General features: G+C 45.9%; 1 protein-coding gene across 1 annotated transcript; it reads right to left on the minus strand.

Annotated features, from left to right (window-relative positions):
* Positions 1-11,443: 11,443 nt before the first annotated feature.
* Positions 11,444-52,243, minus strand: Tgm3 (transglutaminase 3). The gene is made up of 16 exons (XM_042694629.1): positions 52,180-52,243; positions 50,459-50,497; positions 50,271-50,401; positions 41,358-41,490; positions 41,001-41,174; positions 40,403-40,645; positions 39,711-39,829; positions 37,673-37,801; positions 34,193-34,370; positions 33,965-34,100; positions 25,163-25,266; positions 22,846-23,091; positions 18,021-18,329; positions 15,303-15,460; positions 12,332-12,465; positions 11,444-11,595 (listed from the first exon to the last, which is right to left on the minus strand). The coding sequence occupies exons 1-16, from the start codon at positions 52,241-52,243 to the stop codon at positions 11,448-11,450; spliced, it is 2,445 nt and encodes an 814-aa protein (XP_042550563.1). The 3' UTR covers positions 11,444-11,447.
* Positions 52,244-71,494: the final 19,251 nt, after the last annotated feature.

The raw sequence follows: 71,494 nt of genomic DNA on the forward strand, positions 1-71,494 counted from the left end.
TGTGTGTGTGTGTGTGTGTGTGTGTATGTATGTGTGTGTGTCAGTTGTGGGGCTTGAACTCAGGGTCTGGATGCTGCCCTGAACTCTTTTATTTCTCAAGGTTAGCACTCTACCACTTTGAGCCACAGCTTCACTTCTGGTTTTCTGGTTGTTAGTGGGAAATAAGAATCTCATAGACTTTCCTGCCTGGGCTAGCTTTGAACAGTGATCCTCAGATCTCATCCTCCTGAGTAGTTAGGATTACAGGCGTGAGCCACCAATGCCTGGCAAGGCTTAATTCTTTCAATTTCTCTTTTCCATGATCCCTGGCTACTGACTGTTCTTCATGCTTGTTGCTTCATGGCCACAAAATGGCTTCTGTACTTCCAAAGAATCATGCTGTGACTTTCTTGCAGGGTATAGCTGCATAATTTCAGTTTATCCAAGAAGATATTCTGACCTGGGATTATCTATCACCTATGTGTATATGTACGTATGTATGTATGTATCTATCTATCTATAATTTACTTATGCTGATACTGGGGCTTGAACTCAGGGCCTCACACTCTCATTTGGCTGTTTTTCTCAAAATTGGTGTTCTGGCTTTTCTGCTGCTTAATTGGAGATGATAGTCTATCAGATTTGTCTGCCTGTCAAACTGTGATCCTCAGATCTCAGCCTCCTGAGTAGCTGGGATTACAGACATGAGTCACCAATGCCTGGCTTCTAACTTGGAATTTTAAATTAGGAGCTGATGGCAAGAAGCAGAGGAGACACTGGGGAGAGAAGCAAATAAACACAGTGACCCATAGACTCACGGAACTTGAACACTAGCAGGGAGCCAGACAGAAGCAAGTAAACAAACAAATCAAATACAGACAGGCTGCAGTAATTGTGTTTCAGCTGCTCTGTGGATCTCCAGAGACCTTCCCATATTTTCCTCCTGTTCTTGATCCAGCCAGAGTCATTTTCCATTGCTGAGAGACAAACCTGCCAGGCTCAGCAACTTCAGGTCTTAGTTGAAAACAATCGTAGAAAGAGCTGTTTATTTTATGTTATTTTTTGGCCAGAGGGGAGCATTGCCCCAGAACAAAGGCTGTCTTCCCTCCACTTTAGATCTCACGATCTGTCTGTATTTACTTTGCTTGCTTATCTGCTTTTGTTGTGTTCCTGCTCGTGTGCAAGCTGTGGAGGCCGTAGGTCAAGGAGTTCTCATGTATGAGCATAGCGCCTGACATGGTCACAGCTGTTCAGAACAGTTGTATTCCACTGAATAGATGAGTGGATGCAGAGATGGTTCTAGAAGCTTATTCTGCGATGGGACTGGCCCAGCACTCACCAGATGGCAGATAAGTGCCTTCCTTTCTCCAGACTCACTTGGCTTCTCTATTTTTATTCCTTGGAGATGAGTTGGCCCTTTGCTGAAGATGAGAGGACACCAGCAAGAGAAAACCATCACGGACCATTCCTTCTCTGAACAAGAGCTCAGCAGACAGGCCCCGCGGAGCACCAAGGGAAGCCATCATACATAATACATAGACTAGAAGCTACAGTTGTTTGTCCTATCTATGCATAGTGCCTACGTAGTCACTGGTACCCCTGGAAGGAATAGGGGAAACATTCATGACACTGGGGAATTAGCTAGCTGGCTGGGCTGTGTTGGGGCTTATTCCTGTCACTGCTTAGGACAAGGCACAGTGAGATGGCCTGCCTCTGCTCCCCAGTGGCTGGGCCCTCCAGGGAGGGTTGAGGACAACACCAGGTGTAGGGCTGCTGGTCCATAGGGCTCCATTACTTATTTGCTTGGTGGCCAGAGGCTGGACTGTTGACTGCCCCTCCCCCCCCCCCCCCCCCCCCCCCCGCCCCCACACAAAGCCCTAGGTAGCCTGGTCTTCCCCCCACATGACCACTAGAGGGAGCTAGGCGGGACCCATGTGATCTTCACAGCATCAGGTCCATTGTGTCTTACAAGCCAAAGCTATCTCAAAGTACCATGCAGATTCCCAGAGGACGGGAACTGGGCTCCACATCTGGGCTGAGTGGAGAACATATGGTATTAGAAATGTTCTTGTGACATATTTCCAAGACCCATCTCCTGCTCCACCTCACCAAAGTGGAATTAACCTCGGCCCAGCTGTCTCTCCACCTTAAGTGGGTGAGCTTCATCTACATAGCCTCCTTCCTCCTGGGCCTCCCACTGCCCTCTGCTGAACTTGAGGGCTTGACACAGAGGGTTGGTGGCTGATGGGAGCTTCAGTGAGCCTGGAGAAGAGGTAGATTGCTTCTTAGTGCCCAGGGCCCATCCAGGGGAGTGGAAGCAGCAGAGCTATTGAATTACTAACTGACAATGACAGAGGTGGGTAGTTGTCTTTTTCCTTCCTGTACATCCTGCAACCAGTCCTTTGACAAGCATGTCTCCTGGGCTCTGCCTTCCCTTCCCAGCCCATCCATTCCTGCTGCCTTGGTCCATGCCCCCCCCCCCCCCCCATACAAGGTGTCTGGATGGCTCCAGCATCCCCGTCCATGGACTCCTCAGAAGCTGGTCATGCCAGTGTTCAACAGCTTTCTGGGGGCTGGGAGCCAGTGGCTCATGTCAATAATCCTAGCTGGGGTGGGGGGCAGGGGGAGGATGGGAAGGGATGGGAAGGGGAAACAAAGGAGGAGGCTACAATGCTTGATAAGAAATGTACTCATTATCTTGCCCATGTAATTGTAACCCCTCTGTACAGTATTTTCACACACAAAAAAAAAGAATAAAACTAGTGGCACTGTTCAAAAAGAAAAAAAAAAATCCTAGCTACTCAGGATGTTGAGATTTGAGGATCACAATTCAGAGCCATCCTAAGCAGGAAAGTCCATGAAACTCTTATCTCCAATAACCAACAAAATGCTGGAAGTAGAGCTGTGGCTTAAAGGCTCAAGTGATTGAGGGCTAGTCTCAAGTGGAAAAGCTAAAGGACAGGACCTAAGCCCTGAGGTCAAGCCCCAGTACTGTCACTACCAACCCCCCCCCCCCCAAACACATACCTCCTCTGGGATTCTTACAGCATTCAGAGTGGAAGACAAAGTTTTCCTGTGGGGTACAAGACCCCACAGGAGCTATGTTTCCTCCTAGAGCCTTCCATTGCCCTCCTATTCCCTCCTCTACTTAAGGGTCATCATTACCTGTGTGATCATGTTTATGCCAGGCACATGCCATCCTGGACTTCCTCCCTCCTGCCACCACCATATTCTTGCAATGTTTTCCTTTAGATTTTCACCTAACTTTCCCCTAAACATCACCTGTGAGAGGGCCTGCCCTGCCCAGCCCTCCCCACCCCCACACCCGTGTTCTGGCTTTTCATTCATCACCAATGTTAATCATGACTTGGATTTGTAGTTGGTGTGTACATAATTACCCACTGTATCATCTCTACCCGGCCACCATCCCCTCAATTCCCATGACTACAAATTTTCAGGAAGCACAAATCAGTGCTGCTGAATCCTCACTGCTCACTGGAGGGGCTCATGGATCGTTTGTCGTTCAGTGAAATCTTGCTCATGGAATTTAATGGCCCAGTGACGCTTGGAAGTCACATCTTGAAGGGTAGAGTGCATTTGATTGCCAGTATCACACAGACACAGACAGACAGATGGACACAGATGGATACACACACACACACACACACACACACACACACACACACACACACACACACACATCTTTTTTTTTTTTTTTTTTTGAGTCCGGTCGTGGGGCCCTGGACTCTGGGCCTGGGCACTGTCCCTCAGCTCTTCAGCTCAAGACTAGCGCTCTACCACTTGAGCCACAGCGCCACTTCCGGCTTTTTTTCTTTTTTGCTTATGTGGTGCTGAGGAATCGAACTCAGGGCCTCATGCATGCAAGGCAAGCGCTCTACCACTGAGCCACCTTCCCAGCCCCATACACACACACACACACACACACACACACACACACACACACACACACACACACACACACACAAAATCTTAAATGCCTGTAAATTCTCCCATGAACCACTATGAGGCGCTCTACTGCTACCCCCAAGGACTCAGAGATACTGACCAGCAAAGGTACACTCCAAATCTGGAGGTGTGGCCTCAGGGAGAAAGAGGGAGGTCAAAGGAACGTTTTCTCTCTAAGCTCCCTTGGATGCTTATATATTTAAGGAATTTTTATGTTGTGAACATGACTGTATTAAAAAAAGTGTAATGTGTTTGTGCATACTTAAAGCTGTTATTTGAGAGAAAGATAATTTACTACAGAACGACTATAATGCCTGAGTATTCAGACTTGAACAAGAAGCAATAAAGTGAAACAGAAGCAATACTACTGTAAGTGATGAGTAATGCTTTATTTTGTTTCAGAGCAACTCCCCTTAATTACACTTAACTGAGGCATGCTGAAAGTGCTGGGTTATTCAGGGAACACCTGGAACAGAGGACGGTGTAAGGCTCACAGATCTCTGCATTAACACTCCATGTTCATTTCAGTTTTGCACAGCACAAGTTAGGACTTGTAGAGAGACCAACACATTAAACATCACACAATATCACTGAACTCATATTGCCAGAGCACGCACCTTGAATGTCCCCAGAGGTGCATGCACTAAAAGCTTAGTTCCCAGACCAGGGAACTGTTGGGAGGTGGTAGAAACTAGGACCTACTGGGAGATCTTTAGGTCAGGGCATGTGCCCTTGAAGGGAATGGGATCCCAGCTCCCGCCTCATTTTCTGTTTTACTTCTTGGGCACAAGATGAACGACTTGTTCCAGCAAGTGTTCCTGCCATGATGTGCTGCCTTGCCACAGGCCCAAGACAATGGGCCAGTTAATTGTGGAAGGAAATTGTCAAAAATTCTGTTCCCAAAAATCTTTCTTTTTCCTTTACAAAATGAATATCTCAGGCACTTCACTACAGCCACTGACAGCTGACTGACACATGTATGTTGTAATGCAATATTATGAAATCATCTTCATACACGTTCACTTGTGTTTTCACTCAGTATATTGGCAGCCATTGATGGATAAAAAAATGATTGCAATGAAATACTACAGGTGAGGAAGGAAGGAAAGAAAGAGAAAGGAAGGAAAGGGGGAATGGGATGAGAGAGTGATAGAGAAAGTGAAGTTGACTAGGAGACATTGTGTGTGGAGATATCATAATGACATTTCCTTTGTCCCAATACTAAATACTGTTTCAAGTACTTCCCTTACTTTTTTTTTGGTGCCAATCCTGAGGCTTGATTCAGGGCCTGAGTTCTGTCTGTGAGCTGCTTTTGCTCAAGGCTAGTACTCTACCACTTGAGCCACAGCTCTACTTCGAGTTTTTTTTTTTTTCTTTCAGTTTAGTGGAGATCTCAGCCTTTCCTGCTAGGGCTGGTTTTGAACTGCAATCCTCAGATCTCAACCTCCTGAGTAGCTAGGATTACAAGCATGAGCCACTGGAGTCTGGTTCCCTCACTTTTTTTTTTTTTTTTTGGTTGTGGGGCTTGAACTCAGAGTTTGGGTGTGTCCCTGAGCTGCTTTGCTCAAGGTTAGCACTCTACCACTTTGAGCCACCCCTCTACTTCTGATTTTCTGGTAGTTAATTGGAGATAAGAGTCTCACAGACTTTCCTGCCTGGGCTGGCTTTGAACCATGATTCTCAGATCTCAGTCTCCTGAGTAGCTAGGGTTTCAGGCATGAGCCACTAGCATCCAGTTCATTTTCTTTTTGGATATGTTGAATTTTCACCTTGCAACACTTTAGAATTCCTTTTAAATGTCTTTTCTTTCTTTCTTTCTTTCTTTCTTTCTTTCTTTCTTTCTTTCTTTCTTTCTTTCTTTCTTTCTTTCTTTCTTTCTTTCTTTCTTTCTTTCTTTCCTCTTTTTCTTTTCTTTCTTTCTCTCTTTTTTTGATCCTTGGGTTCTGCAGAAGTCTTTCATTTAGTTTCCAAACATTTGGGGACATTCATGACTCTTCAATGGTATTGTCTTCTATGTAATTTCATTGTGCTCAAAGAATATTGAGACTTTATTACCTAATGATCCTTTTGTCATTGAAAAATGTTCTTTTCCTCTGGCAATAATTTGTTTTTGTCTGCTATCCATTTTCTTTTGGTTGGTATTATATGATGTGTCATTTTTGATCCTTCTACATTGAACCCAGTTCAACTTTATACTTGAGCTGTGTCTCTTCTAGCAGGCTTTGCACAGAGGGGCGAGGTGGAGAGGATTGCCGGTAGCGCAGAAGTGAGCCTGTCCCTTCTCTGAATGGTGCTGTCCTTGGTGGCAGGGACTGGATTCCTCCTCTCTGCATGTTTGCTCACGGCACAGAGCCTGGCACCTGGGAGATGCTCAGGAAGAGCAGCACAGATAAATCGGAAGGACCTGAATATACTATGACCAGCTAAAAGTGCCTTGGGCACCAAGAACATGCATTATCCTGTTTTATTCCAAGAATCAAGGTTGGTAGTTTTAGAATGAATGTGATATCTCATCCATGTTTCTGTTCCTTTTATTTCCTCCTTATCATCACGGTATGACTACCATCTTTCCAAGATCTTTGTTTCTTCCCCAGTGATAGGGATTGAGCCCAAGGCTTGGTGCTCTATCCCTTGAGCCATGTGCCCAGTCCTGCTTTTAATTTGGTTTTCACATTAACTTTGCCCAAGCTAGCCTCAAACCTTGATCCTCCTGCCTCCACCTCCTAAATTCCTCAGATTATAGGCATGCATCACTATGGTTAGCCTTTAAAAAAATCAAGAAAGGAATTCTTTCCCAAAAGCCTATCATAAAATTCTTCTTAGCCCCTTTGTCCAGACTAGGTCACATGTCCACCTCCAAAGGGAGAAAGATTGTCATCTTGGCTTTAGACCAATCAGAATTCTTCCTCTGAGGCTAGCCACAATGGTATGGGCCCCAGATGAAATTGAGGCTCGATTAACAAGAAAGAAGGAAGAAAACTACAGGTAACCAGAAGTACCTGATACAATGGCATGGTGGGTTTGGGACTTGAAAGTAATCAAAAGGCTTCAACTCAAAATTTCTCTATACCAATGACTCAACCTCTGTGTGCCTTCCACCAAGGTAACACAGAGGTCAGCATCATTAATCTTCAATGCTTGTTGGGTGGATTAAGTGAGATAGTGGTAGAAAGCACTTGGCTCAGGGCTGGGGCATAGGAAACATTCCAAAGAGGCAGTGACTAGCTGGATGCGACATTGCGTGATCTCTTCAAGTGTCTTGCGAAGGAGGCCCTCTGTAAGATTGACAACAGAAACGAGAGATCCAAGGAGCTCCTATGAATCGCCTTGTCCCTCTCAAAGGAATCTTGACTGCCAGGTGGCACAGGTACGTACTGGTTTATACAACAGGCCTTCTGTGGACCTTCTGCCTGGCAACAGCATGGGCTCGGCCTTACAAGAGTTCACGCACCACTAGTGGCTGCCTTCAGGGCCCAGGGAGAGGGGCTGCTCTGAGCTGCCTTCAATCAACAACTTGCCACACAGGTACCAGCGGCTCACCTCTGTAATCCTAGCTACATAGGAAGCTGAGGTCTGAGGACTGCAGTTTGAAGCCAGTCTGGGCTGGAAAAGTCAGTGAGATTCTTATCTCCAATTAACCACTAGAAAATTGGAAGTGGCACTGTGGCTCAAAGTGGTAGAGCACTAGCCTTGAGCACAAAAAGCTTAGGGACAGCCCCCAGGCCCTGAGTTCAAGCCCCAGGACTGAACCCCACCCTCAAAAAAAAAAGAACCTGCCAAACTACTATGCATAATTCAGGGAACCGACCAGGGCACCTCCATGCCGCCCATCCTGCTTCAGTCTTGGGGTCAGGGTCATGATCTTCCAGGGCGTCTCCTATGCAGGACCAACCCAGGCTAATCTAGCCCTGGACTGACCTCTCTATGGAAATCTTCACACTATGGTACTGGGCTGGAATGGCTGCACCATGATTCCTCTCCCCAACCCTCCTTCTTTCTATCTTTCGTTTCACACGTCAGGCCCGCGTCATGGGTCTGAAGGTTCATCCTGTATATTTGCCTGCTTACCTTCTTCCTCCCACCCCTACGGGGCACCACTCCAATAAATCTCTTGAAGTTCTAACCCCATTTTGATGTTCCCAAAGATCTAACTGACACATTTGATTTTTCTATGCTGTCAATTCTTATTTTGGTTCTCCACCTGACTAGGATCCAGGTAAACAATGAATCTGACTTCAAAAGCTGAGCTCATCCTCGTGAGGATATTTAAGGTTAGGGAAAGCCAGGCCCCTGGCACACTGGGCCATCCTCAAGGCATCCTCAAGGTGAAGATTCAAAAGAAACTAAGGTTGGATTAAGGAAGGGAAGGAACTGCTCTGGGAAAAGGCCTTTTCCCGCTTTGGGTGCCTAGAAGACGTAGTTCCTCTCTGGTAGGTTCCCTTGGTTTATGAGTAGTTGGTAGAACTCACTTGGTAGAGTAACTTGGAAGGAATAACTAGCTGTGAGTAATTTTGTTTTACCCTTGTTCCTCTTGGCCCCAGGTAAAAATCCTCTAGATCCTCCAAGTTTCTTTGAGCTTGCTTGGCAGGTACACTTTACTACTTGAGCCAAGACTCCATCTTTTTTATTTTCTGTATTTCTTTGATAGGACTTATTTCATGCTTTATTTGAGTGGGTCTGATGCAGGCTTAGATTCTCCTATCCCTGCCTTCCAAGTAGCTGGGATTATAGGTGTGTGCTACCATACCTGGATACGCCAAATGTCCTTTATACCCTCATCCAGCATTGCCCTTATGTGGGTAGGCAAGGTCATGGAGGCTCCTGGTTCCCTTTTTTGCTATAGTGAGAGAAATGTTCAATATTAGCTGCATAAAAGACCATGTAGCTAATGGCCACAGTCTCCCGCAAAGCTAGCTGCGGCCACACCATGAAGTTCTGGCCAATGGAGATGGACAGAAGTGAAATGAATAATTTCAAATGCCAACTTTTACACTGTTTCCTGGATACAAAAAGAGATGTCTAACTGTTTCTGTTTTCATTCCTTCTTGTTGGGAGGTCTTGGGCATTATTCCTTAAGCTGGAATCACCATTTGAAGCTACTATGGTGCGGGGGGGGGGGGGGGGTAGGGGGGGGCGGGGGGAGAGGGGGATGCAGGGAGGGGGAACCAGCTGTAGAAGATGGCAGACAAAGAGAGCCTGGATCTCTGCATTGCCTCCCTGGACACTAACATGAGAGAGGAATAAAGGCCTGTCTTGTTTAGAACCCTGGTATTTTGCATCTACCTGCTCTGACAGCTGAGTCTGGACCCCAACCAATATGCAAACCCCCTGAATTCTGGGACTTGCCTCGCAGGCCCCTTTGCATTTCAACATTAGGTTATAACCTCTCGCTTCAGTTCTACCAGGAATAAATGTAGCGATGTAGTTGCCTGCCCACTATTCTTTTATTTTATTACTGAAATTGCTCAGGACCTAAGTGGGACAAGAAGTTGATTAGGCTCATCTCTCACAAGACCCTTGTGTCTGGGGTTGGCTAGCAACTGCGCACGGATTTTTAATGCCTTGCCTTAGGAATCGCCCTCAGGGGTGGAAAGCCAAGGTCAGCTGCTGTCAGTTTTTAATCATCCTGGACCATGGGCTCAACATAGAGCCTGGCACAAAATGGCAGGAAGTGCTTGCCAAAGAGGTGGATGCTTGAAAGAATTAGTCTGGGCTCAGCCACCAGTGACTGGGAGGAAACGATCAGCTCTGGATGTATTCTTTCTGTGGGAGACCAGAGCAGAAATCTTTCAACTGGAAGGAAGGGAAGGAGGGAAGAAAGGAGAGAGGGAGGAGGGAAGATTAAGGAAGAAAGGAAGGAGAGAGGGAGGGAGGGAGGAAAGAAAGAAGGAAGGAAGGAAAGGAGAAAGGAAAAGTGAAGGATGAAGAAAAGAAGAAAGGAAAAAGGAAGGAAAGGAAAGGAAAGGAAAGGAAAGGAAGGGAAAGGAAAGGAAAAGAAAGGAAAGGAAAGGGTCTTGGAGACGCTAGGACTACAGGTGGCGTGGAGCTTTCTGCAGAGACTGGGCTGGCTCCTGACATTTAGGAAGTCAAGTAGAATGGCCACAATGGGAGTTGTCAGCACAACTAACAGGAGGGCTATGGGATCCATTGGGAGTTATTTTAAGGGGTGAGGACTGAGGAGCAATCAGAGGTTACATGGGGCCCTTAATGGCTCTGTGGCCAGCTGACATGGAACACCTCTCCTGGCTGTCCAAAGAGAAGCATGGCATAAGGTGTTATGGTCTGGCCAGAGGTTGAGCTTTTCCTCAGGTTCATGGCTCTCGGTGTGGGCAGCTCAGTGGTAGGACTTGTGGGAGAGGGGTGGGAGGCTCTTAGAAGGTTGTCAGGTCGTTGAGAGGCAGGGCCCTCAGTAAACATGACAGTCATTCATTCCCCCCTCATTCATTTCCCTGCCCCCCTCCAGTGGCTTTTTACCACAGGACTTCCCCTTCCCACTCTCTGGCTTGCTGATACACCATGTCACCTTTCCCTTTTGCACATGATCTCGCCATCTGCCCTGAAGCCCTCAACACAGCTCCTGCCTTACTGTTAGATTTCTGGTCCCCAAGGCTATGAGATAGATAAACCTCTTCTTGTCTTTGGACATGATCCTGCCTCTGGTGGTTTGTTACAGCAACACAAAATAGACACACCAGGAAAGAACCCAAGCTGAGCTGAGACTTGGCTACCACCAGCAGCTTGCTCTGCTGAAGCCTTCCAGCAAAGACCTCAATCACTCTGAAACAAGTAATAAGTCCTAGAGAGGAGCTCCCTCCCCAGTTCACTTTGTCTATTTTGGGGCATATTAGAATTTTTTTCTTTCTCTCCATTTGGCTTGATGTGTCTCTCTATGTTTGTACCTGGAGCCCACTTCCCATGACATTGGAACACAGAGCAAATTCATCCCTTCTCTAGATCCACGAGCAGATCAACCCTGCTGTCTTCCTCCCTCTCTTCCTTCAGCTCAGGCGAAGCAGCAGTCTTATGCAGTCGCTTATAATCACACTTGTTTAAACATTTATTTTGATTGTCAGGATGTGAATACAACAGCACATAACTGAACCATCCCCTGCCCTCCAACGAGCCCAAAGGAGGAGCAGGGAATGGCTCAGCTCTAGATCAGCAATCAGTCCAAACTGGCTTCTCCCAGAGTGCACTTGGACAGCCCGGTCCTGTAGCTCCTGTAGCGCTGTGTGCATAGGGAGGTGGGGTGGAGGTGGGGGTAGGGGTGAGCAGGGCCGTGGGCTCACAGAGCAGGCAGGGATTGTGCAAAAGTGATCAAATAGCAGCCAGGGAGGACTCGGCCCCAGCCTGGGGTGTGTTGGAGGTCCATGTCTCAGAGCAGCCTTGGGACCAGAAGGGGCTTCTAGGGCTGAACAGCATGGGCAGGAGTCTCACATCACAAGTGAGCCTTCCCTGCTCTGTGTTCCCCAAGTTTGTGTGTGGGGGGACCACTGGACTCTTCATTCAGCCACATCGATGGACAGCATGGCTTTGATTGCGGGGAACTTGTTGCAGGAGAAGTCAGCAAGCAGTTGCTTGGTGCCACTCCGGGTGGGCAGGATCTCAAAACGGACCCGAGATTTCTCCTTGGGGCGTAGGGCTGGCACTCTGATGGGGAAAGGACACAAGTTGGTGTTGATGTGAGATCCGTGGGGTTCAGGCAGGTTGTACCTCTGTGACCCCCATCCCCTACTCTCTAGTCATGGGAAGGCAAGGTTTGTTTAGCAACCTCTAAGCTGCCTCCCTGGGGCACCTGGCCCTTCCAGCTCTGTGACCCTCTCCAGAAGAAGGTAGGGCCAACTGGTCTCCCACAAAATACTAAGCTCCCTGGGTACCAGTGGCTCACACCTGTAATCTAGCTACTCAAGAGGCTGAGAGCTGAGGATCGTGGTTTGAAACCAGCTAGAGCAGAAAAATCCATGAGACTCTCATTTTCAATGAACCACCAAAAAAGATGGAAGTGGAGCTGTGGCTCAAGAGCTAGAATGCTAGCCTTGAGGAAAAAAAAAAAAAGCTTAGGGACAGCAGTCAGACCTTGAGTTCAAGCCTCTGTACCAGCACAAAAACAACAGCATAATAAAACAACAACAACAAGAAGTATGCTGAGTTCTCAGGGCCAGCTACTTGCTGTGATGACTCGGCCCTCTGAAGAATTCAAATTTTGTGAATCCCCAGCAAATTACAAATGCAGGTTCCTGTGGTCCAACTGGCCCCTCCCAAAAGAATGAAGACCTTCCCCCTACCCCTGGCAAGGTCAAAGGGGGCTGTGTGTGTGTCCTGCCAGGGCCTGATGCCCCCTCCTACCCTCCTCCTGCCAGCCCCACACCGCTGTGCTTGGACTCACTCGATCTTGAGGTTGCCCCGGAGCAGGCCGCTGCCCTCCACCATCAGCACACAGTCCTTCACCGGCTCATCCAGGGGGTTGGAGAAGAGCATCTGCACGTTCACAGGCTTCTGCACTTGAGCCTGGTCCAGAACCTGCAGGAGAGAGAGGCTGCAGGGTCAGGAGGCTTGATCCTGGGTCCCTGCCTGACACCTGTGAGGGCTGGTCGGTAGAATGTGGAGATGGGGAGGTTGCATTGGAGGATGCAGGAAGGGGGCATTTATTTAGCCCTCCTACGTGCTTGCTGGCCAACAGCCACACAAATGGGTTCCTAGGCATTGTCCTTGTTCCATGCTAGGCATGGAAACCTGGGCTCGGAGGGAGAGGAACCTCTTGCATTGGTCAGAGTGTCACATCTTCCTTGGTAAGCTTGTAAACTCACCTCAGTTCATCCAGCAAAGGGCAACTCCTACTTCTCAGGACAGCCCCTTCTCAGGACTGCAGGCTCTGAGAGGGTTAGGTGATTTCTCATGCTACACTTAATAATGTTCATTTTCTTGAACCTCTCACTCTGTTTTAAAGCCTGAACCTCCCCTCCAAGGAGTTTCCATGGATATTCAAGATGGTGACCACAAGCTCTGGGACAGTGCAGACTCCAGCTCCTGGCCAAATCTTTTCCATCCAGATGCCAAGTCTCCCACCTCCATCCAGACCAGGCTTTTCTGATGACAGCCAGTTTGCTGATTTCTGTCTAAACTTCTGAAGTGCCTGTGTATCGTGTTGTACTCTCTCCAGGGCCCCCACTACTGGCCATACAGAGGTCAGACCTGATGAAGGACAGGGTCAGAAAAGCCAGCTGGACTATTCACAGCAAATGGCACAAGCGATTGTGCTTCTTCCAAGAATCAGCAGACACAGGGGATAAAGACAGACACTGATCACCTAACTCCTACCAGAGAACAAATGAGATTAGGGATAAGAAAGAAAATGGGCCAGAAATGGAGATGGAAGATGGAAATTATATGGCTCATGGATTTCTTTTTTTTTATTTTTTGAGGCTCACTGGAGGTTGCTGTTTATTTTAGTGTGTTTCGGGGATTTTCTTGTCATTAGTCTTCATAGCGACCATTCCTACAGTGACAAAGCGGAGCTTCACACTGATTGGATAACTTGGGAAATTCACACTCTGGGAAACAGTAGGGCCCACTTGGTTCCAAAGCCTTTGCTGTTTTGACAGGGTTGCAATACCCATCAATAATTTGTGAGTAACAGAAGCATTTCAAGGACCTGGGCATGTACAATGTCTCCCAAAGAGCTCATTAGTAGAATGACACACAATTTTATGTTACTGTGACATAACCAAGCTACATAAATGGTGCCATATTTTACCTCATTGATATTTAATTTAGTTTTTCATGCATTTGTTGCTTTCTTTATTGTTGCTTATTCACATCTCCCATGGACCAGAATCTGTAAATGCAACCCAATCAAGCCAATGAGGGGATATTGTCCTTGGAACAATATTCAGATTGTATGTCTGATTCCATGGGCTCAAGTCCCCAGTTCTAATGAACAGTCAGTGACAGATAAGAGAACGGGATTTTTACCCAAATTAGTATATGTTTGTGTAGATCACCTTGATGAGTTTTGAAATCTGTTTCCTGCACTGAGTGAGCAATATGTCTAGAGACGTAAGTAGAGGGGTATGCCCGAAAGAAGGACGGTCTGGTATGCTTTATAAAGCTGTAACTAGAAAATTCACAAAGCACACTTCCTGCCATTGTACACATATCCTAGAGTATGTCCTGATTTCTAAAGGTATTATATGTAGTCTAAGATAAGCTAGACATGATATGGAAATCCAAAAGACACAGATCAAACAAAAGTGCTGTCTCAACAGGTGAGTACAGGGCTGGAGGTGTGGCTCAAGTGATAGAATGTGTGCCTAGCAAGGAGAAAGCCCTGAGTTCAAATCCAAGTAAGGAAGTTTGAAAATATTAGATAGCGAATATAATGGAGAAAATTAACTTCATTTAGACACAAGTCATTTTAAGGTAAAATCTTTCCATCACTCAAATAGCTGCTGCCCAGGGTTATTTCCAAGGTCTAGGAACTGGAACAGACAGGCAGCCATCCTTTATGTTAACATAATGAACATTTCTTGGAAATGCTATATGAAGCAGGAGAGGTTACGTGACATGCCAGGGGACACAAAGGAACGGACAATGACTGTTCTCGTCTGGGAAGGGAATAATACCAGCCCAGAGCCATTAGCTCTAATTTCACCCCTGACCAGTGGAGGGCGCAGTTTTGCTTTACAGTCGTCGGTTATCCATGGAAACCATGCCAAGGGAACTTGGGTAGTGCCTGCCCTCCAGGTGTTTACATTTGTCAGGGGACTAATTCACAGCGCCAGTCAAGGTATGATTTGAGTTGGGACAAATGCTGTGAAGGAAGAAGCCAGAAGCTTCCGAGGCTGCAGAACTGGAGACAGGGCCTGATTTGTAGGATCAGGAAAGGTTCCCCTCTTCCCCCCTCAGCAAAGGCCCCTTGTGAGGGGGCATCCCTACCCCTGACTCTTCAGACCCCCAGTTTACACCAGGATGTGACTGACAGGGTACAAGCACCTGAGGTTAGACTCCCAAGAGTTTACCATTCTGAAGCTCAGCTCCACAGAGTGAGGAGGTACAGGTTAGTCCTGCCTGCACCCAACTTGTTTCTTAAACAGTGGCTGAGCTGTGGCCAGTGGAGGACACCTGGACCCCCTCAGCCAAAGAAGCCGCTGGACAAACATATTTTATTTATCTTACCATACAGGGAGCAAGAAACGGAGCCCTTGGATGGCCCACTTGGCAGAGGCTGGACCCCAGCAGAGCCCAGTCTTTGCCCGCCTCAGTTGGAAAGGCTTTTCTTTTGTGGTTTTGGCAGAGCTGTGGCTCACAGGGGCCAGGCTGGCTGGCTCGAGGGTGGTACCCTTCCCACCAGCTCTTACCTCCAGGGTCAGGGTGGGGTTGTCCAGGATGACGACCCGCTCCACCACCACCTCAGCCTCATTAGACACCTTGCACACGGCTGTGGTCCGGATCATGTTGTCTGACTTCAAATACTTGTCATACTGGGCATATGCGATCTTCACTGGGTGCTGGACTTCTGGAAGGAGAAGTGAGTGGGCGGGGGGGGGGCAGACAGAGAGAGAATGTGAGCTCTGTGTGGCCTGAGGTTGAGCCAAGATCAGCTGGCAGGAGGATTTGTCACCCATGCCTTGTTCTAGGTGGGCTTCAGAGCAGGGACCAGGGAGAGAAACCAAGACTCAAGCAAGCCTGACTTCTAAAAAAACCAAAGTATAGCTGCCCCTCCCAGGAAAATATTGGAGGGCAAGTTTCCTTCTCAGGGTCAGAGGAAAAAGTAGGAATGTTAACTGATTGCCTAATGGCAGTAGCAATAAGGATGGCAACATAGTAATAACTGGGAGGGAAGCCAGGGTATTGGCTAAGTAAATGCCTAGAGTCTTCCCAGCCATCTAATAACCTGGGATCCCACTGTAACAGCATGTCTAATTCCTTTCCCACCTCTGGGCTCTCCTGCCTTGAAGTCATCCTTATGTCATGAAGCAAAGTTTTTGAGTGTGTGTGTGTGTGTGTGTGTGTGTGTGTGTGTGTGTGTGTGTGTGTGCCAGTCATGGGGTTTGAACTCAGGGCTTGGAAGCTCTTCCTAAGTCTCTCTGTGCTCAAGGCTAGTGCTCTACCACTTGGGCCACAGCTCCACTTCTAGCTTGTTGGTGGTGAATTGGAGATAAGAGTCTTACAGACTTTCCTGTCCTTGGCTCGTTTTGTACTACCATCCTCAGATCTCAGCCTCCTGAGCAGCTAGAATTAGAGCCACTGGCTCTTGGGAGCAAAGCTTTTTAAGACTGTTTCTGTGTCATGACAAAACCTTCCATGGCTCCTTGCTGTCTTAGGGATAAAATTCAGGCCTTCAACCTGGCCCACCTTCGATAGGCCCAGCCTCACCTGTACCCAACTCACTTCATTAAAGAACCCTCCTCCATATTCTCTGCACAAAACAGGCCCATTTCCACCCCTGCACTTACATAGCTTTTGCCTAGGTGAAACTACCTACCATGTGTCAATCTCCCCCTCTCCCCCCCTCCCCCCGGCCTCTCTCTCCAGTGCTGGGAACAGAATCCAGGACATTGTATGCACTAGATAAATGCTATACTAGTGAGCCAACATGACCAGCTCCAAAACCTCTCTTCTGATCCCTCAGGTCACATGACTTCCTTGCTCCTCCCATAGTTTTAGGCCTGGGTATTGCCAGATGGCCTGAGAGCAAGACCTTGAGGAGGAAACTGCCTCTGCTTTTAGTATCAGAAGAACTGGTCAAAGCTGTCCCTAAAGTAAGGAGACAGGCCTTTGCAACATCTGGTCTAATCCTCTAATCCTTTGAACCTTGAGACTCAAGGAGGAGACTTACCCATAGTCACCCAGAGTGTTCACTTCACCTGCCTCCCCAACCCACCTCCCATTCCACTCCAATAGCTCTTGCAGAAGATTCTCGGGGGGGGGAATCTTTCACATGGATATGTTTGGTTTGCAGAAATAGCTCAGATCTAGAGTGCTTGCCTAGCGTGTGTGAGGCCCTGGGTCCCCTCCCCAGCTTCTCCAACCCAAAGTTCTTCCTTTGAGTTTCAAAAGGAAGTGATAATTCAACAGTTCCCTCGGGCAGTGAGAAGATTTCTGCCAAAATGTGGCCGCAAGGCGAAGCAGAGTGCAAAGGGATGCTGCTTTGTGACAGGTATAACACATCTCAATTTCTCAGCAGTCAGAATTCTCTCCAGATGGGCTGGACATCCCTTTGGGGAAACAAATAGCCACTCCACCCTTGTCAATCTGCTTTGTAAGCCCCAACTTTTCATAAGAGCCTCCAGGATTTTGCCAACATGGCACACCTGTGTTCTAATCCCACAGTACCAATCTTCCTTGGCTCCGCCTCCATTCCCTTCCCGTCTGCGCCACCCTGGGGCGAGTCACCAGACTTCCAAGGAAACCCGTCATGCCACTCACACCCTGGCAGCTGTGGGAGAACACTGGGCAAGGGCTCAAGACCCTGAGATCTATTGCAGCTCTGCCAGGATTGGACCTAAAAGGGATTTGTTGGTGGAAGAGGGGTGGATGGAGAATGAAGTAGGAAGGCAGCAACAGATGCTGCAAACGGGAGAGGGGTGGCCCTGGCTGTAGCATCAGGAAAGCAAGGTTCAAGCCCAGAGCGTTGCTTACTTGCTATGATCATCTCTGAACAGAGGCCTCACTCTCTCCGAGCCTCTGTAACATGGGTCCTGAAATCCACCCTGGTCACGTCCCTTGAGGGTGGCCTTCTCTCCAAGCTGTCAGGGTGGGACATTCCACTTCCAGCTCTTTGCTGGTTAATTCATTGGAGATAAGAGTCTCTCAGATGTATTTGTGGGCTGGCTTTGAACCTCGATCCTCAGATCTCAGCGAGTAGCTATGATTACAGGCGTGAACCACTGGCGCCTGGCATCTGCATGATTTGTTTATTGCAATGAGAACTTCTAGAACATCGATAGCCTAAACCCATCAATTGCTCTGTCCTTAGCTGCCTCACTTTGAACCCAACTAGAACCTTCTAGCTCCAACAGATGACCCCCTCTACCTTGGGTCTGTGGAGCCCCAGCAAGGACAGGGTGGGTTACCTTCCTCAGGGTCCAGGGATATTGTGGCGGAGTCCTTCCACACCTCATGCACAAGTGTGCCATTGTAGACGATGGTCCAGGCCGTCATGTTCACGGACACTGTCTTCCTGTCCCTGGTCAAGTTTTTGAGCAGCAGGGCTAGGCTGACCTCTTTGCCCACTGCCAGTACACCCATGACCTTGAACCTCCCAGAGATGCTGGGTTCTCCTTCCTCCCCGGCCAAATCTCTTGCAGATGTAGCACCAAACGATGCGTTGGGTTTAAGTTTGCTCAAAGCTTTTTGGTGCACTCGCCTTTCCTCACTGGAACCTGTGTGGGGAACAGACAGGAAGGAGCATCTCAGGATGTGGCAGCAATTCAGACCAAGGACCGCACCTCCCAGAGGACAGGGGTGACTCTGGCTCTACTCCCATGCCACCACCATGCTGCTCCCAGCACGTGCCCAGCTGCACCAGGACTCCAACTCATCCACTTCCGAGCCCCTGTGCCAGGCTGACTGAGCAGCACACTCCCCACCTCAAGTGGAAGGCAGATCTACCGTAATGGAGAAGGTCCAGGCCTTCCAGAAACCCAGAGGAACAACCCCAGTGACAGCCACAGGCTATGCAGATGGCCCCTGAGCTTCCTCCACCAACTTCTGAGATTTTCCAAGGCACCAGATGACTTCCCATAAGCATCATCCTTTGTAACAAAAGTCTCGCAGCAAGTTGTTCTCTGGTCCTTTTCCAAGCAGGTCTGCCTTGTCAGGCAAAACTGCTAGGCCATTTGAAACACAATCTTAGTCTTTATGTTTTCTTTTTCATTTTTTCTCAGATCGTTTCTCAAGTTTTTGCCTTGGGTCCAGCCTCAGACTGTGATTCACCATATCTACCTTGTTTGTTGAAATGAAATCTTGCTATTTATTTTGCCCAGAATAGCCTCAAGCAGCAATTCTCCCAATCTCTACCTCCCAAGTAGCTGAGATTATAGGTTTATAGGTGTAAGCCACTAAGATTAGTTTAGTGTTGTTCCTTCCTTTGCTCCCTCCTTCCCTTCTCCCCTCCTTCTCTCTGTCCCTTCTTCCCTTCCTCCTTCCCTCCCTCCCTCCATTCCTTTCTTCCTTTCTCTTTCTTTCCTTCTCTCCTTCCTCCGTCTGTACATCCTTCCTTTCTGTTTTGATGAAAGGAGATTTTTAAGACTTTATAAGTAACAAAAGCTGATCTGAAAAACAGTATGGATGAATTCAAAAGCAAAAAGAAAAAAGCTTGTGTTCAGAACCGATTTCATTAATTTTGTTTGTTCAAAACAGGTCTCTACATTACCCTCTCTTTCCTAAAGTCACGTTGAGAGTTAGTGAGTGACTCTTGTCTGTGCTAGATGACAAGAATTTCTAGGGGGTAGAGGTATGCCTCAGGTGGTAGAGTGCCAGCCCATGAGTCAAAGCCTCAGACCCAGAGTTTGAGTCCTACTTTTAGACTCCTCCCCTCCAAAAAAAATTTTCTCATGGCTGATAGAATTCCAAGTTTGAATAGTCTGAATTCTTCAGAGAGTCTGCATTTCAAGAATGCAAGTGCTGATAAAAGGCTGGCATTCAGATTCAGATTCAGGCTGCAGGTGCAACAGATATGACGGCAGAGGGGACCCACAGAGTGTTGGTGACAGTCCCTAAAAGGGCTCATGGGACACTAAGCTGAGCAACCACTTCCGAGCCTCTGTGCCAGGCTGACTGAGCAGTACACTCCCCACCTCAAGTGGAAGGCAGATCTACCGTAATGGAGAAGGTCCAGGCCTTCCAGAAACCCAGAGAAACAACCCCAGTGACAGCCACAGGCTGTGCAGATGGCCCTGAGCTTCCTTCACCAACTTATGAGATTTTCCACGGCACCAGATGACTTCCCATAAGCATCAGACACCTCAGGGAGCCCGTCCCATGAGTTAGATGCCAGAAGCCAGCACATCCCAAGGTGGGCAGATGAGAGCCAATGGGGATGAGATGCAGGAGGCGGGGCTGCCCCCAGGTCTGTTCCAAGCTTCCACCCACACACCCTACTGCAAGAAAGCAGCCAGATTACCCAGGCTGAGAGCTCCTGGTGGGCAGGGTTCTTCTGGATGCCCTTCCATTCTCTAGCTGGGCTGCAGGTCCACACCTAGGGCTGGTGGCTACCCAAGGACTGGAGCCTTCCGTGCCTGGGACCTTGAAGCAGGTGTGTTTGCACAATGAGACTGAGAGCTTCCAAGCCTATATAGGTCACCTGCTGGGCTTACTCAAGACGAAGCTTCCTGCTGCTGTTTTCTCCCTGTGGTGTTGCTGTTGCGCAAATGCTTAGCAACCCATTTTATGAGCTTTTCTTCCCTGGGGCCCTCCAGACAAACTGGCATCGTTAGGTAAAAGAAGAGCTGGGCAACAGCAGGCAGAGTGATATGTCGTGCTGTCATGCAGAGGCTGAAGCCCTGCCAGGAATCCTGCAGAGACTCCCCCTACACACACACACACACACACACACACACACACACACACACGCACACGCACGTGCGAGCACACACACACACACACACACACGCGCGCTCGTGCGAGCACACACACACACACACACATCTGGGCTCGTGTATCCCATCGTAACTACCAGATAATAATTTATTCCAGGGAGGTTACAGACAACCACATGAACAAGGACCTCCATGTTGTATGCCAGGCACTGTGCTTGGCTCTTGGTGAGCATCTGAATTCAACTGAAGACAGGCATTGCTACACTCATTTTTGTTGTTGTCAGTTGTTTGTTGTGCTGGTCCTGGGGCTTGAACTCAGGGCCTGGGCACTGTTCCTGACCTTTTGTGCTCAAGGCTGGCACTTTATCACTTGAAACACAGCTCTACTTCTGGCTTTTTTTGGGGGGTGGGGTGGGTGCATAATGGAAAATAAGAGTCTCACGGACTTTCCTGCCCAAGGTTGGCTTCAAACCGTGATCCTCAGATCTCAACCTCCTGAATAGCTAGGATCACAGGTGTGAACCACTGGAGCCTGGCTGTTATTCTCATTTTATAGCTGAGGAAGCAAGGGATCAGGGATCAGAAGAAAATGGCTGGAGGTTACAGTTGTAAGAGGTAAGACTGGCATTTACCTCTTGTTCTAGGTGATTTTCCCTGCTCCCAATGTCACGTTTCTATACCTCGGACATGATTGAAAATCCTACCTCTGCCTTCTCTATCGCCCCAGTGGTGTGTCAGCAGGGCTCAGCCTGGAGCAGTCACGAAGGAGGGGCCTGTGAAAAGCTGTCAGAATCAGCATGGAGCCCCTAATGTCAACCTCAGTCACAACAAACATTTATACAAAGCTAGGAGGTTATGAAAGAAAGACTCTTGCATGAGATTACCTGGCAGTAGCCATCACAAAAAACTCAGCCAGGATCACCTACTTGCAAAGAGGTCACTACACAAGTATATATACACATACACACACATATGTATGTACACACACACACACACACTCACACACACACACACACACACAAGGACATCTCTAGCAGCTGCCTAGTCAACCTTAGATCGACATCATTCCTGTAATTAATCACTGTGGCCAAAGATTATTGTCTCAAAATAGCTGATGTAATTTTGCTTTTGTCTTTAAAACTTCAGTGCCTTGACTCTGTGAATCCTGCTGTAGTTTGCTATCTATAGCATACGCCATGGCATGCATGCTCCCATTGCAATGCTCAGCTACTTGCCAATAAATACCATTATTCTTCTCACAATCTCAGTGGGATTTTTTTTAGGTCAGCAGGCTCCATATATGTTTATTGATTGAGTAGAAGGCCATTTGTTGTGGGAACAGTCTGTCAAGCCACATGAGTCTGACTGAGGCCACAGCTCTTATTCCCCAAGAGTTGTGCCTCAAAATATGTACAAATACCAGTACTCAAAAGTGTCATCTTCCTGACCTTGGCATCAGAGCATGCTCCCTGTCGGCTCTCCAGTTTTATGAACTTTGGAGAACACCAACAGCTAGCAGTTGTTCAAAGATTGTGGGCTTATTTTAGGGGGCTCTGTGAGTATCTTGATGAGAGTACTTTCCTTCACTCCTGGGAACCAACTATAGGAGTAACCATTTGGAGCATTTTAGACAGAGTAAACTCTTGACCCCATTAAGAAACAACCTTGATCTTTTTGGAGAAAATACCAAATTACTTTAGGCTATTTCTCAAAATGAACTTTACCTTCAAATGCAGAAATCTGGTCCCCCATTGAGCACTACCATGCAGCTTTTTTTTTTTTTCTAAAAACAACTTCTGAGCAACAAATGTAATTGGGCTAAAGTTGCCTTTATAATGCTGGCCCTTCCAGGTGACCCTGGTGGGGAGGCCAGAAGTTTCTAGGGCTTTGCCCTTTGCCTTCCCATGGCTTCCTTTGGCTTTGTGGGTGTGGGAGGGGTGGGCTCTGAATGCACATAGCAAGTCCATGTTCTTTTTTTGTTCAGCTGCTATTTTCTGCCTATGGTCCTGGGAGTTTAGAGGAACAGACAAATGGAGAAATCTCTCTTGGGGACTTCCCTCCAGGGACAAGTCTCTCCCTGTGATGCTTAATCACAGGGCTAGCATTCTAGTCTTGTAACCGAGAAAGAAACACAGCTGGAGGTCAGCTGGATAACAGTTACCTGAGCCCTGTCTGTCCCTTGGCCTAGAGTTGCCCTTGACACTTCTGTTCCCACTGAAAGTCAAGTGAGTGTTGGGTAGAATGGCAGGGAGCCATTCTACCACATGAGCAGAGCTAGCTGAGGGTGAGAATGTTTTTTTTTTTTGGCTCTCCACTCACCCAGTCCCAGATGCCACCACCTCATCGGCACCCCTCCTACCTTCTGGGTACTTGTACTTGTCCGTGACATCCATGCGAGAGTTGCTGCCCACCGCCTTGGTGCTGATGTACTTCCCGATGGACACAGTGTCCAGGGTGTTCTGTTTCTGGTTGCCGGTTCTGACATCAAGGATCCAGGTGCTCCTGTCCGCGTTTACCTCCCCAAAAATGAAGATCATGTCGTAATTCAGGTCCACATCCCCTTCTCGGACGGCATTCACGGAAGCAGGGCCGCACTGGAACACTCCTGGTAGCCCGGATGCAGAGATTGGGTGTTGATTTATGAAGGCGAGGCCCATCCACACAGCAGTCCAGTCCACCCAGGCCTGCTTTTCTGTGTGTGTATGGGGGCAGGGGGGAGGTTCTCCACCATCTCAACCTCCTGCCTCTACCCAGCTAAACTCCTTCCACCCCGATGCATCTGGCATTCAGCAGACAAGCCCCCATTAATGTCATTCTACAATAGCAACTATCCAAAAACCTATCTGTCCAAATACCTGTCCAGTATCTCTATCTAAGACTGGCTTAACTGTGCATACTGTGGGGGCCTGATCAAGCTGACCTACTGTGTATCCAACCTGAGCTGACCCACTATGTCACTCTGTTTTCTAAAGAGGACAGTATTCCTGCATCATGCTCCGGCAGCAGCTTCTCACAATCATTGCAAATCATTCTAACACTGGGAGTTCATTGTTTTGATCCTCTAAGCATCCAATGCTGACCTTCCTTCCCCTCCCTACTTCAGGACTTTGCCTTGGTAGCTTAGATAATAAAAAGATGGACAGACAGAGGGACAGAAAAGGCAGAATTCCACTCAGGAAGTAGCCAGTTGATTGAAAGTATATGTTACAGAGAGAAGACTATTATTCTATTTGTATTTACTTGGGTTTTTGTTTTGTTCTTTTTGTGTGTGGTACTGGGGATCCAACCCAGAGCTTCATATTTGCTAGGCAAGAGCTCTACCACTTGAGCTAAGGTGCACCCCTTGGTTTGTATTTCGTTTTTTAAGTAAAATCTTACCAGCTTTGCCTGATTTGGCTTCAGATTTGGGAACCTCCTACCTACATCTCCCCAGTAGCTGGGTTTACAGGTATGTACCACCATATCCATCTTAAGATTTAGTCTTCTAAGATCCAATGAACCATGATATTTTATTTTATTTTGTTTACTATCCCATTTCCTTTTTTCTTATTAAAAAATGCCTTTCCTATGGTTTGAACTTAGGGCCTGGGCACTGTCCCTGAGCTTTTGTCCTCAAGGCTAGTGCTCTACCACTTGAGCCATCGCTTCACTTCTAGTTTTGTGTGTGTGTGTGTGTGTGTGTGTTTTGGTGGTTAATTATAGCTAAGAGCCTCTTGGATATTTCCTACTCAGGCTGGCTTCCAACCTCTATCTTCAGATCTCAGCATCCGGAGTAGCTAGGATTACAGCCATGAGCCACTGGCACCCAGCTCTCATTTTTCTTTCTTAAAATGATGCTTATGACCCATTATCTTGATTTTGTAACTGCTAATGGTTGCAATAAAAAACCACTGTAGAAAAGAGTGACCTGGAAACGATCTGGAAGATTGTCTCTTTAGCCCCAAATCTAATATTATATCTTGCTTCTGCTAGAAGCAAGGTAGGGTGGGCTGAGGGAGGGAGGGTAAGACTTAACTTTGATTGCAAGTTCCTTTAGAATTGCTTGAATTTCCAAAGCTGTGCTTTCTAAATCCTTATAAATCTATATTGCTTTATAAATCTTTTTACTGCTGGGAAGATATAACTCACAACGACAGTAGTAGAAAAGGCATGCTGCTTTAGTGGTGAGCGGAGGAATAGGAGGGACTCCTAGAGAGCCTAGGGATCCAGCCCTGATGGCAGAGAAGGTTAAAGAGGGGCAAGGCAAGGTGGTCTGCCTGAAGGGGGACTTAGCCTGTCAGGGGACACCTGAGAGCCGAGAGACCATAATGGGGTCATAATCCTGGAGACCTGCTGTAGAGTGGAGAGGGCCAGGGGCAGCCGTAAGGTTTCTGTGTGGGGAAGGACAGGCTGTTCCCTGGCACCATAAAAGTATTACTGGCCAGAAAAGGCTTGTTTCCCTTGCTACCTGGCAGCAGCTGCCGAAGTGGGCGAAGAGAAGGCCCCATTTAAACAGCAGCCCTGAGCTGAGCAAAACTGGGAGGAGAAATGTATTATTCACACATTTTTCTTTGTTTGAATCCCATCACGCATTGCAGGGCTGGGGAGGGCTTTGGGTGGCTGCCTGCTGGGCTATAAATAATGCAGAGGCTCATGGCATAGAGCCAAGCCCAGAGCAAGGCTGGTAGAGGGGTTACCTTGGCTCCTCTCCTGTGGCGTCGCGTCCAATACCTGCCACCCATTGTACGAGGGGCCCAAGTCAGTCCTCACAAACCAGCCTTCATTCCAGACATGGAAATTCCTGCAGACAGAAGGCCACACAGTAGGTGAGTGACACGACACAGCTTCTCTGATCTGGGAGTACAGTGCCCTGGTCTTCCTTGCAAGTGTGTCAAGCCTTGATGGGCATCGTCTCACAGAAATCTGCCCAGAACTGTAAAATGGGTACTATGTGTAGGCCTTTCGCATATAAGAGGAAACGGAGGCTCAGGGTCATGGCAAAGTCAAAGTCTGGATCCAGGGATGCCTATCTTCAAAGCCAATTCTTTGCCCACCACAGTCTACTGCCTTCTGAGGAGAAGAATGAGTCAGGAGGAGCCAGGTGCCTTCCAGCAGGCACACCCACGCAGCGTTCTCTCTGCCCTGTAGGGGATACTTCTGTATTGGTGTAGGCTGAGAAGGAGTGGGGTTGGAGGCAGATGACAGGACTGGCTAAGAGCCACACAATCTGTTGTTGTCTGAGATCTGAATTGAGGAATGATGGAGACCAGTTCTGAAATATTCTTCATTAGCAGCATTGTTTCGTGTCCCTGTCTGTGGGGACACAACCCTCTGTCACTGTGGGCGCTGTCAATTAGCCAATCTAACTCATTCCATCCCTAGTTCTCTCCTCTTTTTGTCTCCATAATGGAACCAACACTGTCTATACAAGCAAGCAAGCGAACAAAAGGCCTGTAGGTTGGTTTCTGAGATGAAGGATGAAGCCCTAACAGAGAGACCTTTTGTAACAATGAACTCTGAAAAGAAAAAAGAAAGAAAATAGGAAGACAAAAATGGAAAGTGGAAAATAGAAAATATAGACCAAATAGAAAATAGAAAGTGAGTGGAGCCAGAAAGTTTAGGGGAAGTCAACCCTTGGCAGTCCAGCAGGAGGCGAGTTGCACTTTTGTAACTTTGCCCCAAGGATGGGTTAAAATCAGGGAAAAGTGCAGGTTGGTAAAAATGGAGCCAGCCAGCCTGCCCACATCTTTCTGACCTGAGAAGCTAGGAAACAAAACTTGGATTAATCAGGGAGAGTGCAGTAGGTTTTCTGAAGAATTAGGGAAAAGGAATCCCAAACTCATCTATAAACTTTGCCTACACTCCCATGTGACTCCCAGACACATGCATGCATGACAGAGACAATGAGAAATGCTGGTAGAGGTGGAGAACTGGCCGGAGATTGGAGATGCTGTCTACCACAGTGTGACAGCTTTCACGCTGAGGCTCCAAGGTGAACAAAAACAATGGAATGCAGATATATCCATGTCTCAGGTAGAATTAGTTACTCAACATGGGAATAATCAGAAAAGTGTGACTGATCCTGGAGGGAAAAGATAACCAGCAGGGATGAACCCAAAAATAATCAAGTTGTTGGAACTGTCGGACAAGACCTCTAGAAGCACTGTTACATCTGTGCTCAATGAAATAAAGGAGGAAATACGCTCATAATGAAGGAACGGAGAAGAATTCTTGACAAAGAAATAAAAAATATTAAAAAGTACAGCTAGCAGGGCACTGGTGGCTCATGCCTGTAATCCTAGCTACTCAAGAGGCTGAGATCTGAGGATCATGGCTCAAGGCTAGCCCAGGCAGGAAAGTCTGAGAGATTCTTATCTCCAATAAACTACCAGAAAACCGGAAGTGGCGCTGTGACTCAAGTGGTAGAGTGCTTGCCTTGAGCTGAAGAGCGGAGGGACAGTGCCCAGGCCCAGAATTCAAGACACACGACCGACCAAAAAAAGAAAAAAAAAAGTACAGCCAAATGGATCTGCGTGTGTGTGGTCTTGGGGCTTGAATTGGGAACCTGGGTGCTGTCCCTGAGCTATTTATACGCAAAGCCAGCACCCTAACACTTGAGCTACAGTTCCACTTTCTGCTTTTTGGTGGTTAGTTAGAGATAAAAATCTCATGGACTTTTCCTGCCAGGGTTGAATTTGATCTGTGATCCTCAGATCTCAGTCTCCTAAGTAGCTAGGGTTATAGACTTGAGCCACCGGCATCTGGCTTAAATGAAAAATTTTAACTGTAAAAATAATCATTTTTAAAGCCCAATTGTTCAATGGATAAACTTATGAGCAGAAGAGAAATGGTAAAGGAAAGAGCGAGCCTGAAGATAGATTAGCAGAAATTATCCAATCTGAAAATGAAAGAGAGAAAAAATAAAGGTAGAAAGAAAGCTAACCAAGCAGAGAAAATCGCTGCAACATAAATACTTGCAGGGGTTTACTATTTAAACATTGTAATGAACCTACAAGTCAACAAAAGCAAGACATAAAAGAAAAACAGGCCAATAAAGGCTAATGATCAGGCAGTTTTCCTATGAAACACTAATGATTACTGAACATGACAATAGCTTTAGCCTCATGACTATCAAAAGAAAATTAAAAAGACAAAGAAACGATAACAAGGATGTGTGCGTGGATGACGCTTGTTAGATGACAGAGATAAAGGCATGGGATGTTCTGCTTTGTTGTCTTCCCTTCCAGGTGGGAAAACAAGCCCTAGTGGGAGGCTAAATTGATATGACCTTTATGGAGGGCAATTGGGCAAGGTGTATGAAAGGCTTGAAAAATCTTTTTACATACTCACTGAGCCAGTATTTCCACGTCTAGGAATTTCTCTTACAGACAACTGGCAGGAGACCCAGGCATGCACCCAGAGATGCTCACCTCAGCTTTCTTTGGAAGAGCAAAAACATGTTGGCAGAAACGCTCACTAAGGAAATAGAGAAACTGGAGCACAGCCATACTAACAGACCATCAAGCCTGAGTCAAGTCACAAGTAAACCAGGAGCCAGTGGCTCACACCTTTAATCCTAGCTACTCAGGAAGCTGTGACCTGAGGATTGCTGTTCAAAGCCAGCCTGGCCAAGAAAGTGAAACTCTTTTCTCCAACTATCTATCAAAAAAGCGGTAAGTGGAGCCTTGGCTCAAGTGGTAGAGAGCTAGCCTTGAGCTTAAAAAGCTCAGGGACAGTGCCCAGGCCCTGAGTTCAAGTCCTAGGACTTATGAAAAAAAAAATCACAATCAAAATTCATTTAGTACTTACACATAAAGCTATCTGAGCTATACCATAAAGTAAGGACATCAAGTGAACATCTATTCCTAAAATTCTAGTACTCAGGAGGCCCAGGCAAGAAAATTGTTAGTTGCAGGTTAACCTGGGTTACCTTTCCTCTAAAACAAAGAAACAAAACACCCCCACAAAATAAGCCAAACAACAACAACAACCCCAAAATAAAACCAACCATACTGGCAATTAATGTCTAAAATAAAGTAAAAATGGAAAATTATTAGTTAAAAAAAAAGCAAAACCAAGTTACTGGCAGGTGCCAATGGCTCATGCCCTGTAATCTTAGCTCCCTAGGAAGCTGAGAGCTGAGGATCCCATTTCAAAGCCATCCCAAGTAGGAAAATCTGTGAGACTCTATCTCTAATTATCCAGGAAAAGCCACAAGTGGGGCTGTGACTCAAGTGGCAGAGTGCCAGCCTTGAGTGAAGAACAAACAAACAAACAAAGCAGGAAGCCCTGAGTTCAATTCCTAATACTAGAGGAAAAAAAAAAAATAAGTGAAAGTTAGATTCCAAGAATTCTGTTGTCTTAGCCATGACCAACAGTTTAGTGTATGCTATGTACATATGAAATAAATTGCACATTATTTATTTCTGTTAAGCTTTAATTTTTATAATGAGAATTACATTACTCATTACTTCTACAATTAGAAAGTAAATAACTAGTTTAAAATTATGTATATATGTAACTGATAATGGCTAACATAGTAAGTGATAGCATAGAAAGTCAAATGTTCTAACTGCCTTAGGTATTTTTCTTGTTTTTGCTTTGTTTTGTTTGGTGCTGGTGCCCGAGACTGAACTGAGGACCTTGTCTATGTGAGGCAAGCATTCTACCACTGAGATCCCCAGTCCCCCCCACCAACTCCCATATTAATTAGTTCATTAAATCCTTAACACCATACACAATGGAAATAATTACTACTCTCCTTTGACAATTCTATAAACTGTGGGAGGCAAAAATTAAATGATGGCCAAGATCTCACAGCAAGAAAATTCAGGTCCAGGTAAAAAGAACAAAAAAGGGAAATTCATCTTACAAGTATTAGTAGGGAAAGAAATAATAGCTAGAACACATAATAGATTATGTCTCATTTAAACTAATTTTATTTTTGAAGACTATTTAATGATGTAGAGTAAATGCTTATATTTAATCAAAACCCTGATTAGCCTGGCACTGATGACTCATATCCTGTAATCCTAGCTACTCAGGAGACTGAGATCTGAGGACTGAGATTCAAAGCCAGCCTGGGCAGGAAAGTCTGTGACACTCTTATCTCCAATAAACTACCAGAAACCCGGAAGTGGCACTGTGGCTCCAAGTGGTAAAATGCTAGCCTTGAACAAAAGTTCAGGGATAGTGCCCAGGCCCTGAGTTCAAGTCCCACAACTGACAAAAACAAATAAACAAACAAATGTGATTAGAGGTATGAAGAGACTTGTTTGTAGGTGTGATAGTAGTAGACAGTAGACTATATCTATTATGTGTTCTGTCTCACACTCAAACCTTGAGAAATGCATAATCTCAATTCTACAACCAATGACTAGTGAAGGCTGGTAGAAAATAGCAATGTTAAAAATATGTAAGCAATGGGATGATACATAGGTTTGCTTCTTTATTAATTTGGAAATTTCCTGTAATTGTAAAAAAGGTCATAATAAGAATTATCTTTAGGAAGACCTACAAAGTGTCTTTAACTGTTATTTTTTGTTGTTGTTATTATTATTCTTTTTGTTGGTCATGGGGCTTGAACTTGGAGCTTGGACTGTGGCTCAAGGGGTAGAGTGCTATGCTAGCATTAAGAAAAAGAAGTCAGCGATAGCTCCCAGGCCCTGAGTTCAAGCCCCAGGATCAGCATACACATACACACCATTCTCTGGTATGTCTCTGATGCTTTGTAGTTTATAAATGTGCCTGAGTTCAAATCCCATCCTCACTGTCTTCTAGTTACCTGCTTTTGGATGAGTTCAGTCTCTCTGGCCCTCTGCTCTCTCATCTGTGAGAAGGGGGGATAACTATTGTGCCTTCTTCACCATTTGTCAAGAATAAGTGGAAATGTTTTCAGATTTTGGCATATAACATTGGCTCAGCAAATTATTCATTGCTACCTAGACCACTGGTGGCTCAGCTCATGCCTGTAATCCTAGCTACTCAGGAGGCTAAGATCTGAGGACCCCAGTTTGAAACCAGCCCAAATAGGGAAGTCTGTAAGCCTCTTATTTCCGATTTACCAGCAAAAAGCTGGAAGTAGAGCTGTGGCTCAAGTACTAGAGTGCTAGCCTCAAGCAAGGGGAAAAAATAAAAGAAGCCAAGGAGAAAATAAGGCTCAGAGTTCAAGTCCTCTCAGTACCAGTACACACACACACACACACACACACACACACACACACGCATGCACACAATTCATTGTTGCTATGATTGTTACTAAGCATATTTGTAGTATTTCTTTGTATCTGGGCATTTTCATATTCTTACTAAACATTTTCACTTGACCCTTACTTTTGTTACTTTAGGCAAACCTAGACAAAGTTCCAAAGCTTGTGCTATTTGGAACACACAAAGATTCAGACTGAAGGTTTTCTGTCCAAACCTAGATGGCCCTTATAGTAGAGTAGTAATAGCAGGGCCCAGGTGGCTTACACCTGCAATCCTAGCTACTCAGGAGGCTGAGATCTGGGGATTGCAGTTCAAAGCCAGCCAGGGCAGGAAAGTCTGTGAGACTCTTATCTCCAATAAACCATGCACAAAACTGGAAGTGGCGCTGTGGCTCAAGTGATAGAGAGCTAGCCTTGAGCTGAAGAGCTGAGGGACAGTGTCCAGGCCCAGAGTTCAATCCCCACTACTGGCAAAAAAAAAAAAAAAAAATCAGAAATTTTACTCCAGGCCAAAAAATAACAGTTGATTCCATTCCCCTTCTGGGTGGATTTAATGTGGAAGCAGCATGGCTCCCGTGGGGAGGAGCCACTCTCAAGAGTAGGGTGGGCTGGAGCTGCAGAAAATAAGTAACCAAGTTGGTGAAGGATTGAAAGGATTATGGAGTCCTAGGCCAACCCTCATATTTCATTGATGGAGAAACTTGGGGCCAGAAAGATGAGGTAGCTTTCACAAGTCCCACACCGGGCTGCGAGGATCACCCTGTCCCCATAATCTCAAGCTAGTTTCCCAGGCACAGGTATTGGGGAATAGGGAAGGGAGTGGCCACTAGCTCTATTGTGTTCTGTGCAGGGATTGGAAAAGGGAGTAGGAGAGTGAGGGTGACAGGCCCTATGGGGATAATCAGAGCTTCCAGTTCTGGCATCCTCCCTCCTGCCAGGCCCACAGCAATGGCTGCAGAACCAACCCAGGCACGTCTCCATTGGACCCTACTTGCCCCAAAGATGATTGGTTATATTGGGAATACATTATTAAGGACAGGAGGTGGTGTGAGCCAGTAACCAAGAGACCTAGTTTCTAATTCCATTTTCCTGTTTCACAGACTCCTTCCTGCCTTGAGGATTTCCTTCCTGGGTTCCCACAGCATGCGCTCACTCTGAGTCAATTACTGGGCATGCCACACACTATATCCAGGCTGCTAAGCAGCCTTAGTAGCACCATTAAATGACTTCATTAGAGGGACTGAGTCCTAAGCTGTCTGGTCTCCTTGCAGTTATAGGCTTATCATAGAAGGGTCATCCAAAGGGGGCATTCCTCACAATCAGCCATGTTGTGCATCAATCAGCTCACCCCCACCCCCTTTTTTTCTGTCTATTGTGGGGCTTGAACTCAGAGCCTAGGTGCTATCCTTGAGTTGTTTTGCTTAATGCTAGCGCTCTACCACTTCAAGGTACAGCTCTCCTTCTAGTTTTTGAGTGGCTAATTGGAGACAAAAGTCTCAGGGGACGTATCTGCCCAGAATGGCTTTGAACCATGATCCTTATTTAGATCTCAGCCTCCTGAGTAGCTAGGATTATAGATATGAGACACTGGCACCTAGATATCAGCAGTGTGAAGGAAACTAGCTTTGCTCTCATGTTCAGAACTGGTTGCTATGGAATTTCAGACACCACTACCATCACCGCCATAAAAAAAAAAAAAGCCAGGGAATGGAAGAGACATTCATTAATATCTCATCACCACAAATAGCACTGTCATTAGAGAGAAAGACGGGTATGTGCAGAATGGCAGAGATAAGCGAAAATAAGCCTTCTTTCTTAAGAAGAGAATTTCTCTTAAGGAGAATTACACAAGCTTCATTCTGTGTGTGTGTGTGTGTGTGTGTGTGAGTGTGTGTGTGGTGTGTGTGTGTGTGCACGCGTGCGCATGTGTGTGTGTGTGTGTGTGTGTGTGTAGTGTGGGGGAGTGTTCAGTTATTGTTTATTTGTATTGATAGCTTTTTCTATTAAATATTTTTCACTTTATTCCATTAAGTTACACTAAGCACATTTTAGAAAAGTCAGATCTTAATCTAGGAAAGAGAAATAATAAAGAATATTTTATATAGGCCATCTCAAGGTTGAAAGATGACGTTTGCTTTCAGATTGCCTAGCCACACACATGCTTGTGAGATATTATGTCTGTGCATCCTTTGAAATGGATTATAACAATAGATTATGAGCATATGTGTGACACTTCACAAAGAGAAACACACAGGTACCTACGTGCAGGTATAAATAGTGACATCATTTTAAATTGTCAGTTGGTTATAACTTGGCATATGCTATAATTTTAAATAGTAGTAATAACCTTAAATAAATATTTTGGTATATATGTCCCACTCGATGTATGTTTTATATAATCCTCTTCAGTTAGTACCTATTATAAATTGCATATATGTGTATATACATATAGATATATTTGCCCGTGGCATATTTATATTTAACAATAAACAATGCCCAGATACAATTTTTTAAATTTTTTATCTAGAGTCCAGAATAAGCTTATAGCTTTTTATGCTGTCAGCCAAGGTTCATAAGTATAGTTTTGTTAAGAGAATATCTGTTGCTTATCTTAGTCTAGTTAAGAAAGCCCTTGAGTCATATAGGTCTGAAATGAGACATATTTATATGTCTTACTGGAAAAGCAACAGCTTCAGCTTTTTTCATCTAAAGTATTATTAGGCCTACTGGATCCTCAGAATGGTTCTGTGAACTTCGAGGAACTGTCCTTCACTGACCCTTCTGAGAGCAGCAAGCTAGAACAGACCACTGAGATGAGGCGCTGTGGCCCACACCTGTAATCCTAGCTACTCAAGAAGCTGAGATGTGAGGTTCCTGGTTTGAAACTAGCTCAGGCAGACAAACTTGAGAACTCCTAGCTCCAATTAACAATCAAAAAGCCAGAAGTGAAGGTGTATCTTAAGTAGTAGAGGGTTAGCCTTGAGGGGAAAAGCTAAGCAACAGCACGAGGCCCTGAGTTCAAGCCCCAGTACAGGCAGGAGAGAGAGAGGGAGAGGGAGAGAGAAAAGGAGAGGGGAAGAGAGGGAGAGAGGGAAAGAGGGAGCGGGTCGAGGGGAGAGAGAGTAAGAGAGTAAGAGAGTAAGAGAGCAGTGTTTCCATTCGCAAGAATGTATGGCTGGCATGTTACTCCCTTTCCTGACTCCAGTATGGAGGTGGATCCTAGAGGAAGGTGAGAACAAGAAGCTGCTCAGAGCTGGTGCTCAGAGCCCAAGAAAGATGTCCCACACTTACCATACGCTATCACTGCCTTTATCCAGGGGGTTTCCCATGGCGTCATAGTACACATCCACGCTGAGGTTTCTGTCCGTGTCATGAGCTGAGTTGAAGTTGGTGATCACGCGGGAGGGAATCCCCAAGGCCCGCAGCACTGCAAGGCAAAGACAGTGAGGATATGGAGTGTAGGGTAGAGATGGCCACCCCAGCCTCCCCCACGACTGCCCACTGACCCAGCCAGTGTACCTGTATTGAGGGTTCCGGCGAAGACCCAGCACTGGCCATATCGGACTGGCCTGAAGCCACTTTTTTTCCATTCCTTGAGAATCTCCACACTGCCATTCCAATTTCTTGGGTCCCGGCCACCTGTGTAACTGCCACTCCAGTTCCCAGCCAACACACCGTTGTCATCATTGCTATTGACCTGGACAAAAAGAAATAGCTCCAAAGTAAATCAGCACCATGCCTTTGCTACAGGAGCGATTTGCTGAATCACCAGGACAGGAGGGGAGATGAATGAAGGCCCCCAAGTAGACTCCTCTGGGATGATACTCTAACAATCCCTTAGGGACACTGATAGCTTATGAGTTTAGAGGCGCTTTGACTAATGGATAAATGTGCTGCAAGCTGACATGGAACAAAGAGATGCCACGGCTTGTGGGTGACAAGGTAGGGTCCGAAGTCTAGCTTGAAGCTGGGTGCTGGTGGCTCACACCTGTAATCCTAGCTGTTCAGGAGACTGAGATCTAAATATCATGGTTCAAAGCCAGCCTGGGCAGCAAAGTCTGTGAAACTTTTTTGTTTTTAATTAACCAGCAAAAAGCCAGAAGTGGAGGTGTGGCTCAAGTGGTAGAGCATCAGCCTTGAATAAAAGAGCTAAGGAAGAGTACCCGGGCCCTGAGTTCAAGGCCCAGTACCCACACAAAAAAAGAAGGAAGAAATGAAAGTCCAACTTGCAGAGGACTTGTAAGGAAGAATTCCAAAAGAATTCAGGCTGATCTGTTTGGAGTCCATGGTTTAACATTCTTCATTAGGGTACCAGTCTTCTAAAAAGATCAATTTAAAATGTTAGTAGCTACCTGCTGCTTGGAAAGAACAAAGGTAGGATATTGTTGTTTATTCATTTGTCCATTCATCATTTTTTCATTCATTCATTCATTCAATGAAAGATATGGTTCTAGAATAAAGAACACAACATGCATGGGAAGAACTCAAGAGGCGTGAGTTCTACTATCTTAGACACACACATGGGAATGTCAGATTTCTCAGATTATCTGTAGGGGAGGGGGTCAGAGATGACATGAAATGAGCCTTGAGCTGGTAATTGCTTAAGCTAGTAACAGGAATTTATTATACTTTCCTCTCTACTATTGGGCAGGTCTGACCTTTCGCTTAATAAAAAATTAAAAGAGAGAGCAGGGGATATGGCTCAGTCAGGGAGCACTTGCTTGGGTTTTGACCCCTAGCATGACACACACACACCCCAAGCAGGAAAGAGAAAGGCACATCTCAGGTTCTCAGTGCTGCCTTGCCACTGTCTGCTTGGTGATCATGTGCAAGTTAAGTCTCTTCTCTGGGCCTATTTCTTCACCATGCAAGACAGGGAAAGTGGAAACCTGATATACCCTCAGGTGCCTCAAAGAAGTCACATTTCTAGCCTAGGAAATGTTGTCATTTTACCCCAATTGTACAACGAGAGGCCCTGAGGTCCACTGCATCTCTTCAGAGCACCAAGAATGGTGGGGGCCTATGAGCGAGGACAATCAGGACACAGAAGGATCCTGGGCCCAGCTCTCCCTGACCCCTCAGCCTTGTGGTGATCTCGGGGACCTTTTCTAGGAGGATTTGTGCCTGTTTTCTCAGGGTCAGGCAAGCTGGGGCCTTCTCTAAGATGGAAGAGCACAGCCTCTCACCATCTCCTGAGTCACAGATGCTCCAGCCACAGACGTGGTAATCAACAGGGTCATCTCTGGCTGAAAGCTGAGCATTTCAAAGCCCTGCACAGGCCATAATTAGCTCCTGGCCCAGCCCAACAGGGAGGTCTGAAGAGAGCATCAGGGAGGTGCAGCAGAGGAAATTGGCTCGGACATAGAGTGGGTTGGCCCCAGGCAGAGAGTGAGTCGGCAGCTTCGGGAGCTGGGCTGGCCTCACCTACTGTCTCTGAGGGACAGAGTCTCAGTTTCTCAAGTGGCATTGAATTCCAGATCTCTTGGCTTTTAAAATCCTCTTTCTCTCTATGCATTTTCCTGGGTGCTCTAGTCCTCACTGATTTCAGGGCCTCAAGTTCTCTGGGCCTGTCCCTCTCATGTCCTGCAAGGCTTATTTCAGACCTACCTCACTTCAAGAAGCTCACTCCCAGCAAGAACTACAGGTATTCATCATGTTGCTGATAGGTTGTCTCATCTTACAAGAGACCAACACCGCGCCTGGTATATATGCCTATAATCTCAACTACTTAGGAGGCAGATACAGGAAGATCACAGTTGGAAACCAGTCCAGGAAAAGGAAGAAAGACTAACTCAAGAACTAAATAAAAATCAAAGGGCTAAGAGCAGAGCTCAAGTGATAGAAGGCTTGTCTAGCATGTGTGAGGCCTTGGGTTCAAATCCAAAATATCATTTAAAAAAAAGAAAAAGAAAAAAGAAACCATGACATGCCTAAACCATGAACCAAAGTACAAAGGAATGAGGGATAATTCAGGGTAATTATTGAAGTTTTTAAAAAAATTACCATGCAAGGACTGGCTTTGACTTTTAGCTTTTTAATTTGTACCTGTGAGGAGATGGGTCACTATATACTATATAGTACATAAATACTGAGTGTGAAATCCAAGATTTCTCTGAGATTGTGTGTGTGTGTGTGTGTGTGTGTGTGTGTGTGTGTGTGTGTGTGTGTGTATGAGTGCTCGTGCGCATGAGCATGAGTTTTGGTGGGACAAGGAGGCCCAGTTGAATGGCCTAGAGGCTCTGAGATGGCAGCTGTTGGACTTGTTATGGCTTGACTCCTACTGTGAGCAGGTCAGTTAGTCCCTGGAGCCTCTCTCTCCATCTAGAGAGTGAGTGGGTGTTCTGCCATCCTGTCCGGACTCTAGTGCTCTATGCAGTGGATGAGCTACAGGACAGCCAAGGAGATCAAGGCCTCAGGCTGACTAGGAGGTACGTCACCCTTCCTAGGAAGCCCCAAGAAAACAGAACCATGGTTTTGCATCCTCCTCCCATCCTGTCCCTTGCAGATACTCTAAGGACAAGGTACAGTCTCTGCTGAGTCAGCTTTGCCAAGCAACAGAAAGCACCTTGGGCCAGGCTCTTGTGACTCACGTCTGTAGTCTTAGCTACTCAGAAGGCTGAGATCTCAGGATTGCAGTTCAAAGCCAGCCTGGGCAGGAAAATCTGCAAGACTCTTATCTCCAATTAACTACCAAAAAGTCAGAAATGTAGTTGTGCTCACAGTAGTAGAGCTCTAGCCTTCAGCAAAAGAGCTCAAGGACAGCACCCAGGCCCTGAGTTCAAGCCCCATGACTGACCGGGAAAAAAAACAAAAGCAGCTTGAAGCTAGACCTGAGTCCAGTTCTGCCTCTCCTCTTCACTCACCCCGTGTCTCAGGCAAGCCTTTGAACTTAGAGGATTTGTGGGCCCTTGAGGGTCCTCTCCTGAGATGGTATACATGCCATGTGCATGCCCAGCCCAGCACTAGAGCAACCAGTTACCTCCCTCTCCTGCTACTCACCATGGCACTCAGCACCCGGCCAACATATTTAGGGTCGTTTCTGCGGGCCACATCCGTAGCAGGGTCACGGCGGAAATTCAGACTTTTATCCAAGATGGAAAGGCTGATGCTCAGAATATCTTCTTCATACTGTGCAAAGTAGAGCCATAGATTACAATAAAGAAACGGCAGGTATTGTCAGCTAATTAAGGGAACAGGTGAGACCCATTGGACTGATCCAGGGCCATTTACTCTGTGGCCTAAGAACTGAGAGGTGCTAAGGAACAGCCACACAGCTAGCCTTACGCTGAGCACTCATGTCCATAAGCTCCTATACACCCACTGCCCTACAGCAAGCGGGAGGGAACACGGTGCAGTCCACTCCCTGGCTGCTGTGGATTTGGGAGTAAGTTGCTTAGCCTTTCTGACTTTGATTTCTATATCTGAATAGTGAGGAATCAGGTCAAAGTCATCTCAGTTTCCTTTTGAGCTCTGACTGTGAACTTGAGCACATTATTTAAACTCCTGGGATATTTGTTGTACAAATAAAATACAATGGACACTGGTGGCTCATGCCTGTAATTCTAGCAACTCAGGAGGCTAAGATCTGAGGACTGACATTCAAATCCTGCCCAGGAAGGAAAGTGTGAGATTCTTATCTCTGATTAAGCACTAAGAGGCCAGAAGTAGAGCTGTGGCTCAAGTGGTAGAGTACTAGCCTTAGCAAAAAGAGCTCAGATATGAAGCCCAGGCCCTGTGTGTGTGTGTGTGTGTGTGTGTGTGTGTGTGTGTGTGTGTGTGTGTGTGTGTGTGTGTGTGTGTGTGTGTGATGTATATGTATATATAATGATCTGAAGCCATTTTCACTTTGATACTATCTCTTTATGACTTAGATATTGGCATTTGCTTTTTTCTTCTGCCTAGAATGGTCTCCACTAAGATTTCTGGCAGACTCCTTTGCCTCTGTCTGGTTCGGAATTAAAAGCTCCTTCTTATTTATTTACTTATTTTTAATTTTTAAAAGCAATACTGGGGTTTGAACTCAAGGCCTCTCACTTACTAGGCTGGTGTTCTGCCACTTGAGCCATGCCACCAGTCCTGCTATTTGCTGGTTATTTTGGAGATGTTGTTGAGTGAACTTTTGGCCTTGAATCTCAGTCCTCCAGATCTCAGCCAAAAGCTCCTTCTTAAAAAGACTTTCTCAAACCATGCCACCAAAAAATAGCAACCTCCTTCTACCTCTACCTCTACTCCTTTATACTTTAAAAAAAACTGGGCTGGAAAGGTGGCTCAGTGGTAGAGTGCTTGCCTTGCATGCCTGAGGCCCTGGGTTCGATTCCTCAGCACCACATAAGCGAAAAGAAAAAAGCCGGACGTGGCGCTGTGGCTCAAGCCGTAGAGCTCTAGCCTTGAGCTGAAGAGCTGAGGTACAGCGCCCAGGCCCAGAGTTCAGGCCCCATGACCGGACCAAAAAAAAAAAATTCACTTCCTTTTAATTAAACCAACAAAGACTTGTTTGGTTTGGCTACAGAATGGAGGCCTAGAATGGTTGGTATATGCACCTGCCTGGCTACTCCTGATAGCCCAAGGTCCCTGGCTGTTCAAGGTACATCCTTCATTTAATTGCCTAAAAATAAAGACATAGTGGAAGGGTATCCCTGAAAGTTTTCACTCACTGGGAACTTTCTGGACTTTGGTGGTAATCAAGTGCATGCAGCAAGTACATCACGCTGCATTTTTACATGAAATGAGTAACAGAAATGAGGCTACTAGTCTGAGAATCTCCCCTGGGCCTTCTACTTGCTGTATAGTGTGGTACCAATAATACTTCATTACATTGGTTGAGTGAGGTGTGTCTGTCTTGCCCACTAGATTGTGACTCCCTCCCCCTCAAAGCAGAAGATTTTATCCATTTCTGGTTATCTTTGGTGGCACATAATAGGTGGTCAATAAACATCTTCTGAATAAATAAAAGGTGAGAAGGGCAGGTAATGGGGCAAGTCTCTAAGCTTCCTGTGTTGTTGGCACATTACCTTCAACATCCTTATAACCTTTTTACCTGACCAAAGTTCCAGCCAACCATGCCAATTCGATTTGTGCTGCCCACGTAGATGATGCCAGAATCTTCCTCCACATACTCTTGTCTCTCAGCGTGGTTACTCATAAATACATCATCAGCTGTTGGATTAATAAAAAGCAGATAGCAGGGACTAGAATACCACATAGGACCAAGGAGAACAGTCTTCCCTCTCACTCCTGAAAACTAATGTGGGAGTTGGAGCTAGGACCACCTTTTGTCTGTCTCCCAATCTCCACCATAGAATAAAGTCTTGGTTGTCCTTGGAGGAAACTATGGCTGGAATAAGAAGTGAGGATAAAGTAAGAGCCTAAAAATGAGACCCAGGTATGATCAATGCTTGTTCCTTCAGACAGGAAGTGGTAGACATACTGTAGAATGGTATTTCAGTTATTGTCCCTTATAATTAACCATGCTGTGCAATATATAAAGGCTCATGTGATCCCCATAAGAGTCTCACTGGACACAGCAGGATGTCCACTTAATAAGGAGGAATTTGAGGATCAGAGAGATAGAGTGGCTGCCAGACTCACGCAGCTGGCTAAGTGACAGAGCTTCTGATCCCACAGCCTCCCCCTAATCAACCCTGAGCCCATGAAAAGCTTTCCCCCTGGCTCCTTTCCATTCTTTCCTTTGCTAAGATCATCACCCGGAGTGTGGGGTTAAAGACTCACCTTGCATCCAGGGGTTAAAGAGCAATATGAACATCCCAAGTTTCAGAGAGGTGGCCCTGCCATTGGAGGAGATCTGAAGGCTCAGCGTGTACCAGCCTATGGGCGCACTGACAGGACTGGTGATGGTGATGGCCAGGACGTTGTTATTGTTGTCCTTGAGCACGGCGTTCCAGCCACCTCTACTTGTCTCATTGGAAAGTGGGAATATAGCCTTTGTCCTGGCAGACTCTGATGGGTGAGGCCCTGTCAGAGAAGATAGAGAAGAAAGAATACCAAGTGGTGTTGGTCAGACCATGGAGGACAGAGTACAGTTCCAGGAACTCATAGGGGATTTTGTCCAACGAAAATATCCCATTACAGTGCTGGAAGTAACTGTAGGTCATAGTCTTCTTGGTTTGAAGATGATGACCTTCAGGCTCAGAGATGGGTAGTCACCAAGGGAACACAGAATCAATGGCTGAGCTGTGTTATTGAGAGCCCAAGCCAGGTGATCTCAATGGGGTCACCAGTTCCCTTGATGTGTGTGTGTGTGTGTGTGTGTGTGTGTGTGTGTGTGTGTGTGTGTGTGTGTGTGTGTGTTAAGGGGAGCAAGTAATACCTGTGGAAACTATGAAATCCATACTTTCTCCAGACTGAAGACTTCGGTTACAGTATAGTAAGATCTCGAAGGGTTGACCTCTTCGTACAAGAAGCTCCCTGCTGGAGAACATGCTTGTGTGATGCGCGCCCCGGTTGGGGTTTATCTGCCAGTTGACATTCTGGATCTCTAAAGCTGTGGGGAGGAAAGAATAACCTGAAGTCCTTGGGGAGTAGAGGGTGGTGGTGTGGGGAAACGGTGCTGGAGACCAAGAAGACAACCACAGGGTGAGAGCAGTAAGGTCACAGGCAGACTCTAGAAGGAATCCCTTGAAAACCCAAAGCCTTCTTACATAGCAACAAGGTCATGACCTATTACCATTCAGCTTTTTCCAGACCCAGATTCCCCAATTCACATGATGCACATCATGCATCTGTCCCTTCATCCAGCAAACTTCTCCTACAGGGGCCTCATCTCTGCATTCAGCATTGATGTTGCTCTGTGGATGAGCCTGCAACAGAACTGGGGAGAGGGACACTACTCTCACAACCATGAACATGGTTTGCCTGCCTGCCTGCCTGCCTGCCTTCCTTCCTTCCTTCCTTCCTTCCTTCCTTCCTTCCTTCCTTCCTTCCTTCCTTCCTTCCTTCCTTCCTTCTTTCTCTCTTTCTTCCAGTATTAGGGCTTGAACGCAGGTCTCAGTACTGTTTCTGAGCTTTTACATTCAAGGTTGGTACTCTACCACTTGAGCCACAGCTCTACTTCTGCTTTTTGTGGTTAATTGAAGATAAGAGTCTCATGGACTTTCATGCCCAGGCTGGCTTCAAACCATAATTCTCAGATCTCAGCCTCCTGAGTAGCTATGGTTACAGGAGTGAGCCACCAGTGCTCACTTGCTTGACTTGCTTTCGTGTCCCTTTATCTGTCCCTAGCTGACATTTATTATGTATTCTTTACCTTCTGTATTTACAAAGGCCTTGGTGTTAGTCTGGGTCTCTGATGCTAGAGAAGTTAGCCATGAATCTGAGCAGCATTTAGAGGCCTAGAGGTTGGGGAATCCATGGCTCAGAAGGCACTTTTAAATGCTCCCTGGAAATAGCTGTACAGAGAAACAGACCAAAGGCCCCTAAAATTCTTGGCAAGTCCCCCGAGGACAAATGTCTCAATATCCATATTCCTCCATGATTGTGGAGGTGATGAAGCATAATTGCATAGGGCTTATGAAAGATCCCACAATGTGTGAAGAATTTAGCTTGTATAGAGCTGTTGAGAAACCTTATTCCTTTGACTTGGGTCTGAGATGTTACATAATCCATTTTTCTTCAAACTGCACTGGCTTCTGTTTTCATGATGAAAAGGATGGTGTCTGGCAAACCTAGAGACCACAGAGCTCATCTTGCCTTGGTCATTCTCTCTAAACACAATCCACTGGTCTCTAGAGTGAATGAGAGATGTCTTTGCTTCTGTCACAGCCACAGAAAAGCAATGCCCCTTCCTCCCAAGGTCTAAAAGATGAGTGTCCTCCTAGCTTGGCTGGACTGTGAACTCTTTGGGACAGGAGATGTGTCCTAGATGACCCTCTTTGAAGCACAGAAATAAGATTATGCATTGGTGGCCACTATCTGTTTTCTCTCCAATAGGCTCATCCTCTTTTTTTCCCTATCAAAGCCATGCATTCTGTTCTGACTGTGTCAGACACCAACCCTCCCACCAGGGACGCCAACAGAAGGCAGACAAGATGCACTTTACATGACCCAATAGGTCAGACTCGGCATGATTGTGGTGGCAAGGATCAGAGCATTAGCTGAAGTTTACTGGGCATTGATGTATCCATCATCATCCCAAGACTTTACAGGGATTAGTCCGTGAGTGCTGTGAGTTGGCATTCGTAATGCTCTGTTTTACAGATGAGGAAGCCAAGGGATAGAGAGGTCTGAGTCAGGTCATTCACTCGTGATTGGAGGACTACAAGGATATGCCCATGAACATCCTCATCTCTGCCTCTCCTGAGGCCAAGTGTGAGCCCCAGCAGCCCTGACACTCATTTTGAAGTGTGTGCAAGGAGGAGTGTGTCAAATGATACTGACTGCATGCAGAATCCATCATGTACATCCTTGATGAAATCTGACAACTAGAATCAAAGGCTCAGAAAGACACAGCACCTTATCTGTTCTCCTATGCCGAGAAGATGGCAGAGTCCCAACTCAGAATCCAGATTCTGATACCATCAGAAATATGTATTTTATGTCTGTCTTCCTGGCTCACAACTCTGAAAACTCAGAATCATGGAAATGATGAATGTATTCTTCTTCCTTCTTGTGCATGTGTGAGCATGTGCACATGCGTGCATGTGTGTGCGTGCGTGCGTGTGTGTGTGTGTGTGTGTCTGTGTATGTGCGTGCGTGCGTGTGTGTGTGTGTGTGTGTGTGCGTGTGTGCGTGTGTGTGTGTCTGTGTGTCTGTGTGCCTGTCCTGGGCTTGAAATCAGGGGCTTGTGCTCTTGCTTAGCTTTTTCACTCAAGGCTGGCACCCTATCACTTAAGCTACACTTCGAATTCCAGCTGCTTATTTGAAGATAAGAGTCTCATGGGTTTTTCTCCCTGGACTCACATCCAACTGGAATCCTTAGATCTCAGCCTCCTGAGTAGTCACCTGCACCCAGCTATGTGAGTCTTTTTATGTTAGTGAGATAATGGTGGCTGCAGCGGGGAGGCTTCTAGATATCCCCATAATGGGGGCAGGTTGTCAAGGGAACCAACCATGTGATTCCATGTGAGGGCTGGAACTTTCAGCTCCTGATCTCTCGGGAGGGGAGAAGGACTGGAGATTGACTTATAATGGGCGACATTAATCATTAATTAAATCAATGAATCAATCATGCCTATGTAATTAATCAGTTATGTCTAGATAATGAAGCCTCCATTAAACCCCAGAAGGATAGAGTTGGAGAGCTTCCAGGTTGGTGAACACACAGACAGTCTGTGCTAATTCCACACAGTGTCAATCAGAATTAAGTTACATGGTAGGGTGCCCAGTTGCTATCCTCTAAGAAATTAAAGAATTTCTTGGTATGGGAATAAACAACACAACATAACACAAAATAACAACGATAACAAAACCAGATAAATTAGTTGGCCAGAAGCATTGGGAATAACCAGGGCTGTAATTCTAGCTTCTTAGGAGGCTGATATTTGAGGACTGTAGTTTGCAGTCAGTCCAGGAAGACAAATCCATGAGATTCTTATTTCCAATTAAGCCTCAAAAGACTGGAAGTGGGACTGTGGCTCACGTAATAAAGCATGACACTTGAGTGAAAAAAGCTATGAGTGAGCTCTGGCCCTGAGTTCAAGCCCATCTGGCTAAGTGGCTTTTTAGTTTTGCTTGAGCTCCCATAAAGAAATACATTTTATAGAGTGCCCACATCCACTGATCTGTGGCTAACACAAAATTTCACAAGTTATAACCAACGCTGACTATGTTGAATACACCTGGCTGTTTTCTCTAATTTCATGTTTTAAAAGGTGATCCAGTATGCTGATTTTACAACTTGCCAACATGTTCCAACTGGCATCTTGAAAAATATGGCTAGAATTCAGTACTCTCACGTTACAGGTCCGAACACTGAGGCCCCCAGAGCAGAAGCGAGCTGCTGAGATCACAGCAGAGTTGAGGAGCAGAGCTTGGCTCAGAAGCCAGGTTTCACATCCAAGTCATGGAGGGGCTGTGAGTCATTCCCCCATCCCTCACCCCTAGGCACAGGCATGGATCTACCTGCTGGCCAGCCCCACCTCTGGCACTAAAGAAGCATGTATCCAGCCTCCCCTTACTTTCTTTCTAGCCAGTGCCATTTCCTCTTAGCTTTCTGCCATGTTTAGATAGTTTCAGGCTCTGGGCAGTGCATGTTACACAGTTTCTTAGCACCCAGGGCAGTGAAGTCTGAGCTGTGTTGGAAGACAGAGGAAAGGGCTGCTGAGGCTCCTTGCATGAGTAGGAATGAGTCCTGAGCAGGCAAGAGTCCTTGGTCAGGGATCTCGGTATCTGAACTGTACTTTCTTCGTCTGTAGAACATAGGTAATACAATCTGAAGATCCCTTGCCCCCTGGATCCAAGGGGGATCCAAGATAGACCATCACTGGTCCCGGGGTCCCTATAAGTTGAAGGGAATCAATACCTTGTGATCGATCACACACATAATAGCAAAAGCAACACAAAAGGAGAGTTTGAGCTTTCATATGGGTGGCCAATTAAGTCCTCATACATAACCAGACACTATGCTAAGTAATTTACCTGCATCAAGTCCTTTAATAGGAACAAAAATTCTGTGATGTTGTTATGCCTATATTACAGGTAAGGGATTCCAGAGTTTTGTTAGGTGAAGTCATGTACCTCACACCACAAGCTCAGACAGAACCTGGGTTCAAGTCCAAGTTGAAATTTAATTTGCCTGAGTTAATTTGTCTGTCTCTGAGCAGCCACCCTGCTGCCAGCCAAGATGCTGTGGTGACAACGACTTAAACACAGGCCCTGGAAGCTGCCAGGAAGAGAAAGGGCTGTCCACAGCCTGCTCTCTGCCTGGGCATCATGCTGTCAGATAAAAAAGTGAGGAAAGGACTCCTCACCCCTTACTTTCCAAAGAGAGGGCTGACAACCTCTTAGACCAAGGGGCCCTCAACCTTCGCTGTGCAGGAAACTCGACTGGAGTCTGTTGTATTGGTTTAAGCTCATCCCTGATCAATCAAGTTAGCATCTGTGGCTTAGGGGAAGCGCTGGGTTTTTTTTCTCCCTTAAGCTTTCCTGATAATTCTAAGTGCGCAGTCATAGTCTTAGGCCTATGTATCATTTTACACTTAGTGGCACTCTTTCACATTAATGAGGTCACCCGAGCTGCTTGAGGGAGGTACTGGGGAAAGGGGATGGAGGAGTTCACAGTCTCCTCATGAAGGGGGAGAAGGGAACACAGATTCCTTCGGAACCCTATCTCAGCCCTACCAATGAGACTGGGGCCTTGTTCCCTCCACCCCCATGGGATAGAGATGAGATTTCCCAGCATGGGCACACACCCCAGGCTGACATTCAGGCCCTGGATAGAATGATCTCCCATGAGCAGCCATTTGAGCTGGACAAAAAGAGCACATAGATGTAAGGACTGGAGACCTGGAGATGTACTAAAGGGCCAGATGAGAGAGATGGGGGACTTGGGTGAGGGGAGGCTCCAAGTAGAAGGATCCCCCTCTATTCAAGGGAACCCAGGAGATGAGTCCATCTTCTACTCAAGGATGATTCCCTTGATGTTCCTAAGTCATTGTAAGCTGTGCTGAAAGAACGCCAGGAAGGTGGGTACCCCAATCACCCCAGGTTGTGGGAACTGAGACCCCCAGGTAAGGAACGTGCAAAGACCACTCGTCTGAGAAGAGACAAAGCTGAAAGCCAATTCAGTGTGCCTCTGGATTTGTTTTCTTAACCCTTCTACCACTGGGCCTCTCCCTGAAGTGGATCTTAGGCCCACAAAAGTCTTGGGCAGCCCCAGACCAGATAGGATCTGCCTCTGCTGAACAGCAACAGCTGTGGCCTGGGTGAGAGAAAGTGGCAGGGCCAGAGCAGAGAGGAGGCGGCTGGGCCTATGCGAACATTGGGGTGTCCAAGTCTCGAGATATTGAGCCCTGGGCTTTTCAGAGAGCATAGGGATTGCACCAGTCCAGGTGGCAAAATTTTTAGAATCCTGGAAACTATACACAGACAAGGAGGTAGGAACCCAGGAGGAAGTCCTGACCCTTCCTTGGGAGAAAGAGCCACTCATGCCTAGCTCAATGGATCATATCTGATGATGGCAGACCCACAGGTCGGGAATGGCACCTGGAGGAGACAAGTTCCTAAGCTCAGGCCAGTGCCATGTTCAGCAAAGTAGGCAAGCCCATGGCCCCAGTGAGACAGAGCCATTAGTCCTCAAAACAGGTCCAACATGCCATGCACTGGAGGCTCAGGCCTGTAATCTTAGCTACTCAGGAGGTTGAGATCTGAGGATTGTGGTTTGAAGCCAGCCTGGGCAGAAGAGTTTGTGACACTCCTATCTCCAATGAATCAGCAAAAGGACAGATGTGGAGAGGTGTGGCTCATGTGGTAGAGAGCCAGCTTTGAATAAAAAAAAAAGCCCAAGTTAGAGTACAAGATCCTGAGTTCAAACTCCAGTAACCTCACCAAAACAAACAACAGAACAAGACAAAAACAACAAAAACATAGATCCAGGTTGCTGCCAGGCAGAGGGGCAAGAGTTCAGGTCTGTACTTGAGGACTCAGCCTCTAAGAACCTTTGGGGATGGGAACAATGTTGTCCTTCCACATGGGTCCCAATGGCCATGTTCACAATCTACTGTCCTGTCTTATGCTAGGGGCACCATGCCACTTTGTTCCAGACTTCCTGAGCCTTCCATCACCATCATCCCAGCCACACTCCAGGCTGCCATCAAGGCTAACAGAAGAAATAACTGGCTGTTCTCTGATTCCATTAAGAGCCTACATTAGAAGCTGGACACAGAGCCCTCCCAAACTAATACACTTGTCATCCAACAGTCCCCTGGGGGCACAAAGCCCATGCACTACTTTTTGTGTGTGTGTGCCAGTTCTGAGACTTGAACTCAGGATATAGGTACTGTCCCTAAGCTTGTTTTGGTAGTTAATTGAAGATACAAGAGAGTCTCACTGACTTTTCTGCTGGGGCTGGCTTTGAGCCACAATCCTGAGATGTTAGACTCCTGAGAAGCTAGGATTACAGGCATGAGCCACCCAGGGTGTGTACCCACTTTTATTTTCCCATTCCCTCTGTTCTGAACATATCTAAACACCTGCCCCAGACCATGTGAATCTTGCCATCCACTTTTTACTTCGCAGGTCTACTATATCTCTAGCCCCAGCCACAATGAAGTACCTCCTCCTTTTGTCCTCCCAGCTCTTGGTCTGTATGTGTCATGGAGCCTAATGACAGGCCACCTCACATGTAACTTGCCTCTGGACTATTGTCACCAAGACTAGAGGCTTCCCCAGGGCAGAAACTGCATCTCAATCACCCCCACATTCTCCAGCACATCGATCACAGTTCCATTCCCTTAGTTACAAGTCTCATAAGTCAATTGATGCATCTGCAAACCAGCTGAGCCTACCCTGGCTGCCGGACTGGAGCTGAGCTAAGAATGCAGCGATGACCAATGCCAAGGACTGAATGGATTCACCTGCCTCTCTGTCCTGGTTTTTAAAAGTTAATTCTCTAAAGCAGGATGCCATTGGCTCATGTCTATAATCCTAGCTATTCAGGAGGCTGAGGTCTGAGCATTGCTGTTCAATTCCAGCCCACGCAGGAAGTCTGTAGATTCTGTTAATCTTTCATGAACCACCAAAAAACCAGAAGATGAGCCATGATTCAAGTGATAGAACCAATAGCCTAGAGCAAAAAAGCTCAGGGACAGCATCTAGGCCCTGAATTCAAGCCCCAGAACTGGAACAACAACAAAGAAAAAGTTAATTTTCTGTCAACCAGCCATTGTCGTCATTCAGAGGTGACTTGAAAGCATCTTTGGTCAGTTTAGCTTGGTCTGTAAGAGCGCTGTGTCTGTGAATTGTGGTCAAGAGAGACTGGACCACCTGGCATACTATTCAAGTCGCCTACTGCATGTACTCGAGGCCTGGGCATGTGCCAGGGTCCACCCTCTCCCTGTCCCAGGATCCCTCTTGTGAAGAGAGTCAGTCCTAGCAGGACCCTGGAGGTCCATCTATTTCAAGGGCTTCATCCTACAGCAGTGGAGGAAACACATTATTAGCAATGCTGTTTAAAAGAGAAGCAGGTTCAAGACAGGTGCTTCTGGCTCACACCTGTAATCCTAGCTACTCAGGAGGCTGAGATCTAAAAACTATGGTTCAAAGCCAGCTCAGGTAGGAAAGGGCATGAGACTCTTATTTCTAATTAACTACCTGAAAACTGGAAGTGGAGCTGTGGCTCAAAGTGGTAGAGTACTAGCTTTGAGCAAAAAAAGAAAAAGTTCAGGGACTTGAGTTCAAGTTCCACAACTGACTAAAAGAAAAAAAGCAAGCAGGTTCAGCCAGGTGCTAGTGGCTCACACCTGAAATCCTAGCTACTCAGGAGGCTGAGATCTGAAAACTGTGGTTCAAAGCTTGCCTGGACAAGAAAGTCCATGAGACTCTTAAATCCAATTAATAATCAAAAAGCCAGAAGTGAAGCTGCAGCTCAAAATGGTACAGTGCTAGCCTTGAGTGAAAAAGCTAAGAGACAGTGCAACACCCTGAGTTTTTAAGCCCTGGTACTAGCATCTGTGTAGGGGGAATGTAGGGGGAATGAGTTTAGGATTGCTTTTGTATTTTCCAGATGTTTCAAGCACCCAGTTATGAGCTCAGCTCTGGTGGTAGAACATAATGGAAAGGTCCTATAGTGGCTAGGACCTGGGTAGACTTTGCTACCAACTTTCTACCTGACTTTCATAAGGCCATCCCAGGTCCCTTGCCTCAGTTTCCTCCTGGGAGCTCAGGAGATGAACTGGAGGACAGACAGCACCATCCTTTTTACCCAAATGAGGTCTGCAGGGCCACAGCTTCTCCTGTGGGCTCCCAAGTCGTGCTGGCCATTCACCAGCAGGAATTGAGGAGAGAGAGAGAACATTTTTGCAACCATCCTATCCTGGGGATTTCCAAAGTAGCATCAAGCTGCGTGATTTCTTCCTGGGGTCCCAACCTCTATGCACAGTATTTTACAGCTTTGACTCACGCCTTGTTTGAGTTTGGCGTCTCTGCTGTCAACGTCCTAGGCTGAGCACCCATGGCAGGCAATAATTAGTAGCTGCTCAGCCGGGGTGCTGATTAAGAAGGGCCTGAATGAATCCTCGACAGTAACTGCAAAGCCAAAGAACCTGCACTTCTTGTTCTTTGTCACTGGCTCCCCGGGTGGGGTGCTGCTGGCGGGGGCACCAGGAGCTGGTGCTCTGTCTGCTACTGGGCTTCCGCACAAAGTCATTTTAAGCAGCCTGTTAAGTAAGCGCGTGGTTAGTTTCCTTTGGAGCATCCGGACAATGCTCAGGTTGCTGCGCTTCCACTCACATGTGGTTTCTCACTCACCCCCGCATGGATGGCTCTGCCTGACAGCTGGTGAAAGTCCTCTGAGGAGGCCCGGAAGCAGGTGCCAGCTGGCTCGCCTTTACAGGGGTGGAAGCCCCAACAAGACAAAAGCTGGTTTTCTGTCTCAGGGGCTGTGACCTCCAGTGCTGTTCAGCACCCTACTCATCATTCAGGATACATGCCAGGTCAGGTTCCACCCCTCGGAATATGCTAGAGGGCCCCAGCGGCCACTTGCTACAGAAGATACCAAGAGCCAGCCTTCGGAGATGCCAAGGCAGGCAGCAGGGGTGGCGGCTCTGGCCTGGTAGACTGGTCGGAAAGAGGGAGAGGGGAAGCGGGCACCTCCAGGGAATGCCAGGCACTTACCACTCATGATCACCTTCCTCCGCCTCTCCTCGGGCTCCGCTGGGAATGGCAGGGATGGTGTGGGGAGACGGGTGCCAGGGTTGCCTTACCATTTATAGAAGACTCTCCTACACACCCCAATTAGAATCCTAATGAGGTGGGCGAGGCACCAGGTCATTCCTGTAGTGCCTGTAAACGTTTCACTTACGACATACTTGTCACCCAATGGAAGTTCATCATGCTTGGGCAAGGCTAGCTTGGGAAGAAGAGGAGAGATGAAAGAAAGTCAAATGGCTTGCTTTTATGATTTCTTTTTTTTTTTTTCTTCTTCCCTAACAGATGAACAACTTCCTCAATGGTAGTGTTCAGGAATGATTATAGGTTTTGTCAGGACTGATTTAGGAAAGTCCCCTTTGGATCCCAGAATGAGACGTCTAGCAAAACCCAGAAGCAGAAAATCGTGAGGCCCTTTGTCAGGGTACGCCTACATGAGGGTTTTCCACTTGCACAATTGGGGGGTGAGACACGTTCGGGTCAGCATGCAACCTGGCAGAACAAAGTTTGACTCAGAGTTGGTTGCTGGTGAGACCCTGGGTCATCCCTCAGTCTGGAAGCCTGGAAGCTTTGTTTGGGCTTGGGCATAAATCAGATCCACTTTTCCCAACTCACAGAGGTGGAGGCGGGGGATGGTAACTGTGGACGACCCTGTGGATGACACCGGAGGGCACCTGAGATCGAATGGTGGGTGGATTCCGGATGAAAGGGGAAATTGCCCTTTCATGTTGAGAGATCAGAAACAGCCTCCAGCCTTCTGCCTCTCCCATGTGCCCTCCCTGACCTCTCCAGAGAAGTCACAGACCCTTTCGGGTTCCAGCTTCTACACTGGCTAAAAAAGACAGAGAACGAGAGCAAGAAAGGGGAGAGAGAGAGGGAGAAAGAGAGCGAGAAAGAAAAGGGGTCAGAGAAACTTCTGACACTCTTCATTTTTGTTTTTTTCTTTTCTTTCTTCTTCTTCTTCTTTTTTTTTTTTTTTTTTGGTCTATTTAGAAAGGGGTGTGCTTTTCTGTAGATCCTGTTGACAAGTAGCAAGGTTTTCTGTGACAGACAAAGGAGTAGTTATTTTTTTAAAGTGATGTTTAAAGGATTCTCAACCAAGCGGGAATTTCTGAGGCTTCTTCAGCCTGGGAGAGGAGTGGGAATGGAGCACCATATTGAGAAGGCTGGTGTTCATGGAGAAGGGAGGGATCTTGGGTCTTGAGAAGGTGAGCCTGAATAGGAAGATGACTTAGAAAAAAAAGTTGGAAAAGAGGAATCAACATGCTTCTGAAGTGCTTTGTATGTGTTAAGACCTCTACTAAAATACGTAGCTAGCTGTGATCTAGCACTTGAGGTAGGAGAATCACAAGTTCCAGGCCAGGCCAGGTTCTAATGAGACTCTATCTCAAGTAACTGCAGGCTTGGGATGGAACTCACTGGTAGAGCTGGTGTGGGAGACATCCTGGGTTCTATCCTCAACAGTGAAAAAAACAAACACAGATTGTATATTTAAGATACCCATCATGCTGTGCTGGAACTGTTTGTTATGTCTCCATTCTTGGACAGAGATACAGGCTGCCTGTTAGTTGTCTCTTCCTTAGAATCTAGAGGGCACCTGACCTGTGGCTAGAGCGCACACCTGTGTGGGTAGATGAATGGGTCACAGGAGGAATGGGAATAATCATCACCAATGCCACGGTGCTTACTGTGAGCAGACACTGGCTCATTACTTTTCTCATCTTTATTTCCATCTTCTGCAGTAGGCACCATTATTACTGCTATGGTAGAGAGGGACAAGCAGATTAACTTGAGGGTATGGCACTGTGAGATTCACACCATGTGTTAGTGACTCCAGAGCCCATTGGTTCAGCCTTGAAGTTGCCTGGGTGGCTCCAAAGAAGTGGCTTAGGAAACAGTATGGTGCTGCACTACTGTAATCCAGGCACTCTAGAGGCCAGCCACAAAAAAGAAAGAGGTGGCTCAGCATCATGCCTAGCAGGTGATCAAGAAGAGAGCACTGTGCAGTGTGTGGCAAAGAGCTCTGGACCCCCACAAGGAGGCTCAAGGGTGGTCTTGGCTTCCATATTGGCACCAGCTATGATTTGGGCAAGGCTTTCATTGTATGGCACAGGCTCTGCCAGGACTCCTGAGAACTATTGTGTGTGGATCCAGAGGGTCAAACAGATTCGATAGCACTCCATATACTCTTGAGTGTGGGATCAAGAGGAGGAGGGGATCCGTTGTTGTTGTTATTTTATTTTCGGTGGTACTGGGGTCTGACTCAGGGTCTTGTGCATACTAGGCAGGTGCTCTACAATTTGAGTCATTCTCCCAGCCCTTTTTTTGCTTTATTTATTTTTCAGATAGGTTCTCTTTTTTTCCTCTAGAGCTGGACTTGGATCACTATTTTCTACCCATAGGATGATAGACACACATCACCATACCTAGCCCGATGGCTTTTTTAAGAATTGTCATCATAAAGGAGATGTACAAAGGGGTTACAGTTATGTAAGTCAGGTAAAGAATACATTTCTTTTTGGACATTGTCACCCCATCCCTCCCTCCCAATTTTTCCCTCCCAGCCCCACACACAAGTTGTATAGTTCATTTTCAACATAGTGTCTAGTGAGAACCACTGCTGTGTTTGTTCACCCTTTGACCCTCCATTCCAGCCTGATTTTCGAGATGAGGGTCTCTATTTTTTTTTTTTTTTTTAGTCTAGGCTGACTTTGAACTTTGATCCTCCCTATCTCTGTCTCCTGAGTAGCTGAGATTCCAGGTATGAGCACTAAGCCTTGCTTATGATTGTTTTGTTGGCCTACAAGTCAAGAGGAATTGGACCCTACCCATTCTTTTCAATGACCTGATAAAGTAATGATCTGCCAAGGCCACTGCCCTTGAAAGAAACCCAAGGTCACACAGACATGGGTCTAAATGTTGGCTTTGCCAACTCAGAGCCTCTGTTTTCCTTGTCTGTCAAACTGAGGCAGAACTGCAGTCAGAATGAAGGAAGCCACTCAAAAGGAAGTGCTTACTGTAGGAGTGAGTATTGCCATATTAATGTCCTTATGTGACTGTACAGTAGCCTCAGTGGCACAGGTTCTGCAAGGGAACCCACATATCTCAGTATTGGTGCCTGACCGCTAGCCCTGTCATCTTTCCTTAGATTCCAAAAACAGAGATTCAAAGCCACAAACCAGTTGCTGGTAGCTCACACCTTGTAATCCTAGCTACTCAGAAGACTGAGATCTGAGAAGCCAGCCTGGGCAAGAAAGTCAGTGTGATTCACTCTTCAATTAACTGGCAAAGTCCTGAAGTGAAGCTGTGGCTCATGTGGTAAGAGTGCCAACCTTGAACTAAAAAGCTAAGGGACAGTGCCCAGGCCCTCAGGTTAAGCCCCAGTTCTGGTGTGCATAAACATGTACTGTAACTTTCCTTCCCTGTGACCTTGACTAGACTCTGTCACCTCTGTCCCTCAGAGTCCTTATCAGCTGAGCCCACAGATTCCCCAGGACTTTGGTGCAATTGCAGCTCTCGGTAGATAGGCTTGAGTCACACAGACTTGGGTCAGGGGCCACCGTCTTCCTCCTGGGGCTGCTTCTGTCCAGCCATGCTGGCTTGGAGCCTGTTTACTGGCCAGCATCAGGGCCTGCCAGGGAGTCTGCCCAGAATCTACTTAATGTGAACTGCTGGGAAATTGCACCAGAACCTTGGCTGCAGCGCAGCCCCAACCCCAACCTGCAAGCCAGGCTATCATTTGCTGACGATGTCACAATTTCAGCTAAATGATTTTCAATGCATAGGTGGAGTCACCCAGCTACACGCAGGGTGAAATTCCTGCTTGGCTACACTCGCTGCACCCCAGACTCCAGCTAAGACAAAGCAGCCAAATGTGGGCTTTTAAAGAGAAGCTAATTGATCACTTGCCTTTTTCTTTCTTTCTCTCCCCCTCTAATTAAGGGATTTAGGGCTTCTGAAGATTTCACAATACATGTAAGTGCACTGAGTCTTAAGAAGCTGGCCAGCCCAGATGATCTCCCGGCACAAGGCCCCACCTTGACAGTTCTAAGAGGGGCCTTTCATACCTGTTCTTATACCAGCCAGGCTTTGGCTGGAATCTTAATTCTTGGGGGGGGTACTTCTGGTCAAAGCCTGGCTTTCCCGATGAGCTCCACAATGGCAGAGACTTTATCCATCCCCAGCACTGCTCCTTCCCAGTGCCTAGGTAAGACCATGGCTCCCGATGCACGGACAGAACCAGAAAGTTCATCCTCATTTGAACTGAAAAGTGTCTCCGGAGAGCTTTGAACCTATTGATGTCACTGATCCCTGCCCTGCACCCACCCCCCTGCCTCTCAGCCACTCTCTGAGACCACCTCAAATGCACCTGTTTCTTCCTCCATCCAATCGTCACTCTCTCCCCTCAGCCTGCCAAAACACCACCCCCATCTTCTCTGTAAAGTCTTCCCTTGGTTAAATATCACTTATCACCTTTTCTGTGAGCCATGATTTGGAAACTTCTCACTGTCTTATCACCTCTGTGGGTCCCTTTACTCTTTAATGCCCCCTACCCATGGCCAAATACCCAAATGCAGACCGAAGGCCTTCTAGAGTATTCTATCCCCAATCCTCCCCCCTCTCCCTGCTGCCTTTTTTTTTTTTTTTGCTACATTTATATGAATACACTTATTCAATAATGTAGGTCTAATCATTTTTCCACGTGTTTATAAAACATGTCATACTGGAACATCTTCCCTACTCCTTCTGTATCTAGGCCTCACCATGACCAAGGCCTAAGTGATTCTCTTCGCCTGTGTGTTGCTATGGAAACGGTTTGGGAAGTAGCCATCAGATCTCGGTTTGGGTCTTGAGGACACAGTCTAAGTGCACGAGCCACCTTAGGCAAGTCACTGAGCCTTTCTAAGCTTGTGATTTCTCCTCATGAACATACACAGGACAAGGTCCTCACTGTCTACCTCAGAGCATGCTGTGAAGTCAGGAGATGACTTATGTGAAAGCCCTCTGACTTGCCTACCCCTGAGCCTCTGCCAGGTGCCCTGACCCAGGAATATACCCTCTCAATCTACCAGTGACATTTCTGGGCCTACCCTCAGGGCTCAAGACCCTTCAGGAAGAACTGTGTGTGTCCAGATCACTGGCTTCTCACCTTCTGTGCAAGTGTGCCAGCCTCCCCTGGGAATTGGGATGAGGCGTTACTACGTTTGCCTTTTGCAGCTGAGACACCAGAGGCTCAGAGAAAATACATTCTGAGGGAAGCATCATAGCTAACATGTGGCAGGCCCAGGATGTGAAGCCAGGCCTGGCTGTCAGTTCCTAGCTACAACAAAGCATCCATTCAGTACAGCCTGACCTCGGTGAGGCTCACATCTGGCTCTTTTGTTCCTGGTGATGGAGACATTGATCCTTCCGTCCTGAACAGGAAGGCAGGGCCCCTGAGATGCTCATATCAAAACTTTGACTTTAACAATGTCTTTAGGCCCTTATTTTCTATTTTTGCCCAATCAAAACAAAACAAAACCTTGGATCTAATTGTCCCCTCTAACTTGGTGCTGATTTCATTGATTCCCTACTGGCAGGAGGCATGGAGACTCCTAAGAGATGGGCCAGCCCTCACTGGAAAAGAGACACAAAACAAGAGGTAATGTTGAAGAAGATAAACTGTTATCAGCTAACAGGAAGTGCATTTTACTTGTAGTAAACATCTAGAAAGAGTAGCAGGTACTGATTATGAGGTAAAAGAAGAATCTAGAAAGGTGTAGGTCCTAATTATGGAGGTAAGGGAGATGTGTTTATTTGAGAGTATTTCATGTAAACCCAGAAGGGAGAGATCACAAACAGGCTTTTCTGGAGGAGGAACAGGGAAGGAACGTTTCTAACCCAATGAGGACAAGATGACAAGGGAATTTATCTAGAGTCTATAGAGCCTAAGGACAGTGGGAAGGGTTGGGAGGCCTGGCTCTGCCCAGAAACATGGCAAGGACATTTAATACTCAGGCCTTGGGTAGAACTTGTTTGTGGCATATCTAAGGCTTCTTGTCACAAGCTTATTTGGCCACTTGTGAGCATTGAGCAGGAAAAGCAAAGAGGAGAAGAAAACAGAGTCCATCATTTGTGGTCCCTGCGGTCCTTGGAGAGGCAGGTAATTTTTGTGTGTGTGTGTGCCAGTATTGGGACTTGAACTCAGGGCCTGGACATTGTCCCTGAGCTTTTTTGCTCAAGGTTAGCACTCTACCACTTGAGCCACAGTTCCACCTCTGACTTTTTGGTGAGTTAACTCAAGATAAGACTCTCACAGTCTTTCCTGCCTGGGCTGGATTTGAATTGCAATCCTCAAATCTCAGTCTCCTGAGTAGCTAGGATTACAGGCATGAGATACTAGTAACTGGCTGTGATTTTTTCTAAAAAGCCCAGCAGAGTGTCCAAAAAGAATTGAACTCATTACCTGATTCATTACCTGAAATGGTAACCCCTCTGTACAACACTGTAATAACAACAATAAAAGTATATATGCATATAAAAGCCCATCAGACAACAGTGAGGCCAAAGGACAGGTCACAGGAGTGTGTCAATTCTCAGGAAAAATCAAACCAAAGAGGCTCCCTAGCTCAATTTCTTCATCTACCTGATGAAGAAATCAAAGCTTCCAAGATAAATGATTTGCCTAGGATTCCAGCTAAGTGACAAAGCCCCAAAAGAGTGCAGCGTTACTTCCTCCTACTCCCTACTAATATGCAGCTAAGAACTGCCGGAGCCAGCGCACCCCAAGGAGAATGCAGGCTTTCCTGCTCTCCACACTCTGCTCCTTCTGCCTGCCACTGCAGCACTTCCTCCTCTCCCATGGGGCTGGGGCTGCACGGGAAGAAAATAGTTTTAAAGAGCCAATGTGGTACTCACTAGACACTTGTTGAAAATGAACTTGTGGATGGGGATGGGAGGGAAAAACTGGGAGAGAGAGGGAAGGAGTGAAGAGGGAAGGGGTGATATTGTCCAGAAGGAAATGCACTCCTTACCTGACTTATGTAACTATAGCCCCTTTGTACATCATCTTTATAATAACAATAACAATTTTTAAAGAAAATAGCTTTCAATATTATCAATAGCAGCCTGCTTTCTTATTAGTACTGTCAAGCATTTGTTCAATAATCATAAGTTGCTTTTTGTGGTTCAGCTCCCTGATCCTCCCAGTACTCCCAGAAAACAGATGTCACTCTGTGACAGGGTCTCTTTCTCTCTCTAGGTTGTCGGTTTCAGGAGAAGCAAGACACAGATCTGAAATTTAGCATTCTAAGTATTTCCTGTTCCCTTTTCCTCACCTAATGTAAAGGGCTAATAGTAGATAAGTTTCAAGAAAACATAAAGTTCAAAACTACATGTCTGCTGAGTCCTTTGTGGTACTGTAACACCTACATGCATTGCTTTGTTTTATTTTTCTGCCTCTGACATAATATAAGTTGCTGGAATATAAATGTGCTTTATTAAGAAACCTAATGGTAAGCCTAGAACTGGGGGTTCACACCTGTAATCCTAGCTACTCAGGAAGCTAAGCTCTGAGCATCAAGGTTCAAAGCCAACTTGGGCAGGAAAGTCTCTGAGACTCTTATCGTCCATTAACCACCAAAAAGCCAGAAGTGGAGATGTGGTAGAGCCACAGCCTTGAGCAAAAAAAGCTAAGCTAGAGTACAAGGCCCTGAATTCAAGCCCCAGCATCAGCACAGAAAGAAGAAAGAATGAAAGAAAGAGAGAAAGGAAGGAAGGAAGGAATAAAGAAAGGAAAGAAGAAAGAAAAGGAAAGAAGGAAGACAAAGAAAAGAAAAGAAAAAAAGAACATGAATAGGAGTCTGTGTGGTAAAATTAGAACAGTTTTTATATTTGATTTATTATGCAAATCTATGTTTATTTTTCATTTTTATAATGAACATGTTTCTATAAGAAAAACACATTTTAATTTAAAAATAGTACTATATTAACAGAAAAATGTTAATGATACAAAATTTTCATAATTTAGTATATGATCCAATTTTGATATAGCTTTATAACAAATATAGAATTTTTTAAAAATTTGTTTTGTGAAATAGGGTCTCACTATATAGCTCAGATAGAACTCAAATTCGGGATCCTCCTTCCTCAGCTTTCCTAGTGCTGGGATTGCAGGCATGTGCCACCAAGCCTGCCTCGAATTTAGCAATGTCTGAAGGCTAGCATCTTGGACAACAATATAGGGAAGTTGTATTCCCCGATTTTGTTTTACCCTATTTTTCTAGTGTCTATCATAAACGTGCACAAAATGTGTAATGCCAAAAAGAATTATTTGGGGTTGGGTCTATGGCTCAGATTCTTTCTAAAAGTGGAAAATAATATAGGATCCTCCCTTTAAAGAGTTGGAGGAGAGGGCTTAATAGGTTTGCCTACTAAATCAAGCGAAGATTTGTGAAAAGAAAATATTTGGGCCATGCCTTAAAAGGTAGATAAGTTGCTGGAATATAAATGTGCCTATTTTAAAAATAGGAGAAGTGTGGTATTCTCATGAGAGAAGAGGTGAGCAGCAGGTGGACATGGGAGAAGCTGATCTCAGGAGGTGATGGCACCTCATGCACTATGAGACCTGCCCACCATGACAGGTCATCACCAATGGCTCTCCAATGTCTTTTCAAGTCAGAAGGCCATGTGCAAACACAAAGAAGGACTTTTCATTCTAATTTGATCTTATCCCATACTGATGGAGGGAAATAAAGATGGGTGCAGCATGACAGAACTTTATGAATTAGTTTATAGCGTGGCAATTCATCAGCCACTGGCAAGATTTGACTGGGAGTTTTGGTGTTCACTAAATGGATCCATTACTAACACTTCTTCAATTCTCAACGACAAAGCAGGGATTTCCCAGCCAACAGATGTCTATCTCGGTTTCTTGCACCTATAGAGAGAGCTATAAATTTCAGAGGGCTGAAGCTTGTCCTGATACAACCTGGGTCTTTGGAGCAAAGATGTTCATAACTCAAACTGGAAGAGGGACTAGCTAAGGAGGCTCCAACCTCCCCAGTAGAGATGGGTCTGGGTAACAGAAGTGGGCCCACGGTCTGGGAAATGGCTTTGATCACTTCTCTGGAATATCAAAAGTCTGGAAAGTTCAGTCAAAGCTCTCTCTTCACAAGGTGGTCATTTTTATAGGGCTTGTGCAATGGAACATGAAAGGCTATGGAGTTATTCAGTTGAGTCAATGACAACTCAGGAACAAATAAGGAATTTCCGGTTTGTTTCTAAAAAGAATGCAACACCAGGCCTCTCCTGACTCTCCTTCCCAGCTGTAATGTGGCTGGGAAGACTTCCTCAGGCCCAGAACCACTGCCCTCAACCATCACATCTGGGTGAACTGGGGTCTTGGTGTGCTGTCAAGGCTCTGTGTGGGCACTCACTTGATTTCCTTAGGAAATGTGGGGCTTGGTCTAAATCAGAAAGTCCTGGGCCTTTTTCTTTGGCTATCACACTCTCTTGCTCTCTACACACTGATCAGCAGTATCTCTTATTAGACATGGTGACTGCCATAGTGCACGGCCACCCCCCCCCCCCCCACTTCTTATTTATTTTTGTATGTTCTCTTTAAGTAGTTGTACAAAAGGACTTCAAGTTAACAAAGCAGCTTGTAAGTACAATGCATCTTGGCCAATGCCACCCCTTCTATCATTCTCTTCCATCTTTCCCACTTACCCATTTTTCACATGCCACCAGTTTCTGACACTCTCTGAGAATCTTTGACAAGATGAACTTACTTTGTTTCATGTTCCACGCTTCAGTTTTAGAATTCTAGCTTAAAAACTAGTAAAAGAACCTTGACAAAAAGAAAAAAAAGACCTGTGCATAATTATGCATAGACTTAGAGGCAGATGCTTCTCTAGAGCAGGTGCCCAGGAACTTGATTGTGAAGGAAACACAGGGTGACTGTTCCTTGCAGAACCATTAATTTTTTCTTAGTACATATGACATTGTGAATTTCACTGGATCGCACGTCACAAGAGACCTGCTCTTTTAGGAGCTTCATTATATTTACATAGCTGCTATGTCATTATTGACTAAATTTTTTTTTCTTTAAATCAACCCCCTTCTCTTTCTTTTCTTTACTTGCAGCCCTAATTTAGCCTCATTACCAATATCCATACAAGTGTTAAGGATGCTATTTGCTAAGACAAATGGAAAGTAAACCAATAACTATTAAAATGGGTCTCCCTGGCTGAGTTCTAAGTGCCACCCTTTGGGGTCCATCAATGAACAACAGCTTATGTGGTCTCTGCATCTACTCTGTGAGGTACATATTATTCTCACCCTGTACACAAAGAAGCTAAGGTTCTTTGAGAGGTGAAGTGAGTTTTTCAACATCATAAAGCCAGTGAAGGCAAAGGAAGACCCGAAACTGCTATTGTCTGGTACTCTTTCTCCGAAGTCTGCCCTACAATGGGGAAGAAGAGTTGTACAAAGGAGACACTGGTCTACAGAGAGTCGGTGCTCTTAACCCAGCCCAATGCTTCAGTCTCCACAAAGAACCAAGCCCCAGCGTCCATTCCATTCTCATCTGCCTGGCAGAGTCCTTGTTTCTTTTGCCACCATTGAGTCTTTCGTGTCTGGCACAAACCTGATGCTTGATCTGTGACTGACAAGGCATGGCTTTGTTCCAGGGACAGCTCCCCACCGTGCTGTGTTGGTGTCAGGGCTCCTAGATTCCTTCTTAATCCTTGCTCTTTAGAGGCCTCACCTAGACTTTTCACCCAGCCTCCCAATGCACGTCTCCTTCTTGCCTGGGCAAACACAAGACTCTGCCTTTACGTGAGGCCTTGAGGATGGGTTTGCTATTTTAAGTGGTGGATTTATGACAGTGGGCCATTCATTCTGGAACACTCTGTAAGCTTGCTTTCATCTTCTCTTTTCAACAACAGATTCTAGTTGCCTAGCAGAGAGGCTCACTCAGTTACTTAGCAGACAAAGGGCACCTGCCCCTTGGCCCCTTTGCCTTAATCTCTCTAGGGAGGGCATGCTGAGGTGTGGCCTTTCCATGAAGCCAAGAGAGCAGGACTGGGACCATGTGAGGACCTGACCTTGTGATATCTCTCTGTTGTATTCTGGCTTGGGATGTCAAGGAGTGTAGGGGCAATGAGAGGAAGGCTCTACCATTTATTGTGGGCCTAGCATGTGTCAAACATTGCACTGGATTCTGCTATCTCACTTCATGCACTCAACTGTGTATACAACACAAATAGCTCATCCTGCTCATCTTCCAGATGAGAAAACCCAGGTGATAACTAAAAGTCAGAACCAAGGTTTTAGCCTAGTTTTATTGGATTCCAAATGTCATATTCTTTACTTACTGGGCTACCGTATCTCTGGATGAGAAAGAGTAATTTACAAGGGAACTTAGAAATTATCTTGTTCGGTATTTCCCAGGTTGTGTGCTCCAGAATACCAGTTCCTCAGATCTGAAGAGGAGGGGGCCAAAATATGTGGAGGAGGTTGGTTTAAATGAAAATTACATAGATGTTTCTATTGCAGGACTTCTCAGAGCCTTGAACATTCTAAAGTGCATATGAATCTCCAAGAGGAGCTGTAGTATTGTCAACACCACCCAAATTACCCAGGGAAGTGGTTCGTTTTTATGCAAGCTATCCAAGAAACCACCAAAGTTTTATCGAATAACTTGGCAAAGTACTCTGTGGAGTACCTTGGAGTCCTTAGTTTGAACTATTAAAATAATATGAAGGCAAGATAATTTCCAAAATACACCACAGCCTTACTCCTGTCCTGCCTGCCTGACTCCATTGGAGAAGCATATTAATCATTGAGAATGAAGTAAATATCTACCACTCTCCTTGGGGACCAAGCAGGCCAGAGGCCCTCTGTTCCTGTAGGATGCCATTATGTCTGGGTACCTTAACCATACACCCTTACACACACCAGAGCCAGGGTGGACCCCACGTCCAGTCCCATCCCCGAAACTCTTCTTTCTCTTGAGAAAGTAAAATCAACAATTGTCACAGGCACAGATTCCTTTTGACTTCTGTTGAAGTTGGATGAAAGGTTTCTTCAGAACAGATTTCCAGGGTGCCCAGCCCCAGAATCACCACAGAATGTCAGGGCAAAAGAGATCTTGGTAGCCAGGTCCTGGTGAATCATGCTTATAATCCTAGCTACTCGGATGGCTGAGATCTGAAGATAGAGATTCAAAGCCAGTGGAGTAGGAAAGTCCATGAGACTCTTATCTTCAGTTAAGCAGTGAAAAGTCTGAAGTGGATCTGTGGCTCAAGTGGTAGAACATTAGCCTTGAACAACAAAAAAAATCTCAGGGACAATGCCTAGTCCAGGAAGAAAGAAAGAAAGAAAGAAAGAAAGAGAGAGAGAGAGAGAGAGAGAGAGAGAGAGAGAGAGAGAGAAGAAAGAAAGAAAGAAAGAAAGAAAGAAAGAAAGAAAGAAAGAAAGAAAGAAAGAAAGAAAGAAAGAAAGAAAGAAAGAAAGAAAGAGAAAGAAAGAAAGAAAGAAAGAAGGAAGGAAGGAAGGAAGGAAGGAAAGAAAGAAAGGAAGAAAGAAAGAAAAGAAGGAAGGAAGGAAGGAAGGAAGGAGGGAGGGAGGGAGGAAGGGAAGGAAGGAAGGAAAGGAGAGAAAGAAAGAGGGAGGAAGAAAGAAAGAGAGGAAGAAAGAAGGAAGGAAGGAAAGAAAGAGGGAAAGGGAAGGGAAGGGAAGATCTTGGTGAGCCTCTGATGCATACCATGTTATTTAGGCAAGTGAAGTGGTTGTGGAAGGCAATGGCTTGCTGCCAGTCTCTTGGTCAGAGGTTCAGTGTGGTGCATCTGCTTCACCCACTAGTCACCATTTGCATTCAATGTGGCAATTATGCCATTTGAAGTGAAAAGTCAACATGTAGTGCGGGCTTGGACTCCTGGGCTTGGACTCCATCTTTGAGAGATGGTGAAGGAGGAAGAGGTCCTCATATCCCATGTCCTGCTGCTAAGAGGCCTTCACAGTAGAAACATGAGTCTGCCTGTTCAGGTTCCAGAGGTATTTGTGAGTCCTTCTCTCTGGCCATTGTACTCTTGGATGGGTCACTCCCCCTCTTTGGATCTGTTTCCTTATCTTCAAGAAGAATGTTAGGTTGGGGTGTTTCCTTCAGCTTTAAAATTCCATGTAAGAGAGCAAAGAGTCAAAGATCAAAACACTGCAGATGTCCCAGAATGCCTCAGTGCCCCTGTCCCCAACCCATTCAATCCCTGTCTATTTACTGGGCACATTTTATCTCTGGAGCGTGGAGAGCCTGTGTTCAAGGGACCCAAGGCAGGAAGGGCAGGCCTTGCTGCTGGCACAGCAACAATGACAGCTGACTTGCTGGGGCAAGAGTGGGCCTGATGGGGCTGCTGCCTGCCCTGCAGGGAGGGAGAGCCAGCTGCAACGAGGGCTTCCGGGGGTGCAGCCCTCAACCCCTGTTGGGCCTACAGCTGCAGGGAGGCCACACTTTAAGACTATAGTACTGAGGTATTGAATGGGGCACTGCATGCCTCGACAACCTAGTGCAGGCCCCAGTCAGGGACACTAGCAGTTGGTTCTCAAGCATCCAGTCTCTCTATCCTGTACCCCTACCCCTCTGTGTGTCCCTGACCAAGTGCCTGCTGTTATTCACAGCCTCTCTGCAGTCCAGCTGCCATCCTGAGACTGAGCCAGTAGGATGGCCCTGATATGATAGGATCTGAACACAATGCTTTTTGGCAAATGGAACATGACTCTCCTCTGATTGGAGATATTTAGTTGAGTAGGACAGAAGCGTCATGATGAGCAGTTGATGAACTGTCACATTCAAGAGGGATTTGTTTTGTGTTTCAAGGAAGAAGCATCTGGGTGGCAGGTTTAGTCTTCAGGTAGAAAGAAACAGTAATTCAAGGGATTGGAGGAATTGTCTTAATGCTGACAGACAAAAGGACAAAGTGGATTGACAAATGGCCCAGTGATAGTGACAGAAATGTTTTAGAGACAGTTTGCATGATGTATGGAGTCAGGATGTTGTACAAGATGGTTGACTTAAGATCCTCTTCAGTTTGCAGAGTTGAGTTGTGAGGAATGCCTGATGAAGCTGGGCACTGGTGGCTCACACCTGTAATCCCAGCTACTCAGGAGGCTGAGATCTGAGGATCATGGTTCAAAGCCAGTCTGGGCATCCAGAAAATCCATGAGAAACTTATCTCCAATTAACCAGCCAAAAGTAGAGTTGTGGCTCAAGTAGTAGAGTGCTAACTATGAGCAAAAAATCTAAGGGAGAGTCCAAGCCCTAGTTCAAGCCCTAGTACCAGGGAAGGAAATTTTTTTAAAAAGTATGTCTGGTGAGATGCTCACCTGTTCTTGACTCTTTCCTGAAAGAAACTCATAATACAGAACTCCAAACACATCTGGATGTTGAGAAACCACAGCCTTTCGCTCTCCACTGACCTCATTGCTCATTCCTCCTGTGGACCTTAGCAATAAACACCTTTTGAGGTCACGTCTTAAGATGTGGATTTCTTTCCTCAATCCTAAAACTCCTGGTGAATAAGTAAGCTCTCTTGTTTCCTGGGACCTCTGTCCTGAGGACTGGGATTTTTATCTCAGGTGCATCTTGGGGATTTTCAATATACATATTTTCTGCTTTGTTTGCCAAACTGGAATTCTTTTATATCTGTGATTGGTAGCTCATGGATTAACTCTTCTCTGACTTTTTTTTATTGTGAAAATACTGTACAGAGGGGTTACAATTACATGGGCAAGATAATGAGTACATTTCTTATCAAGCATTGTTGTCTCCTCCTTTGTTTCCCCTTCCCATCCCTTCCCATCTGCCACCCTCCCCCATCTTCTCTGATTTTTTTCATGAGATAATTACTTATTACCATCTTGGCTCTGCCTCAAGTGACTTGGGAAGCAGAATGCAAAACTGAAGTCATGTTTTCCTCACTGAGACAGACCGCTCAACCACTTTGGGCCTCAGTAGTTTTCTTATGTATAAAATGGAGACTGAGTTATTTATTCACTCAACAAATGTTTGGTTTCTTACAAGGCACAAAGCACCAGGAGGAAGATTTTCTGGAACTGCTGTGTGCACAGATTGATGGAGATTTGTCTGTGGAAAGGGTTTTTGTTGTTGTTGTTGTTGTTTGTTTGTTTGGTGCTGGTATTAGGGCTTAACCTCAGGGTTTAGGTGCTGTCCATTAATTGTTGTGCTCTCCCACTTGAGCCACAGCTCCACTTTTGTGCCTTATAAAGTGCATAAGAAAAAGAAAGAATAGTTGTATGTAACTGGAATCCAGATTTTTTTTTTCTTTGTAGTGAAGCCCCGGTTCTAGGAAAGCATTTCTTATTAACGACTGTATTTCTTTTGTGGCTGATAGCACTGCAAAAACAGGTGCCCCCAACTTATGATGGGGTAACATGCCAATAAACCCATCATAACTTAAAAATACCTTACATATGCCCTGCTCCAGTTGCTCACATCTGTAATCCTAGCTACTCAAGAAGATATGAATATCTTGGTTAGAAGACAGCCAAGTCTTTATAATAAAGCCTATGAGAATCCTATGTCCAATTAACCGGCCAGAAGTCAGAAGCAGAGGAGTGGCTCATGTGGTAGAGTACAAGCCTTGAGCAAAACAACAACAGCCAAAAACCCAACAACTCAGGAACAGCATCCAGGCTCTGAGTTCAAGCCCCAATACTGGCATTTTTATAAGAAGATAAAAAAGAATGCACCTACCTTACCAGCCTCATAGCTTAAGCACCCACTGCACTGTAGAGTATCTATTGTTTCTCCCTTGTGATTCCAGGGCTCACCAGAAGCTTTGGCTCACTGCTGCTGCCTAGATTAAGAAGGAGAATAGAAAAACATATTTTCAGCCTGGGAAAATATAAAAATTCAAAATTCTAAATATTTTATCTACCGACTATGTAACAGTTTTGTATCCTAATAAAGTAATTATAAGCCAAACCATTGTCAGTAGGGCCACCCAATGAGAGCAGCCATTCTCCTCTCCTTCTATCCATCCATAGAACAGCCTGTGCTTTTAGGAAAGGATAGAAGACAGCTTCCTTCTGTGCTTAGGTAGCTGGAAGCCTACTTAACTGCCAGGCCCTGGGAAGCTCCACGTATGCCCTACATTGAATAAGGCAGCATGCCTACTTTTCTGGTCTGAGAAAGTTTCCGAAGACAGGAAAATGCGAGGATGAGAGTCTGGGGCAGTGGTTCAATCCCAGTTACTTAGGAGGCTTAGAAGATCAAGAGGACTGAAGTTCCAAACAATCCAAGGCAGAAAAAAATCCACAAGACTCCATCTCAACAGAAGCAGCTGGATATTGTGAGAAGCGCCTGTCATCCCAACTCTGACAGCAAACATCAAATAGGCAGATCACATTGCTAGTGCATACACAGATGGGAAGTAAGGCACTAGCCTCAAAAAGAACCAGGGCAAAACAGTACTGGATGCCCCACTTGGGAAAAGAGCACCTGCCTAGCAAGTCCAAGGCCCTGAGTCCAAATCTCACTACTGAGGTTACTTAACCCATGAGCCTCCATCTCCCTTTCCATAGACGGTCATAACACAGCTGACTTAGTGCCCCACGCTGCTGTACAGTGCCAGCGAACCAGGGTTTCGAAAGCACTTTGTCAAATGAAAGGCCCCATACCAAATGGCTGGGAATCTTTTTCAGTGCTCATCTTCTGAACTTGCACTATTAGCAACTGCCATGTCTTGACGGTCTCCAAGCACGATAATGACTAATGAGATTTGGGCTGCGCCCAGAAGTGATGGTATCTGACCATTATCTATCTAATACCTTTCCAACACTTACGTTTTCTGAGTCATTTTGTCCCTCTCTCTAAATATCTGTCTAGAACAGAAGTGGAAAAGTGATTTTCCCCTGATAGCCCTCCTGTATGGAGCAACAAAAATGTCACTCAATTCCTAGGAAGTATGGTGTCATTTCCTTTTCCATTTAAGCCGCAGACATTCCTCAGCCATGGCCACCTACAAAGCTAATGAAGGTGATCATATTTCCAGACCCAGCGAGAGTAAAATCCCAACACTGGTCCTTGCAACACCCAGACACCTTGCCACAGTATCATAGATGGTGAAGATTACACAGCATGTATAAAGCCCTTGGAATTTATGACTTGTTTTATTAGTTCTTTTTTAGACCCTCCCTAGCAAGATGGCCAATGAGACACTGGTGAGGAAATCCAGTTCTAGGCAACACCATGCACATGACAAAATCACTGTTTCCATGGGTAAGACCAGCATGCTTTATTCTTCTAATAAAATCCAATAGGGTTGGTTGGTTTTGACGCAAATAATAAAGAGATTATGCAAATTCCATCCACTGAATCAATGAAAGTGATTGGTTCCAAGGGTGGACTTCTATCAGTAAGGTAGTCCTTTTCACAGAGTACTGATGACATTCCCCTCCATCCCATATGGGTATCTTCATTTTCTCCAAAGTAAAACCTGAAGTCTGAAGTCCTGAGAAGGGAAGTTCCTTGCCATAAAGTTGTTGAGTTGTCTGTAGAGCTAAGATGACAGCACTTGGCAGAAAGTAGGTGCTCAATCAATATTTGATGAATGAGTTTAAATCTACCCCTCCCTTCTCTTCTTACTACACTTGACAAGAAGCAAGCTAGATTTCTGCCAGGAGATTCTACTCTTCCTCAAACCATAGGAAGTGTCAACCCTACATTCTCCAGTGTGACAGTCACACCTGGCAACAAAGCCCTTGAAATGCGGCTGATGCAAACTGAAATGAGCTATCTGTCAATCTCCATTGCTTTTCCTTCTTTCTTTCTTTTTTTTCTGAAGCAGGAACCAATGTAGTGTGAGCTGGCCTTAAACTTTTCATCTGCTCTAAAATGGTCTTGAACTCACAATCCTCCTACCTCCGTTCCTAAGTGCCAGGATACAGGTCTGCACCACCACACCAGCCTTCAATCTCAAATTTTGAAGGCTTACTGTAAAAAAAAGATCTCACGAGTCCTTTTTATACTCATCTGCCTGCTAAAATGATCATAGTTTAGATACATTGGGGTAAATAAAATATGATATTATTTGAATTAATTGCATTTTCTTTCTCGTCACTTTTTTAATGGGGTACAAGAATGTTGAAGGTTCCGTTACAGCTTACACGTACCGCTGCTGGCAAGCACTGTAATCTAGTCTATGGAAGTTAGAGGGAAATAATTATATACTAAATTGTTAACCTTTCAATAAAGGTAAGGCATGCCAAGAAGCCAGGAAACAAAGACAAGGGTAATAATTTCCATTGCCACAAAATGAAACATTCCTCCCACTTCTCTCTCCAGTAATCCTTTCCCCAAAGTTCCAATTGCAGTCTCCTCAATCCTATAGCCTGAACTCCAGGAAGTCCCCCACCCCCAGGACTGGTAGCTGGTGGGTGGCTGGCCAGGAAACCTGGATGTGAGACATCTCATCAGCATGGCCACCATCCAAACCCCGCAGGCCCAGAGGTCACATGTGAACTGGAAAAGGGCTTTGTGTGTGTGTGTGGGGGGGGGGGGGGCCTTGAATCCAGGGCCTAGGCACTGTCCCTGAGCTTTTTGTTCCAAGCTAGCACTTTACCACTTGAGCTACAGCTCTACTTCTGGCTTTTTTTTTTTCCTGATTAATTGGAGAGAGGAGAGTCTCAGGAACTTTCCTTCCCAGGCTAGCTTCAAAGACCAATCCTCAGATCTCAGCCTCTGGAGTAGCTAGGCTTTTGTACTAATGGTGAGCAAGATTTCATAAAAATAACTACTAGGGGCTAGGAAGGTGGCTCAGTGGTAGAGTGCTTGCCTCACATGCATGAGGCCCTGGGTTCGATTCCTGAGCACCACATAAGCAGAAAAAGCTGGAAGTGGCACTGTGGCTCAAGTGGTAGAACCCTAGCCTTGCGCTGAAAAGTTGAGGGACAGTGTCCAGGCCCAGAGTTCAGGCCCCATGACCGACAAAAAAAAAAATACAAATAAATAAAAAATAACTACTAGGACTAACATTTTATAAGACTTTACAATTTATAAAATACCTTCACATGTATCATCTTTATCCCCAGAACATTATTATAGTCCCATTTGACACTGGGACATACTTGAAAGAGATTTGCTCACCATCTTACAGCTGAGAAGGAGGAAGACGTGGTATCAAATCATGGTCTCTAACACCAAGGTCCTTGATTCTTATTTCAGGGCACTCCAGAATGCAATATATGAGATACCTTGGGCTGACTGAGGGCTCTGTGCCCAGCCCTGGTCTACAGCACAGATCAACAGAGGAGGGGGGATAGAGAGAAAGAAGTAGAGAAGGAGGAAAGTCAGAGTGGATAGATAGTCCCCAGCTTACCATGGTTCAATTTACCATCAATTTACACATTTAGGAGTAAGCAAACTTTGAATTCCAATCCTTTCCTGGTCTAGTGAGGAATAGTATGATCTTCTTTTCCCATGATAAGCAGTGACAAGAGAGCCACAGCTCCCAGCCTGTGCTGTGATCACAGGAGCACACACCAGTACTCTGAGTGCACTGTCGCCAAGCTATGATGTTCAGTATATTGGGCGTAGTGTTCAATGAATTATCAATTTTCCTTACATTCAATTCATGATGGGTTTTTCAGGATGAAAGCCTGCCATAAGTAGGGGAAAATACCTTGGGGAACAACCTACCAAACGGCACCCCCTGAGCCACACTTTAATTCTTACATTGTTGCACAGAGGAGGTGTGTGTGTGTGTGTGTGTGTGTGTGTGTGTGTGTGTGTGTGTGTGTGTGTGTGCTGGTCTGGAAGCTTGAACTCAGGGCCTGGGTATTGTCTCCAAGCTTTTGTATTTAAGGATAGTGTTCTAACGCTTGAATCCTAACACCACTTCCAGATTTTTTTCCTGGTGAGTTGGAGATAAGCGTCTCATGGACTTTTACTACCTGGGCTGGCATGGACCCTTGGTCCTTAGATCTCTACCTTCTAGCTAGGATTACAAGGTGTGGGCCATGGGTGCCCAGCTGCCATTTACTTTTATCTTTATTCATTACTTCATGAAAATTTCCTTGGGTTTACTCTGTCTCAACCTCTTGTGCTCACGTGATCCTCCCACCTCAGCCTCTTGAGTAGCTGGGGCTACGTGCACGAACCATCATGTCCAGCTACTATAGAACATCTTAGGGTCTTTTCATCAAAGCTTATTTTCTTATAAATACACAAGTTTCAGCTTATAGATTCTTGTTCTAACGTATCATTTGGGCCAGAACACTATAAAATGACCCGAGATCAACCTAATGTCCTTATAACTCACAGTAAATGAGGTAGCCCGTGCAAAATCCCTGAACAGTGCCTGACCTGCTGCATGACCCCATCCCTGCTTCCCTTCTGGTTTTTATATCTTAGAATCTGAGTTATAGTTCAAGTTTTGCTTCTTATCAGTTATTTAGCTTCTCTGGCTCTGTTTTTCCCTTTCATTAACTTGATTCTATTGGCTATATTTAGCTACTTAGGAGTCTGAGATCTGAGGATCATGATTCAAAACTAGCCCAGGTAAGAAAATTTGTGAGAGTCTTCTTTCCAAACTAATCACCAAAAATCCAGAAATAGAGCTGTGGCTCAAGTGGTAGAACACTATCTTTGAACACAGGGTCTGGAACCGCACCTAGACCCTGAATTCAAGCCCCAGGATCAGCTAAACAAATGAACAAATAAATAAAAAATAGGTATAAGTGATCTCTTTTCCTATCTCTAAGATTTGAGAGTCACACACGACACAATCCAAGCTTCTTCTCAAACCTATTTAGTAACTCTACTGCTGGGTCCATTTTACAAACTGTTACAAAAGGTTTAATAGGGCAGGGAATGTGGCTTAGTGGTAGAGTGCTTGTCTAACATGCATGAAGCCCTGAGTTCGATTCCTCAGTACTACATAAACAGAAAACCAGAAGTCGCACTGTAGCTCAAGTGATAAAGTGCTAGCCTTGAGCAAAAGAAGC

The sequence above is a fragment of the Dipodomys spectabilis genome, unplaced genomic scaffold (assembly GCF_019054845.1).
Source record: "Dipodomys spectabilis isolate Male_0828 unplaced genomic scaffold, ASM1905484v1 ptg000175l, whole genome shotgun sequence".
Lineage (NCBI taxonomy): Eukaryota > Metazoa > Chordata > Mammalia > Rodentia > Heteromyidae > Dipodomys > Dipodomys spectabilis.

What these genes read in the sequence shown, in the direction of transcription:
- Tgm3 (XM_042694629.1), bottom strand. Translation starts at nt 52,243, where the DNA reads ATGGTGCCTACTGCAGAAGATGGAAATAAAGATGAGAAAAGTAATGAG. An exon ending in CTTTAACCCCTGGATGCAAG is followed by an intron (nt 39,830 to 40,402) that starts GTGAGTCTTTAA and finishes TTAATCCAACAG; the next exon opens with CTGATGATGTATTTATGAGT. An exon ending in GCCACAGGAGAGGAGCCAAG is followed by an intron (nt 23,092 to 25,162) that starts GTAACCCCTCTA and finishes CCGGGCTACCAG; the next exon opens with GAGTGTTCCAGTGCGGCCCT.